The following is a 72,089-nucleotide window of genomic DNA, read 5'->3' on the forward strand; positions in this document are numbered from 1 at the left end:
AAATGGCAAGAAGATCCTTCCTCAGATAAGGCGATCAAAGCTGCACACAATACTCAAGATGTGGTCTCACCAAAGCCCTGTACAACTGCAGCAACACATCCTTGTTCCTGTACTCAAACCCTCTCGCTACGAAGGCCAACATACCATTTGCCTTCTTAACCGCCTGCTGCACCTGCATGCTTACCTTCAGTGACTGGTGCACAAGGACGCCCAGGTCTCGTTGCACTTCCGCTTCTCCCAATCTATTGTCATTCAAATAATAATCTGCCGCCTTGTTTTTGACACCAAAGTAGATAACCTCGCATTTTTCCAGGTTATATTGCATCTGCCATGCTTCTGCCTAATCGCCCAACCTGTCCAAATCATACTGGAGTTTCTCGGCATCCTCCTCACAGCACACACGACCACCCAGCTTTGCAATGAATGAGCAGTGGCCAAAGGAAGGGTTAAATCTCCAAACAGAAAGCGCACTAAACAATGTCAAGATCACAGCATTATAAATCACCTCCTGGGTAACTGCCATGTCACTACTTCCCCAGTTGCAGGTTCCAATCTTATAACGCTTCTGTTTTACATCCTGCTGTTAGTGGAGTTATCTGGCTGGTGACACAACAGACCTGCACTCAATCATTCCAGAAAGGACATATTGTGGTCAACGCGGTTAAACAGTGTTGATGATTCTAACGCTGACATGCTTCTGTTTGCCTCAATTAAAATAAGTTTTCCAGCCCTTTAGCTTTTCCACTCCCGACTTAACATAGAAACATAGAAGATAGGAGCAGGAGTAGGCCATTCGGCCCCTCGAGCCTGCTCCGCCATTCAATGAGATCCTGGCTGATCATCCAAAGTTATGGAATGTCTCTCCCAGTGTACGGAATTAAACCAGCAGCTGCTATCTTCGTAGTTACCGAAATAAAGTCAAAATAATCAAATAATATCCCATCCATATCAGTTCCATCAAGCAGTCTCATTAGAAGGTTGTCCAGTTACTGCACCATCCGACCATACAACGAGATGGAAAAGGTTGGTGTACTACTGCTGAGGGTACTGACCGATCAACCTGGATGTCATGTTCTCGTCACTGCTATTATTTCGTCACCAGCTGCAAAAGTAATCATCCAAGCTGCTGGATTGTTGAATAAATCCAACTGGTTAACGACTGTCTTTGGGGGAAGGAATTCTTCCCACCCACCCCAATCAAGTCTAGTCCCACAAAATAAAAACAGAATCCCCATCGATAGATCACAAGAGCTGATCAGTAATGAGGCAATAATCTGATCAGAGGAATGCAATTAATCACAGCCCAATTGACCAGCAAAACACCCAAATCCCATCGCTAATTCAGCTATCATATGTGAGCCGGTGTCCCTAGGGGCTTCATAAATAGATTCATAGTGTACAAAAACAACTCACCATTCACGACTGGGTGCTGGAGGACTGCAAAGTGTTACCCTGATCCGTTGGATGTGGGCTCGCTGGGCTCCATGTGAAGCATGCTGCATCCACTGTTTAAGGTCAACATTTTCCTGTGTTGTAGCGTCAATTGGTTGTCACCTCATGTTCAGGTACGCGTGACGCTGCCCCTCCCACCATCTTCTACACTCGTTATTGAACCAGGTTTGTTGATCTGGCTGGAGGGCGTTGGAGGAGTGAGGGATATGGTGGGACATGAGGCAACAGCTTGTGCTGGAACACCTCATGGTTTCCACATTCTGAGCTGCTGGCTCTGTTCTTAACCTGTCCCATTCATAAAAGTGATAGTGCCCCACGACACGCTGGAGGGTCTCCTCAGTGCAAAAACGGGAATTAACCTTCACGAGTAATGTGATGTTGTTATCTGTGACAAAATCATCATGGACTGGTGCATTTGTGTCAGGGATATTGTAGAGGACGAGGTCAAGTTATCTATTTCCTCATGTTGCTTATCTCACTGACAGCTATGTACTTCAGGATTTTGCCAGCTTGGACGGTGATGGATGTATGAGCCACACATGCTAATGGACAATCAAGTCCCACCACCAGAGGACATTCTTTGTCCTTGCTCCCCTCAGAGCTGGCGATCAGCTTGGTGGAATATTGATCCACCAGCTGATGGAAGGCGGTAGGTGGTAATGAACAGGTTGACTCCTTTCCTATGTTTGACCAGAAGTCTTGAGACTTCACGGGGATATGGTCAATGTTGATGACTCCTAGGGGAACTCCCCACAACTCTATTTTACTGTGCCACACATCACTGGGGGCGACTGCCCTGTCGGGGGAAAGGACATAACCAAGGATGTTGAGGGAGGAATCTGGGACGTTGGCTGAAGGTATGATTCTGTAAGTATCATTCTATCAGACTGATACCTGACTATGTTTAGAGACAGCTCTCACACCTTTGGCATCAGGTAGTAAGGAGGCCTTTGCAGGATCAGACTGGGCTGGGTATGCCCTTTGCAGTATCTTGCTTTGATGTGTGTCACAGTGGAGGGATCCATCATGTACAGTTATTTGTTTTCCTTTCCAGCGATTTGGTACAACGGCGTTGTTTGCTCTGCGGCTTCAGATTGAAGGTCAGAACCAACTACATCAATGGATTTACATGTAGGCCAAACCGGGAATGGACAGCAAGCTTCCCTCCTTAATGGACATTGGGCAAGCTTGCGGACTTTAGCAATTAAAATCTAAGAACTAACCTCAGTGAAAAATTACCTAAACTTACATAGATTTAATAGCACAGAAATAGACCATTCGCTCCAAATGGTCTCTGGCAGTGCTTATGATCCGCATGAAGCTCCTTCCACCCGACTTCATCCAACTCTATCAGCATATCCTACAAATCCTTTCTCTCTCATGTACTTCTCCAGCCTCCCCTTAAATGCAACTATGCTATTCGCTTCAACTACTCTATGTGGCAGTAAGTTGAAAGTCTGCAGGAAAATATCCACGTGATCTCGCAAAACAACGGGGTTCAAGAACGAACACGCAACAAGAGACATCTTGTGTTTGTCCATCACTGTAACTGTTGGCACTGCGAGCTAGACTCTGTTCATGAGCTCATTCGCTCTTTCTCATAAAGGATGACATGAACCTTGTCATTCAGGTGAAAATTACTGATGTAATAATACTGGGAGGCCTGCTTGTGGCGCTGTCCAGGGAGAGGATAAATACTCGGGCATGGGCACAGCTTGTGCAGGACATTCTTTAACAGGAACTAGTGAAGGACCCAACTAGATCTCCATGTTGAAAAACAGTTGATTAAAGCCTTGTTTAATAATCAGACCAAGTGCCTAGTAGTTTTCTTATGTCAAACGACATGTGTTCAACTTTAGCAACCATGATCGCATCATTTATTTCTACAAGGAAAACAGGAAGGAATTATATAATCCCTCTCACTTTGTTAAACGTCCTAAGGTGCTTCACAGGAGCATTATCAAACAAAAATTGACACCGAGCCACATGAGGTGATATTAGGACAGATGATCAAAAATCTTGGTCAAATAGATAGTTTATAAAGAGCGTCTTCAAGGGGGTAAGTGTGGTAGAGAGGCAGAGAGGGTTAGGCAGGGAATTCCAGAGCTTAGGGCCCAGGCAGCTGAAGGCACGGCCACCAATGGTGGAGCGATTAAAATCAGGGATGCTCAAGAGGCCAGAATTAGAGGAGCGCAAATATCTCGGGGGGTTTGTGGGGCTGAAGCAGATTACAAAGATCGATATAGGCAAGGCAATTGAGGGATTCCAATAAAAGGATGAGAATTTTTAAATCGATGTGTTGCTTAAGCGGGAGCCAAATTAAATCAGCGAGCACAGAGGTGAACGGGACTTGGTGCGAGTCAGGAGACAGGCCGAATGACCTCAAGTTTACAGAGGGTAGAACGTGGCAGGTTGGCCAGCTGTGCGTTGGAATAATCAAGCCTAGAAGTAACAGAGTTTATTGCTTGTTCCTGTTATTCAGTGAGTAACAACTCCATCAATATTAACATTAAAATTCAGTCTTTGTGATGAACGTTTCGAACCCGGAAGCTGTTTCTGTTATAGAGTCATAGAGTGTACAGCACAGAAAGAGGCCATTTGGCCCATCGTGTCCACGACGGCCATCAAGCCCTGTCTATTCTAATCCCATTTTCCAGCACTTGGCCCGTAGCCTTGCAAGCTATGGCGTTTCAAGTGCTCATCTAAATGCTTCTTGAATGTTGTAAGGGTTCCTGCCTCTACCTTCCTTTCAGGCAGTGAGTTCCAGATTCCAACCACCCTGTGGGTGAAAAAGTTTTTCCTCATATCCCCTCTAAACTTCCTGCCCCTTACCTTGAATCTATGCCCCCTGGTTATTGGCCCCTCCACTATGGGAAAAGTTCCTTTCTATCTACCCTATCTATGCCCCTCATAAATTTGTACACCTCAATCAGGTCCCCCGTCAGCCTTTTCTGCTCTCAGGAAAACAACCCCAGCCTGTCCAGTCTCTCTTCATAGCTGAAGTGCTCCAGCCCAGGTAACATCCTGGTGAATGTCCTCTGCACCCTCTCCAATGCAATCACATCCCTCCTATAGTTTGGCGACCAGAACTGCACACAGTATTCTAGCTGTGGCCTAACTAGCATTTTATACAGCTCCATCATAACCTCCCTGCTCTTATATTCTATGCCTCGGCTAATGAAGGCAAATATCCCATATGCCTTTTCAACCACCTTATCTACCTTTCCTGCTGACTTCAGGGATCTATGTACATGCACATCAAGGTCCTTCTGATCCTCTGTCCTTCCTAAGGTGCTACCATTCATAGTTTATTCCCTTGCCTTGTTAGCCCTCCCAAAATGCATCACCTCACACTTTTCAGGGTTAAATTCCATTTGCCACCGTTCTGCCCATCTAACCAACCAGTTTATATCGTCCTGCAGACTGAGGTTTCCCTCCTCGCTATTTACCAGTCCACCAATTTTCATGTCATCTGTGAACTTCTTGATCATACCTCCTACGTTCATATATAAATCATTAATGTACACTACAAACAACAAAGGAACCAGCACCGATCCCTGCGGTACACCACTGGACACAGGCTTCCAGTCACAAAAACCACCTTCGACCATCACTCTCTGTCTCCTGCCACTAGGCCAATTTTGGATCCAATGTACCAAATTGCCCTGGATCCCATGGGCTCTTACCTTCTTGACCCGTCTCCCATGTGGGAGTTTGTCAAAGGCCTTACTGAAGTCCAGGTAGATTACGTCAACTGCACTACCCTCGTCCACACACATAGTCAACGCCTCGAAAAATTCAATCAAATCGGTTAGACATGATCTCCCCCTTACATAGCCATGCTTACTATTCCTGATTAATCCTTGCCTTTCCAAGTGGAGACTAATTCAGTCACTCAAAATTTTTTCCAATAATTTCCTGAACACTGATGTTAGGCTCACTGGCCTGTAATTCCCTGGTTTATCCCTACTCCCCTTATTGAATAATGGTACTATGTTAGCTGTTCTCGAGTCCTCTGGCCCCTCCCCTGTGGCCAGAGAGATTCTGAAAATTTGTGTCCGAGCCCCTGCAATCTCCTGCCTTGCCTCACACAGCAACCTGGGATACATCTTGTCTGGGGCTGGGGATTTACCCTATTTTAAGCCCAAAAAACCGCTAGTACCTCCTCCATCTCAATAAAATTTGTTCAAGTATATCACAATCCCTCTGCCTGATTTATATGCCTAAATCGTCCATCTCTATAATGAACACAGATGCAAAATATTCATTTAAAACCTCACCTACATCTTCTGACTCTAAACACAGATTGCCACTTTGGTCCCAAATGGGCCCTACTCTTTCCCTGGTTTAACTCTTGAACTTAATATACTTATAAAACACCTTGGAATTTTCCTTTATTTTGCCCACCAGTGTGCTTTCATGCCATCTCTTCGCTCTCCTAATTACTTTTTACGTACCCCCCTGCACTTTCTATACTCCTGTAGGCCTTCCACTGTTTTTAGTCCTTTGTATCTGCCAAAAGCCTCCCTCTCTTTCCCAATCCATAAGTTATGCACATCTTAACTTAGAAACATTTCACCTGATACAGAATTCACTCGAAATCAAAGGTAATTTATTTGTGAAATTTTGAGACCTGGCACACAGCTGAGATTATATATATGAATTCACATTCAAATTTCCATCCATAGAAACAATTCGCAATAAATTCAATTTATTTAGCAACTGTCACGGGCCCAGGGAATGACTGATTACTGCCAATTAAAATGATTATGAAATGTGGTCACTGTAGTACCGTGGGGAAACGTGGCTGTCAATTTCCTCACAGCAAGGTCCTATAAACAGCAATGAGATAAATGAGTAGATGATCAGTTTGAGGGCTGTGTGTTAACTGATCAATGTCACCAGAACAGCCAGGGAGAAATGCCCTGCTCTTCTTTAACTAGTGCAGTGAGATCTGTTACCTCCTTGTGAGAGAGTGAACAGGACTTTGGTTCACCTCTCATCAGGAAGACAGCATCTCACGAAGTGCATCCCTCAAGTGCCAGGCTACATTACGTGCACAAGTGTGAGCCAGAGTTCTAGCAATGAGCCCAGGCTGATACTTCAGCGCAACGTTGAGGTTATTGTGGATCAGAATAATAAGCTCAGGCCAGTATCAATACAATCGTGCAAACTATTGAGTTCAACTGCTTGAAGGCATATTAGTTAAACTCTAATTACAAAGTGCACAACAACATGAATTGTTCCAGGGATGGGACAGGAATGAGGATCTGAAAGGCAGATGCAAGAAATGAAAGCAGCCAATTGAACCTTAATCCTGCAGATTTTCAGCGGTTCTGAGATTGTTGTTCACTACAAGAGTGTGGTTACGGTAGAGTTTCTCAGAAAACGCATCAATGAATTGGCGGAGATGAGGCATATCATAAGCACCAGTGCGCCCTGATAGTCCAAGTACACTCCAATCTTCCTAGGCTTCACTTTTAGCTTGAGGCTGAAGAATGTGTCCCTAATTCATTTGTATTCCTCATCCACAACAATCAGACTGAAAGAAAGACTTGCATTTATATAGCACCTTTCATGACCACCCGACGTCTCAATGCACTTTACAGACAATGAAGTACTTTTGGAGTGCAGTCACCCGTTGTAATGTTTGAAACGTGGCAGCCAATTTGCTCCCAACAAGGTCCCACAAACGGTAATGTGATAATGACCAGATAATGTTTTTTAGTGATGTAAATTGAAGGATAATCTTTGGCCCGGACACCAGGAAAAACTGCCCAGCTCTTCTTCGAAGTGAGACTTGAACCAACAACCTTCTGACCCAGAGGCGAGTGTGCTACCAACTGAGCCACACCTGACACTGTGGGGTCTGCGCCGACTAGTTTGTTCCTACCTCAGACACCATCCGTTCAAAGGACTTTAAGGCCATTCCCGCATTCATGTGTGCAGTTTTTTCCAACATCACCAACAGATTTTACATTCTTGCCGTGGATCACTCAGAATTCAGACTAAAAAGACATCAATGCCCCATCTTCGGGTGTCAGGATGTTCCTTCCGTTACTTTGCTAGTCTGACTTTGATCAGGTTCTTTGATAGTAAGAAATAACGATTCATTGTGATAAGATCCGAAGCCAAAGAGGTTGGAGCTGGGCTGATGCTGTGTCATTTGTTTCCACATTATTAACTGTACAGTTCCTGTGAATATCAGCCATGACTCATTGCCTTCCGCTAATGATCCTTTCCTATCAATTTTATTAATCTTCCCCTTCAAATAAGCATTTCCGTTCAACGTTTCAGCCTATCTTGTTCCATTTGTATCAGAGATATTGCCAATTCTTGTTCTGTAGACGTTCATTCTCTTGAATCTCTTGAAGATTTGCTTCCATTATTTCTATTATCTGCCCATCACATTTCTTGGACTATAGCAAAATACTGCAGATGCTGGAAATCCGAAATAACAACAGAAAATGCTGGAAAAACTCAGCAGGCCAGGCAACATCCGTGGAGAGAAAATAGAGTCAACGTTTCGGGTCAAAACCCTTTGTCAAGTCTAAAGAAGCACAGGAAATGAAATAGATTAAGAGGCCAGGCTGGGAGAGAACAAAAGAGAAGTGAAGAGACATTAAGAGGTATTCAAAATGAGACGAGATGGTGATAGGACTAGTGGAGACAAAAGACGGCTCTAGATTAGGTGTGAAATGCGCTGGCAGAATGGGAGACAGCTGCCATGTGGGAGAGAGAAAAAAAAAGAAAGGGGGGGAGAAAGGCCAAAACAAAGATGTGGATAAAAAATATAAGTAAAAATGTAATAGGGGCCGAGGTTATGATCTGAAATTGTTGAACTCGATATTGAGTCCGGAAGGCTGTAAAGTGCCTAATCGGAAGAGGAAGTGCTGTTCCTCGAGTTTACGGTGAGCTTCCGTGGAACAATGCAAGAGGCCGAGGACAGTGAGGTCCGAGTGGGACTGGGGCGGTGAATTAATATGACAGGCGGCCGGAAGCTCGGGGTCACCCTTATGGACTGAATGGAGGTGTTCCGCAAAACGTTCACCTAATCTGCATTTGGTCTCCCCAATGTAGAGGAGATCACATCGTGAGCAGCGAGTACAGTATACTAGATTGCAAGAAGTACAAGTATATCGCAGTTTCACCTGGAAGGGGTGTTTGGGGCCCTAGACACATTTCCAGGCTCTTTGGTTAACAGCTGCTCTACTTTCATTGAGAATATGGCGTATTTATACATACCCAGATGTAATTTGGGCTTGCAGTCTGCTGGACTATTCCCTAACCTGTAAAAGTTTATGTGTCTGTTCCTGTCCTACTTCTGTTTCTTGAGCAATTGATTCCTCCTCTGCGGGAGCATCCGAGGAAGTTTTTATGTGATCCTCGCAGATTTCAATAGCCAAGTTAATCAGGAGGAATCGCTGGGTCCTCTGGCTCAGCTCATCTCTCCCACCAAGGCGTTTCACACAGATCAATTTCTACTTCACAGAAAGTGTCCTGTTCTTCCTGACTCTCCTACATGTTCTGCTAAAATAAGTGTAAAGTGTTCAGTGCGGATTTGTCACTGTAACCTATATATTAGAGAGGGAATAGCATCAAAACAGACATAGCTGTCCTTTAAAAGAAATATAGTAGCAAATTATCTGCGTTGCAGGCAAGCAATCTCTTCTGCAAAGGTTTTTAAAAAACACCCCTGAAACAGAAATTCAATCCAGGGACATAATGACCATGTTCTTTCTGTTCTGGCAGTCTGGAGACAACGTTTTGTCCAATGTTTATTTTCCTGTATAAAAAACCAAACATATAATGACATTGGATTGACTTAGTAGAATTGAGGATGATTGATGCAAGTTGTATCCCTGCCTTGTCGAACTCCTGTACCATTGCTGAATGGGACATCTGGGGTCAGGGACACTGCCAGAACACACTCTATCAGGTTCCTGCCCACCTGTCCCTCTGGAGAAGTATAATAAAAAAAATTACGGGTAACACCACATTGGGTATTGTAATTAAAACAGAGGAGGCCCACAACATATGCAGGAAGTTATTAATAAACCTGCAGATTGGGCGTGTAATTGGCAAATAACGTTCTATATGTTTATATAGAAGTGTAAGGTGGCACATTTAGGTAGAACGCATCAGGAGGCTACATACTCTATTGGAAATAAGTGCCTAAATGGGGTAGAGGAGCCGTGGAATCTGGGGGTACTTTTGTACAAATCACTAAAAGTAGCGAAGCAGGTAAATAAGCCCATAAAAAGCAAATAGACCATTTTGGTTAATTTCTACAAGGATAGAATTGAAAATCAGGGAAGATCTTGAGTATTGTGTGCAGTTCTGGTCGCCTTATCTGAGGAAGGATGTTCTTGCCATGGAGGGAGTGCAGCGAAGATTCACCAGGCTGATACCTGGGATGGCAGGAATGACGTATGAGGAGACATTGGGTCGATTGGGCTTGTACTCGCTGGAGTTTAGAAGAATGAGAGGGGATCTCATTGAAACTTAGAAAATTCTAACAGGACTAGACAGACTAGATGCAGGAAGGATGTTCCCGATTGTTAGGGAGTCCAGAACGAGGGGTCACAGTCTAAGGATAAGGGGTAGGCCATTTAGGACAGAGATGAGGAGGAATTCCTTCACCCAGAGAGTGGTGAACCTGTGGAATTCTCTACCACAGAAGGCAGTAGAGGCCAATTCATTAAATATATTCAAGAAGGAGTTGGATATATTTCTTAAGGCTAAAGGGATCTAGGGATATGGGGAGAAAGCAGGGACCGGGTACTGAATTTGGATGATCAGCCATGATCTCATTGAATGGCGGAGCAGGCTCGAGGTGCCGAATGGCCTACTCCTGCTCCTATCTTCTATGTTTCTATGTTTCTATGTTAACATTGTACTGCACCATGGTTAGAGTACACTTGGAATACTGTGAACGGTTCCAGTCTCCATATTATAAAATGCATATAGAGGTCTGCAGAAGCTGCAAAAAAAGTTTACTAGAATCATACCACAATTGAGAGGTTATACCTATCAGGAATTATTCAACAGGCATTGTCTCTTTTCTCTGGAAAACAAAAGACTGAGGGTTGAGCAGTTTTGCTAATATTGTGTTGAACCTGGGTTAGACCACACTTAGAATACTGTGAACAGTTCTGGTCTCCATATTATAAAAAGGATATAGAGGCACGGAGCAGGTAAAAATGAATTACTAGAATTATATCAGAACAGGAGTGTTTTAACTATCAGGAATGATTGAGCGGGCAGCAGTCTTTTTTTGAGAAGGGAGAACATTGGGGTTGACCTGATAGAGGGTTTTGACATTATGAAAGGGGTTGATAGGTTAGCTGTAGAGAACATGTTTGCACTTACGGATGAGACCAGAACTATGGGCATGGATATAAGATAGTCACTGATAAATCCAATAAACAATTCAGGAGAAACATCTTAATCAGGAGAGTGGTAAGAGGTGGAACTCGGAAGTGCAAGTAATGGTTGAGATCAACATCATCGATGCATTTACAGAGATGCTAGATAAACGCATGAGGGAGTAAGGTATAGAAGGATATGCTGATGGGGTTGATGAAGAAGGGTGGGATGAGGTTCGTGTGGCGCATAAACTCCGACATGGACCTGTTGGGCCGACTGACCTGGTTCAGTGCTGTAAATACTATGTAATACTGCCGAACTGGATATGTGGTGCCTTCTGCAAGGCTCTGTATTAGGTATAACGATGTAGGCATGCCCTTTCCAGAGAATTTTACAGAATAACTCAAAACATTTTAGACAAATGTAAAATTTGCAATTATATTTAATGCCTTACCTTTGGGCGGGTTAACATTCACGAAATGCTCAACAATGAATATCACCATCACAATGACCACGAAGGCACTGAGGCAGAGTCGGACTAAGGGCACCATGAGATATTGTTCTGTGGAAGAAGCAACGAGCATTGATAGTTCATTGTGTGTAAGTCTTAAATTAGTAATTAACGCTTCCAAATTCAACTGAAATTGAACATGAACGCTTGCTTTACTATTTACACAAAGACATTGTTAACACCTGCTGGCCGTTCCTCTACTGCAACAAGAACAATACAGTAATGACACATTATATTCAGGGTAATAATTGTAGGAGTTTAACATATTTTCCTTCAAAATGCTTAACGTGTTCCTTTAGCACTCATTTGCCAGAGTTCATGAATGGAGGGAATGCATTTACGACGTTCTTAAACATGCCCATTGAAGCAAGTACTGCTATTATTTGTCTGCAGTGAATCTTGTTGAATTTTACAGCTTGGTCAATGTTAATTCGGTTCGATTCGGTTCTCACTTATTCATACTCTTGTTGGAACATTGCATGCGTATGTCACAGTGAGAGTACTGGGGGCACAAAGGAAGGAATTAATGCTGTTAACTTGTTTTGCGCTGCAGTCGATGTCAGTTAATCCATGAATTAGATTCCCCGTGGCATTGTCAGTATTGTCCACTCCTGTCAGTAGGAATGCGAGCTCTGTGAGGCAAATGACAGATATTATTAAGTGATATAGGTGAATATATAATGCATCAGATTTTCCTGATAAACTGATAAATTTTGAAATGCACTGTTCTATTTCGAACGTCTGTTGTGCACTCAACGGATTTTTATTACTTAAGTAGAAGACATCATGTTTTATCATTTTGGGTCATGAGTAACTATGCGTGAGGACCGGCACTCGTTGAATTGCAAACATTTACAGAGAGGTTGAAGAACATCTATCCACCCTAATCCCACTTCCCATCTCTTGGTCCGTAGCACTGTAGGTTACGGCACTTCAAGTGTATTTCCAAGTAATTTTTAAATGTGATGAGGGTTCCTGCCTCTACCAGCCATTCAGGCAATGAGTTTCAGACCCACACCTCCCTCTGGGTGAAAGAAGTTATCCTCAACTCTCCTCTAATCCTTATACCAATTAGTTTAATTCCATGTCCCCTGGTTATTGAACACTGACATGGATTTTTAGAAATCACAATTAGTGGAAGCATAGCTTCATGGGTAAGAATAAGTAGTCAAGGCATTTCTGCCTGGCAACAACAGCCAGAAATAAAGAGGCTTTGCATATGGCTCAGAAGTGAAGCATTGGCACCCTACAGGAATTAAGAGGTTAACAATGCAGCTTGCACACGAGGCAACAGCGGAGACAGTTCAGACATGTTGACCGCAAGGTCTTGATGCTTTTGCAAGATTAGATAAAACAGGTACAGAAGCGACAACCACAAGAAATGGAACCTAGAGTTAAGTAAAACCACACGGGGCACAGTCAAACAGAAATGCAGACATGTGGTTTTACGAAGGGTCAGGAAATAAAACATCAGGTGGTCATGTGACAATAAATATTATGTGACGCGAAATGGGGAGTCAGCCAATTAACAAATGTGCACGCGGGCTTTAGAGCCTGCCACGGTTTTTGTATGCTTAAATACCGGAGACCAAAGACAATCGGAGAATCTAAGCTGTACTCCCTGATGAGCCTATAGGTACCTCCGTGGATTGTTTGTTTTGTACTGTTGAATAATTTTGTGTTTTCTATGTTTCCAATAAAATGCTTGGATATTTTAGCATTTGCTGACTAGTGTGCGGATTTAATTAATTTTATTTTGCCACAACAAACACTCTGCTAAGGGTATAGGTCCTTCCTATCCACTCTAGCTAGGCTCCTCAAAATGTTATACACCTCAATTAAGTCGCCCCTGAGCCTCCTCTGTTCCAAAGAAAACAACACCAGCCTATCCAATCGTGCTGATCTCTTTGACGAAAAGTCCTATTGTCTCCTTCCTAAACTCGCTGTCAGGTTTAGTACCGTTATGATCATGTGAAACGCCTTGTGACGTTATACAGCTTTAAAGGCGCTATATATTGGACAGGTGCTACAGATAGACCTCTTGCTTTGTCTCGTGTAACCTTCGAGTTTTCGCAGCAAGGATGAAGGCAATGGAAGGCGTCCTTGTTTGGGGATGAAAGGGAACATTCCTCGACATCTGAAAATCAAGCTGCTACAGGAAGGACTGAAAAACTTGGCAACAGCAGAAACTAGGAGAGTCCTCACACGGTTCCTGAGATGCCTTGGTCACTGAATGTGAAGTGAGAAGAATCATTTGGGACCGGGCAGACTAAACATTAAAAGGGAACTTTGAGAGTTGTGGCAACTGGGGTGAGTTTGCTGTGATATGGAAACGATAATGTTTGGAATCTCTTGGCAATGGCCTCGGATCTTAGTTAGATGCACCGACTACAATTAGCCACAATTCAGTTGTTGTTTTGTGATGAAGTTCAGTTTGATCATGCATTGTCATGGAGTCCAGATAAAGTATCATCACACACAGACACGCAAACAGGAGTGTGTGGGTACCAGTAGACGAGGCTCTGAGTCCATGTAGAATACTTAGATCAAAGTGTGCACAATTCGGGCTAGATTTTCAGTATAGACAGTTTTGGGGCGCTAACCTTAGCGCCCGCCCGAAGTTAGCGCCCGCCCCAAAGTAGCGCCCCGTTGCCGGAAATTCAGTGGCTTCGCCCTAAGAGGTTGGTGGAGCGCTAAAAGAGGCGTTCCATTACTATCTTTAGGCGCTAAGCCGGCGGTGCAGAGCGCAACACCCGAGCTCGGGCGCCGCGCACGGCAGACACTCTGGTGCCAGTGAGCTCTTAAAGGGGAAGGGTGCATGTGTTTTTTTCAAAGGCAGAGTCTGGGGGGGAAAGGAGCAAAGAAGAGGAGGTGGAGGAGGAGGAGGAGGAGGAGGAGGAGGAGGAGGTGGCGGTGGTGGCCGGAAACATAAATACACCGTTCACAACAACATACTGGACCGTTCCAGACAACACATGCAGACTGCCTTTTATAGTGCAGGAGGAGTGCCCTTTAATTTGCGCTCCCCAGGCTGTGTTGCGTTCCATTTTACAAACGCTCTGGACGCCAGCCGCACAATGGGGCGGTCCGACTGAAGTTTGGATTCGGGGCGGCCAAAGGGCGTTGCACGAGGATGTGACATCATTTTCTGCGCGCACATCCGGGCGGCCGCTAAACTTTGCGCCGGCGCTAACGGGCAACTTAATTTGGGGCGGGGCGCAAACTGCGTTGCGCCCGGGCGCTACACGCATAGCGCCCGAAAATCACTTCTCTTAAGGCGCTAAATGCTGGCGCAAGCAACTGAAAATCTAGCCCTTCGTCTTTAATTGTGCCGACCCGACTGGTGAGCAAATAGTTGAATCACATTTGCACAACCCTGTTCGCAAATCCATTCATCAACTTTTCATTCATCCACCGATATAATGTAACCTTGACTGATTACTTCCTCAACCATTATCCTTGATTGGGAATTCCATATCTTCTACATCTCGTGCTATAAAGAGTTTTTTCTTGCTCTCTTACATTTAATATTGTAATTCCGTCCCCTTCATTATTAATCATAACTATTGGGAATAGTTTAGTTTTATCGGTCTTCTACCATGCTTTTATAATTGTAAAATTTTGCATCATATCGCCCCGTAATGTTCATTGTTTCAATAAAGGAAGCCTGAGTATTTCAAGGATTTTTTTATTCGTATTTGTATTTCATCATACCTGGCAGTATCTGAGTGAATCTGAATTGTACCATAGAAACATAGAAACATAGAAGGTAGGAGCAGGAGTAGGCCATTCGGCCCCTCGAGCCTGTTCCGCCATTCAATGAGATCATGGCTGATCATCCAAATTCAGTACCCTGTCCCTACATTCTCTCCATATCCCTTGATCCCTTTAGCCTTAAGAAATATATCCAACTCCTTCTTGAATACATTTAATGAATTGGCCTCTACTGCCTTCTGTGGCAGAGAATTCCACAGGTTCACCACTCTCTGGGAGAAGAAATTCCTCCTCATCTCTGTCCTAAATGGCTTACCCCTTATCCTTAGACTGTGACACCTGGTTCTGGACACCCCGGCCATCGGGAACATCCTTCCTGCATCTAGTCATGTTAGAATTTTATAATTTCAATGAGATCCCCTCTCATTCTTCTAAACTCCAGCGAGTATAAGACCAATCGACCCAATCTCTCCTCATACGTCATTCCTGCCATCCCAGGTATCAGCCTGGTGAATCTACGCTGCACTCCATCCATGGCAAGAACATCCTTCCTCAGAAAAGGCAATCAAAACTGCACAAAGTACTCAAGATGTGGTCTCACCAAGGTCCTGTACAACTGCAGCAAGATATCTGAAGTATGAATGTAACTCAATTTCTGATCAATCCATTGAAAAGATTCGTGGACACTGATTGGCTGTTAAAGTTTAGGATCAGCATTCGAAGTCAATCAGGCCTTGCAGTAAATGGAGGAGCGCCTAAGTATACCTCTTCATTTTGCACATATTATTGATCTTGGGCACAGCTCGCTTGCTGGAGTCAAATGGAAGATCTTCAGTTCACCCTATTAGGCCGCATTGAAGGTACACAGCCGGACACTCCCTGGTATGTGGGCTGTCTTCAGATAGTGATGGACCAACACAAAGTGGGTGGGAGATGAAATCGGGAGTTACCTGGAAACTCTACGCATGTAAATAAAGAGAGTTAACTAACCCATCCAGCGTTTATTTCGTGACAGGTTTAGCCAGGTTCACCAGGCTGATACCTGGGATGGCAGGAATGACGTATGAGGAGAGATTGTGTCGATTGGGCTTATACTCACTGGAGTTTAGAAGATTGAGAGGGGATCTCATCGAAATCTATAAAATTCTGTCAGGCCTGGACAGACTAGATGCAGGAAGGATGTTTATGATGGCCGGGGAGTTCAGAACTAGGGATCATAGTCTAAGGATAAGGGGTAAGCCATTTAGGACTGAAATGAGGAGGAATTTCTTCACCCAGAGAGTGGTGAACCTGTGGAATTCTCTACCACAGAGGGCGGTGGAGGGCAGTTCATTAAATATATTCAAGAAAGAGTTGGATATATTTCTTAAGGCTAAAGGGATCAAGGGATATGGGGAGAAGGCAGGGACAGGGTACTGAATTTGGATGATCAGCCATGATCTCATTGAATGGCGGAGCAGGCTTGAAGGGCCGAATGTCCTACTCCTGCTCCTATCTTCTATATTTCTATGTTTCTATGCAGGCTATACAGCACGCATGGAAAGATTAAGACAATAGATCAAAAACAGATCCCCAGTTAACTGTAGCATGGAAATAAGTACATCTCAGTTCGATTTTAAAGGGAACTGGTCGCCTATATTAATTATATATGAGCGAACGAGACAGAAATTGAGACACAATGGTTTCGAAATGTGTTGATACCTACCTTTCACCATAATCGGGACATCTTTACTGAATGGCGAAATTATCGAACGTCCTACAACCTCTGTTTGATATCGACAACTGTAATTTCCCACTGAGCCTTCGCTTCGGGTATTTATGTTGAAGGTCACAATCCGCTCATCGCCACTCACAGTACGAGACTGTACAGGACTTCCTTTCTGATCTTTGAACAAGAGAAATGTTCCCCCTCTGGATCGAATGTCACCTTTGCAGGAAATGGCAAGATTTTCCCCGTTTGAAACTGCACCGGAATCTGGGTCCATGTACATAGTCGGCTCCGAGAGTTCATCTGTATCAAAAATACTGTATGAAATTGTGTGTCAAAAGTCTACTCAATGACATATGAGGACACTTTTATAAAAAACAGAATCTGTCGCCTTGCTTGCAATTCATACATCGCTTTTTGATATTATTACAAGCAAAGGACAGGTGGAAAACAGAATGAGCCAGAATGTGCTGATTATTTATTTTGTGCAAGATATTTAATTCAGTCTGGTTTTTTCTGCTTTCAATAATGATCATTGGGTAGCCGCTTACTGCACATCCCCCTTCAATCTGAACAACCCGAATTACCTTTGATTCAACTCATTAACTGGGCCTCCCATTCTCAGGCGAATATTTCATTTATCTGATTCTGTTGGTTTGTGGAACTCGGGTAAACCGGCTTCTGAAAGGTTTTCATGTTTAGTTCATTCAGTACACAGCAAAGAAATGTGGTTGGCATCATTGGAGAGAGAACGAGAGAGAGAGAGAGAGAGAGACATATTTCATTGAGCAACAGCAAGTGTTCAAGATTGAAGTAAGGCATTGGAATGGTTATTATTGTCATACTATAAACATCCCATCACATAACATTGCAAACTAAGCAATGAGATGTTGATGTACGAGAATTGTAAACTTATGTGGGTATGAATCGGCTGAAGGACTGTGCATTGAACAGAAACTACAGAATGTTGATGTATGAGAAATGTAAATTTGTGTGGGTATGAATCGGCTGAAGGACTGTGCATTGACCGGAAACTACAGAATGTGGATGTACGAGAAATGTCAACCTGTGTGGGTATGAATCGATTGACGGAAAATACATTGGCCCTGAAATTAGGATCGGGAGCTTGCCGCGTGTGCAAGCCCCCGATGTGCACTTACCCGGCGCGCTGACATTTGAATCGTGGCCCGCGTTGCATTTCCTCTGACTGGCCCGCTTGAGGTCCTGCCGCGCTGTGCGTGCGTGACCCAGCGGCGTACTTAGTGCGATGAACCGGCTGGGATCACGTGAGCACAGGGCAACCAATGGGAGGTTGCAAAAGTTCATTCATGAGTTTGACAGTAAGAGCTGTCAAACTCATGAAAACTCCTGGCCACAAAACACGACTTAAACTTGAAAGAAAATTTAAAAAAACATTGCACTACTTAAATGAACTATAAATAACTGTAAAAAACTATTTTAAAAATAATTTTAAAATTTGAAAAAAATTATTCTATAAAAAATCGGGGCTAAAACTAAACTTACCTTACTGTAAATTCTTTAAAAATAATAAACCTGTGGAAAACTTTTTTATAAATTGTATTTATAGGCCACTTACCTGTAAAACTAAGTACTTACGTGTGGTTTTTCAATGCATAAAAACCGGAGGCCTTTACACATGCGCAACTCTCTAAAAATAAAGGAAATCCAAGTCGCACGCGCTGCCTGTGTAGTCGCACGCGTTCAGCCTCTTAACCCCTTGGGTCAGAGGAGAGGAAATGCCGGTTTTCAGCGCATGCGCTGTGCATGCTGAAAACCGGCAATTCCTCCGGGCACACGCGTTGGGAGAGGATTTACTGGGCCATTGACTGGAGGCTACCAAATAAAGCCAGGCCACTTCCAGTTTGATAAAATGAAAATTTATAAAAAAGGAAGCTTTTGTGTTATATTCTAAGAAAAAGGGAGCAAACTATTTAACTTCATGCCTACACTAGGAACTGCTGACAAAACTCTGCTTGCGTTATCTCTGAAGAAATTAGAGTGTTTTTTATGTTAAAGTAGAAAAAAATAAAGTGATATAAAATCATAACACTGAAGTCTTTACTACTTGACTGAAAAACAGAAAACTGTTTCAAAACATCAGATACCTGTAACCTTTTGACACTGCAGGCTCTCATTTATTTTCCCTGATACTCACAGTACAAACACTCTCTTTAATCAGATCATTCATATTAGCATTTCCACACCTATAGGCCTCCACCGGATCTGAAACGATACTGCCTAGTTAAAAACCACACCTTAAATTGTATTTGATGCTTGTATTCATTTTTTAACATGCATAGTCAAATTTAAAATGGGCTGTAAATGACCAACATGCACAATGGTGCTCGGGGTATCCAGTAGAGGGCGTGAATTTGCACATCAGCCTCTAAACATATAGGCCCAGTAATTCCGGGCCCAACGCATGAGTACGGACGGGGTACTCACGCGTGGGCCCTACGGAAGTGCCGGTTTTCAGCATGCACAGCGCATGCGTGGAAAACCGGCGTTTCCTGTCCTCTGAACCAAGGGGTTCAGAGGATGAATGCGTGCACGCAGGAGTCTGCGCGTGCGCGCTGAAATCATTTTTTTTCCACAGGTTTGCGCGTGTGTAAGGGCCTTTCCTTTTTACGAATGTAAAACAGGAGACGTAAGGACTTCATTAGAGTCTATGGGCTAGATTTTCAGTCGCTTGCGCCAGCAGTTAGCGCCTTAAGAGAAGTGATTTCCGGGCACTATGCGTGTAGCGCCCGGGCGCAGCACAGTTAGCGCCCCGCCCCAAATTAAGTTGCCCGTTAGCGCCGGCGCAAAGTTTAGCGCCCGCCCAGATGCGCGCGCAGAAAATGACGTCACATCCTCGTGCAACGCCCTTTGGCCGCCCCGATTGCAAACTTCAGTCGGACCACCCCATTGTGCGGCGGGCGGCCGGAGCGTTTGGAAAAAGGAACGCAACACAACCAGCGCGGGCCCCGGGGGGCGCTAATTAAAGGGAACGTCCTCTCCAGTATAAAGGGCATCTTTTTTTTCAGAAAACAGTCTTGTGCAACGCATTTCTGGAGACACAACAAGGAGGATAGCTAACTGGCTTCAAGCAGCAAGAGCCAGGTATTTTTGGACTCAGACCATTATTTCTGGATAACAGCGGGGGGGGGGGGGTCAGCCTCTGCAGACTATGCAGAACAAATGGGAACTTTACGCCAGCAGATAAAAGAACGATCCCCAGGTAACTGTTGCAGCGAAATATGTACATCTCAGTTCGATTTTAAAGGGAATTGGTCACCTATATTAACAAGATATGAGCGAAGGAGACAAACATTGAGATACAAGAACACACAACCTCGTTTTGAAATGTGTTGCTCCCTACCTGTCTCCGTAATCGGGACATCTTTACTGAATGGCGAATTCCTCGAACGTCCTGCGACCTCTGTTTGATATTGACAACTGTAATTTTCCACAGAGCCTTCGCTTCGGGTATTTATGTTGAAGGTCACAATCCGCTCATCGCCACTCACATTACGGGACTGTACAGGATTTCCTTTCTGATCTTTGAACAAGAGAAATGTTCCCCCTCTGGAGCGAATGTCGCCTTTGCAGGAAATGACAACATTTTCCCCGTTTGAAACTGCACCAGAATCTGGGTCCATGTAGAAAGTCGGCTCCGGGAGATCATCTGTATCAAAAATAACGTATGAAATTGTGTGTCCAAAGTCTACTCAATGACATATGAGGAGACTTTCTTAAAGGTAGAACTAAATCTGTCGTCTTGCTTCCAATGCATGCATTGCTTTTTGTTATTACTTACAAGGAAAGGACAGATGGAAAACAGGATGAACCAGAATGTGCTGATTCTATCTTTTATGTGAAGTATTTCCTTCAGCCTGTTTTTTTTCTGCTTTCAAAAAATAAAAATTGTTTATCTGCTTATTGTCCATCGCCCTTCAATCAGCACAATCTGTAACTTTCTTTGACTCAACTCTTTAAATGGTCCTCCCATTCTCAGACCGATATTTCATGTATCTGATTCTGGTGTCATGAGGAACTCGGTTAATTCGACTTCTGGAAGGTTTTCATGTTTAGTTCATTCAGTACAAATCAAAGAAATGTGGTTGGTATCATTGGAGAGCGAACGGGAGAGAGAGAGAGTGAGAGATAGATTTCACTAAGCAACAGCCAGTGTTCAAGATTGAAGTAAGGCTTTGGAATATATTATTGCCATAATATAAACATCCTATCACACACCATTGCAAACCAGACAATGGGATGTTGATATACGAGAATTGTAAGTTTGTGTGCATAAAAAGACGTCTGAAGGACAGTGCATTGACTAGAAATTAATGAATGTTGATGTATGAGAAATGTAAATTTGTGTGGGTATGAATCGGCTAAGGGACTGTGCATTGACCGGAAACTACAGAATGATGACGTACGTGAAATGTCAACTTGTGTGGATATGAATCAGCTGAAGTAAAATGCATTCACTGGAGGCTACCAAATAAGGCCAGGCCACGTCTAGTTTGATAAAATGAAAAGTGTGTAAAAAAGGAAGCATTTGTGTAAAATTTTCAGAAAATGAGAGACACCTATTTGAGTGTATGCCTACACTCGGAACTGCTGATAAAACACTGCCTGTTTTATACTGGGAGGATATTATACTCTCTGTTTAGATTGCTGTTTATGTTAAAGTAGAAAAAATAAAGTAATATATTACCATAACACTGAAGTCTTTACTACTCGACTGAAAAACAGAAGACTGTTTAAGAACAACAGATTCCTGTATACTTTTAATACTTCAGGCTCTCATTTATGTTCCCTGATACTCACAGTGCAAACACTCTCAGTAATCAGAGCATTGATATTAGCATTCCTACACCCTATAGGTCTCCACCATTTCCTAAACGATACTGCCTAGTTAAAAACCACGCATTTCGTGCTGGTAATCGTTTTTTGGCATGCATAATTAAATTTTAAATAGTTTGTAAATGACCAACATGCAAAATGGTGCTTGTGGTATCCAGTAGAGGGCGTCAATTTGCATGATAGCCTCTCAAAATACAATTACACTATTCTCCCAGGTAAAATCAGCATTAAGCGTTAAACAGATATGTGGTCAACTTGGGGCAACCATTGTCATTTACCATAAGCTATGCACTTAGTGTACTGCAAACAAAGCTTATAGCACAGTGGCAAAGGATAAATACATTATAAATTGGGTTACCAATTAAAATTTGGGATCTGCGTATTTATGTTGGGTCAGATTTAGCTCAAGGTAACCATTAAGAAATCCGCTCACACCATGTAAAGAGGTTGGGTTTGAAAAGGAACATCCAAAGTCCAATGTAACTGCAGCCCAAGTGTCCTTCAGTTCCACTGGATCGTTTCATTGCTGAGTAAGCACACATTGTTCTAATCCCATTGGGAGAATAGATTCTGTTAACATACCTCGAACAATTAACTGAACAGGGTTGCTCGGATGTGAAGATCTCCATTGTCCATTCTCCGAGTGTAGACATTCACATGTGTAAATGTCATCATAGCCAACTGCTGCGGTGAAATCATAAGAGGTGTAACATTGTCCTTTAGGAGCAACCAGGTCTCTGAATAAACTGTTCTTTCGGATATAACGGTTCATTGTGAGGGGACACTGACAGCGACAAGTCATAGTTACTGTCTCTCCGTATACAAGGACTTCATATGGTGGATTCACAGTGAAGATTGGCTTCGGTAAATCATCTGAGGAAAACACAGTCAAAAGAGCTTAAACACCGAAAAGCTTCAATCAATTAACATGGATATCATTGTAATAACCTAAGTTCAACCTGTCCTTTACCAATGTATGCTCCTGCACTGAAATGGTAAAAGTGTCAGGCGATAGCTTGCCCTCCGCTTTCTAGATCATTGGAATTAATGTGCATTTTTTAAATTACTGTAACAGTAACATGATGTTTCAAATAACATAACAGGAAAGTGCAACTGCAGTCATTTTAAAAACTGGTAAATTAGGTGGATTTGTACCTCCCATTAGCGCCCACAGGGGTAGACCAGGCTGTTTTAACTGCACCCCACTCCCCGGTGGTCTAGCAGTGCCCCAATGCACGCGGCGCTAGGTTCCACCCTATTAATCAGGGGAGGAGTCCTGCAAAGAGGCAGCGATATGCTCCAATGCACGTGGCGCTGTTGCACGTAGCCCCCTGATCTTTAGTTATGGTGCCCCAAGAAGGAGGTGGGGCACTTCCAGCCGCTCTCCACATTCTGCTTTGGACACTACCAATGAATTTCCGGCGGAGGGGCGCGAACATTTAAGGGGCGCTAAAATTAGCGCCAGCGACTTTGGCATCCTGAAAGGGTCGCCAACCAATTGATCCACCCAATTACTGAATATCAGGCGCTGCGTATAATGGGCGGCTGATCCGATGCTGCCCGTTTTGCGCCCCGCCCGAGATGAATATCTAGCCCTAATAGTGATGGACAGTGATGATAAATACAATTTTACAAAATGCGTACAAGCCCTGATCGACATTCAAATAAGTGCATTTTTTTTGGAATATCAGAATTTTAAAAAAAATTGCAGGAATTTGCACAATAATTCCTGTAATAGATTAATGCGCCCTGGAGTTAAACGAAATCCCAACTATCAAATATTAATTTCGGCTCACTGATGGCTATATTAATGATTTCACTATTCATTTTAAAGTCGCATACTTACATATTAATATCTGTCCGAACAACGCCTGGAAATGAACTGAAAGAGAAAATAGGATCAATGAAAAGGTTTTGCCTATCACTATCTTGTGGACCTGTCGCATTAACCAACTGCTCCCAGAGCTCGCATGTTATCACTTCCGAAATTACATCAGATTTTCTTCCCCAGATTTATGTGTACCTTTATAATTCAGTACAGGTAAGGCACAAAATTCAAATTGATTCTAAATTATCAAACAATAACAAGCATAATTATATTACTACACAATTAAACAGATCGTATACACCGAGGAAAACATTTTGAAATGTCACTTTGTGTTTCGTAGTGGATATAAATGTTAATACATTTTGTTCTAGACTATTGGAAAGAAAGAAAGAAAGAAAGAAATAAATAGAGAAAGAGCGAAGGAGAAAGGAAGAAAGAAGGAGAAGGAAAGAAAGACAGAAAGATAAAAAGGTAGAAAGAAGCAAAGAATGAAAGAAAGAAAAAAGAAAGAAACAAAGAAAGAGAGAAAGTACGAGAGAAAAAAAGATGGAAAGTAGGAAAGAAAGATAAACAAAGAAGCAAAATGAAAGAGAGACAAAGAGAGAGAAAGAGAGAGAGAAAGAGAGAGAGAAGGAAAGAGAGAAAGAAAGAGGGAAAGAAAGAGAGAGAGAGAGAGAAAGAGAGAGAGAAACAAAGAAAGAGAGAGAAAGAGAGAGAGAGAGAGAAAGAGTGAGAGAAAGAGAGAGAGAAAGAGAGAAAGAGAGAGAGAAAGAAAGAGAGAGAAAAAGAGAGAGAAAGAAAGAGAGAGAAAGAGAGAGAGAGAGAAAGAGAGAGAAAGAGAGAGAGTAAGAAAGAGAGAGAAAGGGAGAGGGAAAGAGAGAAAGAAAGAGAGAGAAAGAGAGAGAGAAAGAGAGAAAGAGAGAGAGAAAGAAAGAGAGAGAGAAAGAGAGAGAGAAATAAAGAGAAAGAAAGAGAGAAAGAAAGAAAAAGAAAGAGAGCGAGTTAAAGTTTTAGGTATATAAATGTAAAGAGAACTAGCAGATACTAGAGATGAAGAGCATTTATAATAAATATCCGCCCACTTGGGAGTCTAACTACCTTCCGTCTGCCACATTGCCGATCAAGGACTAGCCTCTGCACTTTGAACAGGGCAAGCCTCCGAACCACATGAGTCCCTGGGATATATGGTCCTCCTCACATTTCGTAGTGGAGAGGCCCAGGATCGCAATCCTCAGCACCTACAGAGCCAACAGGTTAATGCGTAGATTTTTCCTGATCAGAGGCAGCCGCACGCACGAAGCCTCCGAACGGAAATTCAGGGTCAATGTGTCTTTGACTTATGTTTATAGCAGCCTCACATACCTTCTCCTTTCTTCCTTTAATAGGCTTTTAGATTGTACGATAAGATTGTTCAGATCATGAGAAACATCTGTGTGATATTGTTTAAGCTACTAGAGCACATCATCCAGTTTGTATCCTGTGAATTGCTATTTCATGTAATTAAAATGTCAAAGAAATGTCGATAATGATCAAATATGCACATTAGTAAAAAACAGCTGTGTGCTGACCCCTGTGTCGGCAGATCCTCAATTCAAGCAGTTTGCGGAACTCTCTATTTGAACTTTTCATTGACGTAAAGATCTTCGAGTAGTTAATGTAACCAGACAGTACACCCGTGCCCACTGATCCCAAGAACAACTGAGAGAGTAAGCATGTTCTAATTAGATTCGTGCACACTGTGCGGATCCTTCAAAATATCGAGATATTGTGTTTTGTTAATTGCTTTCCTCATTGATTTGGAGATAAAGGATAAGACGTGAATGTTGCTGTAGTAACCGAGATTGCAACACAGACTGAAGTCACTAATTTGGGCACTGGGTTAACATTAGTCAAGTTGTCACAAAAAGGAATGGATAACATCTCTTATTCGTTTAGATGGATTGGGGTAGGGATTAGGGAGGGCAGAGTATCCGAAAGTGGAGAGAGCGAAGGAGGCAGAACAACAGGAGGGCACGGTCATGGAGGGAGAGCGAGAAAAGTAAAAGGGGAGAGAAAGTGGATAAAGAAATGAATGGCTTGGGTCTGGACTGTCAGCCAAACAGCTCATGGGAATAGACACAGGGGAACAACCTGTGGATTAGTGCAAAAGGTGATAGATGCACACATCGATATAGACACAGAGCAATAAATAAACAGAGAGAAAGAGAGAGAGAAAGGGAGAAGGAGAGAGAGAAAGGAAGATTGAAAGAAAGATTGAAAGAAAGATTGAAAGATTGAAAGAAAGAGAGATTGAAAGAAAGATTGAAAGATTGAAAGAAAGAGAGATTGAAAGAAAGATTGAAAGAAAGAAAGATTGAAAGAAAGATTGAAAGATTGAAAGAAAGAGAGATTGAAAGAAAGATTGAAAGAAAGATTGAAAGATTGAAAGAAAGAAAGTAAGAAAGATAGAAGAGAGAGAAAGAAAAAATAATGGTAGAAAGATAGTAAATAAGAAAGAAAGAGAGAAGGAAAGAAAGAAAAAAGAGAGAGAGAGTAAGAAAGGATAAACAAAGAGATAGTGAGGCAAGTAGATAAAACAAAGCACTGCGTATTCTGGAAACCTGAAATACAAACAGGAAATTCAGGAAACACTCAGCAGGTCAGCCAGTATCTGTGGAGAGTGAAACAGAGTTAACGATTCAGGTCGATAAATGTAATGAGAATTAGAAGATATTAGTTGAAATGCTTTTAAAATAAGTGCAGGAACTGGGAACCACTCCCAGAAACCTCTTTCTCACACTTTCTCATCATCCCTTCCCTCCCAGAAACAATTTCCGACCACCAACCGCACCCCTGGCAGTCTACCTACTCTCTTCCGCCCTATTCCCAAACCAGGGTAAGCCTCGCCACATTGTTAGATTTTCAACGATTCCTTTACCTGTTGCTGTTCCACTGCAAACATTAAAAATCCTCTGCACCCAATATGTGTTTCTAGACTAGCAACATTAGCACTCCCATTTGCCTTACACCATCATCCATTTTGTCACTGAATCACTCACGTCCTCCAATCTATCACAGACTGCCTCCTTTTATTAATTTCCTGTCCCCTTTATCCTGGCACTTTATATTCTTAAAAACTGCTCATCATTAACAACTTCCAATTCTGATGAAAGTTCGTTGAACTGAAACAATAACTCTACTCTCTCTCCACAGTTGATGCCTGACTTTTTGAGTGTGTCCAGCACTTACTGTTTGAAGTAAGTTAGATAGACAATGTGTCTTTGAATTAGTGATATAGCAGCCACACATACCCTGCCCTTACTTCCTGTAATCCGCTTTTAAAACTGTACGAGAACAGTGTCCAGATCTTGAGAAACATCTGTATGATTTATTCCTTAAGCTACCAGAGCACATCATCCAGTTTTTACCCTGTGAATTGCTTGCCCACCTTTTAACAATTACAAACACAGGTCGAGTATCACCGACTGTGCTCATTAGAAACAAATACAACAGTGAGCAACGCCCTGTGTAGACTGTTCCTCAATTCAAACAGTTTGCGTAACTCTCTATTTCAACTTTACATTGAAATAAAAACCTTCGTGGATTTAAAATTACCAGACACTAGAATCATACTCACTGATCTCAAGAAGAACTGAGAGAGTATACATGTTCTAATTCGATTCGCACACAATTTTCAGAGCCTCCAAAGGACCGAGATAGTTTTCTTTCTTAACTTCCTTAGTCGTTGGTTTGGGCATAAAGGATATGACGTGGCTGTCGCTGTAGTTACCAAGATTGCAACATAGATATCACTTTAATCAAGTTGTTACTAAAGGAACGAATAATATTCTTCATCCTCATAGGCAGTTCCTCGGAACCGAGGATGGCTTTCTTCCACATTAAAAATGTGTTCGCAGGTGACTGATGAGTCCAATGCAGGACCTACAGTCTCTGTCACACGTGGGGCAAACGGTGGTTGAAGGGGCGGCAGGGTGGGGTGCTTCGGTTGATGTGCGCTGCTTGCGCTTGGCTTCCGCTTGCTCCCGGCGAAGAGACTCGAGGTGTTCGGTGCCTTCCCGGATGCCTCTCCTCCACTTTGTGCAATGGTCTTGGGCCAGGGATTCCCAGTTGTCGGTGGGGATGTTACACTTTTTCAAGGAGGCTTTGAGGGTGTCCTTGAAGCGTTTCCTCTGCCCAGCTGGGACTCTCTGGCCGTGCCGGAGCTCCGAGTTAATTGCTTGTTTTGAAAGTCTCGTATCGGGCATGCGGAAAATGTGACCCGTCCATCGGAGCTGATCGAGCGTGGTCAAGGCTTCGATGCTGGGGATGTTGGCCTGAACGAGAGTACTGACATTGGTGCGCCTATCCTGCCAAAGGATTTGCAGGATCTTGCGGAGGCAGCGTTGGTGGTACCTCTCCAGTGCTTTGAGGTGCCTCCTGTACATGGTCAATGTCTCTGCTGCGTACAGCAGGGCGGTATCATTGCTGCTCTGTAGACCAGGAGCCTAGTGCTGGGTTTGAGGTCCTGGTCTTCAAACACTCTCTTCCTGACCTGTCAGCACATACAATTACTACACACTCATTCTGAACATGAATTTGACATGTTACACCAGTGTGTGTGTGTGAATATTATATATTGAGTTACGAGGAGAGATTACACAAACAAGGCTTGTATTTCCTAAAATTTAGAAGGTGAGGGGTCGATCTGTTCGATGTTTTCAAGATAGTAAGAGGAACAGATAGAATAGATAGAGATAAACGATTTGGACTGGTTAGGGATTCCTGGACTAGGTGGCATAGTCTTAAAATTAGAGCCAGACCTATCAGGAGTGAAAATATGAAATTCCAAAATTATACACACAAATGCTGATCGAAGTTTGAAACTCTCTCTCGCAAACGGCAATTGTTGCTAGATCAATTGTTAATTTTAATTCGGAGATTGATAGCTTTCCGTTAACCAAAGGAATTAAGGGATATGGGCCAGAGGCGTGTTTCTGGAAATAAATCGCAAATTAACCATGATCTCAACGAATGGCAGAACAGGCTCGAGGGGCGGAATGGCCTCCTCATTTTCCTATATATGTATATATAAGCCTGTAGCATACATTAAACAATGTATTGAAACAATCACCTACAATGGCAGTGTGTTTTAGGCAATCACATATAACTTACCAGCGCCTCTCTGAAGATATTTCAAGGTGTGGAGTTGCCGGTGTTCGACTGGGGTGGACAAATGTAAGAAGTCACACAACACCAGGTTATAGTCCAACAGTTTTGTTTGAAATCACAAGCTTTCGGAGCACTGCTACTTCATCAGGTGAAGTGGAGAGATGCATAAAGACACAGCTTATATAGTCAGAGAATAATGCCAGATGTTTACAGGTAATCTTTCTAACTGCCATTTATCACACCTCGGCAGAGAGATAATCACAGCAATCAAAGGTGTGAATGGTGTCCAAACAGGTTAGTCTGGAAAACATTACATCAAAGAACAATGAGGAGGGGTCACAAGGGGGCAAATGTTGCAGATGCTGGGGCCTGTATGAAAAACAAAAAACAGACAACAAATATTTCAATATTAAACATCTTGTTTCAATGATAAAGGATTGAAAACCCTAATTTAAAAAAGAGACTGTTTTAGGATCACAGAGAGAAGTTCAGAAGGATTAATTTCTTTTCCAGATTATGTTAATTGTATGTTGACGTTATCTTAATATATTTGCATATATATGTACTTATTATTACATTTAATTGCTAAACACACAACAATCCTGTTTTATTTTCAGTACAACAATAAGATTACTCGCTACATTATTCAAAGTGCAGATTTGTTTAAATATTAGCTTCACCTACTTTAGCCTATCTGCAGCCATTGCAATATTTAGGAGGAAGCAATGTTTAATACCCATAGATAGTGAACAAATCACTTCACACATATTTCATCTCTGATAATGATACCCTGTATTATTCCAAAGACATGCAGCAAACAATTTGGTTAATCAGAAGTATTTTGTGTACTCTTCAGGGACATATTACAAATTATTGTGCATATATATATATATCTATATATATATATATATATATATAAAACAGCACAGAATGTGGTCATCGCGCCGGTGCAGTCTCTTTGAAAGAACTATTCATTTCACCCACTCCCCTGTTGTTTCACCAAAGCCCGGTAAATGTTTCCTTTTCAAGTATAAAATCACTTACCTTAAATTAACTGTGAAATCTGTTTCTATTTTCCTTTCAAGCAATGAATTTCAGCTAATAATTAACCGGATATTTTAAAAAAATCCGCGACTCCCCTCTTTTTTTGCCAATTACCATAAATGTACATCCTCTGGTCAACGATCTCTAGCCAGTGGGAACCTTTTGTTCTGATTCAGCCTATCAAAACCCTTTATAATTATGATGATCACTTTAGGTTCTTCTCAGATACACGATGCAGATTGTGGTATCTATCTCTCTCTTACACTCTCTCTCTCTCACTATATATATATATATATATATATATATAGAGGGAGAGAGAGAAAGAGATAGAGAGAGAGGCATTTAGACAAGCTTACATATATACAGGACAAGCATAAAATTAAACCGAAAATGAATACATTGCTGAACATGTAATGATTGATATCGAGAATACATATAAAGGCACCTTCTCTGAACCACAGTTTTCCTTCGCTAATTGATTAGAAGGGAGCTGTATTATTAGTGTATCGCTTCTGTGGCACTGATCTATCTGCAAAGAAGACAGCGAGAAAATTGAAAGAAAAGAAAGACTTGCATTTATATAGTGCCTTTCACGAGCATCGGACTTCTCGAAGCGCTTTACAGCCAATGAAGTACATTTGAAGGGAAATCACTGTTGTATTGTGGGAAATGCCGCTGTCATTTTGAGCACAGCAAGCTCCCACAAACAGCAATGTGATAATGACCAGATAATCTGCTTTTGTTATGTTGGTTGAGGGATAAATATTGGCCCCAGGACACCGGGGATAACTCCCCTGCTCTTCTTCGAAATAGTGGTTTTGGGGCCTTTTTACGTCCACCTGAGAAAGAAGGCAGGCCCTCTGTTTAACGTCTCTTCCGAAAGACAGCACCTCCGTCAGTGTAGCTCTCCCTCAGCTTTGCTTGGGAGCGTCAAGCATGGCTTTATCTGCTCAAGACCATAGAGTGAGACTCTGAACCCACAACCTTCTGACTCAGAGGCGAGTGTGCTAGCAACTGAGCCACAGTTCACAGGGAAGTGAGTCAAGAAGTTACACTTCCCTCTCTACACTGCTCTGCACAAAACAGCGTGTATTAAAGGCATCTTCCTCAACTGAGGGTGTTGCTGTGAAAATGCCAGCAGCAGTTTGCAGCAGAGATATCAGTTTTCAAAGGAAACAGTTTAAATTGAGCAATGACTGAAGCAAGTTTGCTCTAACTGCAGGCAGCTGGTGATTCAGCCAGGGAAGACTTTGACTAATTATTCTGTTTCTATAACTGCCGGTGCCAGAATTGCTCAGTTAATTTTCTTATTTCACGCTTTATTCTCAGACCTGTACCCAAGATATACATATTGATAATTTATTCTCCAATGTGTTTCATCTTATAGTCATTTGTCCTCAAATTTGCACCAACTTCCCAAACAGGTGAGTTTTCCAAATGCTATTTTGGGTTGGCTGAGTGAGGAATAATGACCAGGACACCAGTGCCACTGCCCTGCTCTTCATTGAATCATGGTGTGGGATAACTTACATCCATCTGAGGGAGGAGGAAGGGGCCTCAGTTTAACGTCACATACTAAAGAGGGCACCTCCGACAGTGCAGCGCTCCCTCTGGCGATTTTACCATCTGCCCTAAATGTGCACCCTCTGGTTGCTGATCTCTGGACAGTGAAACGGTTTTTCCTATTTGCATTATCAAAATACTTTCAAATTATGAACAAATCTATTAAAACCCCTTGCCCTTCCCTGCTGCATAGAGAACATCACCCTGCTTCTCTACCATGTCCACATAATCGAAGTTCCTCATCTGTTTCCATTCTGTTCAATTTTCTCTGCATTCTTTCCAAGGCTTTTACATCCTTTGTATAATGTGATGGCCAGAACTGGACATGATGGAGCTGTATAAAACACTGGTTAGGCCACAGCTGGAATACTGTGTGCAGTTCTGGTCGCCACACTACAGGAAGGATGTGATAGCTTTGGAGAGGGTGCAGAGGAGATTCACCAGGATGCTACCAGGGCTGGAACGCTTCAGCTCTGAAGAGAGACTGGGCAGATTGGGTTTGTTTTCCTTGGAGCAGAGGAGGCTGAGGGGGGACATGATTGAGGTGTACAAAATTATGAGGGGCATAGATAGGATGGATACTAAGGAGCTTTTTCCCTTAGTAGAAGGGTCAACAACTAGTGGGCACAGATTCAAGGTAAAGGGTGGGAGGTTTAGAGGGGATTTGAGAAAGAACTTTTTCACCCAGAGGGTGGTTGGAGTCTGGAACTCACTGCCCAGAAGTGTTGTGGAGGCTGGAACCCTCACAACATTCAAGATGCATTTGGATGAGCACTTGAAATGCCATAGCATACAAGGCTACGGACCAAATGCTGGAATATGGGATTAGATTAGACAGGGCGTGATGGCCGGCGCGGACACGATGGGCCGAAGGGCCTCTATCCATGCTGTATAACTCTATGACTCTATGACAATGTTCCATCTGAGCCCCCAAAAATGATGTGTAATGATTTAGCATCACCTCATAATTATTCATCACTACTTTATGGCTCTATTTATAAATCACATGATACGATATACTTTTTAACAGTCTTTACAATTGGCCTGCCAACTTCAAATATGTGTGTACGTGAACCTCCAGGTCTATCTGTTCCTGCACCCCCTTTAAAATTACACCAAGCTATTTATATTGTCTCACCTCATTCTTCCTTCCAACAGGCATCACTTCCCTGCATTACATTTCAGCAGCCAGGGGTCTGCACATTTGAAATGATGCCCTTTAACCCCAAGTCCAGGTCGTTAATAAAGAGGAACAAGGGCAGAGGACTCAATAAGCGACCCATGGGGAACCCCACTACATACTTCTCTCCAGTCTGAAAAACAAGCCTTCAGCACCACTCATTTCTTTCTGACCCTGAGCTTGATCCTGTACTCGAATCCTCTCGCTACAAAGGCCAACATACCATTTGCCTTCTTAACCGCCTGCTGCATCTACATGCTTACCTTCTCCGACTTGTGCATAAGGGCACCCAGGTCTCGTTGCAATTTCCCTTCTCCCAATCTACTGCCGTTCAGATAATAATCTGCCTTCCCATTTTGGCCACCAAAGTGGATAACCTCACATTTATCCACATTGTACTGCACCTGCCATGAGAGAGAGAGAGAGAAAGACAGAGAGACAAACAGAGCGAGAGAGAGAGACAGAGACAGAGAGAGAGGGAGGTCTGAATGGTGTCATGAGCATCTGCAAAATCCTAAAGTTTCAGAAAACGACAAAAGACGCAATTCATCGAAAGAGAAAACAGCATAACATGATTGAATGGTGACTGTGCTCAAGATAAAACAAGTCTAAAAAAAACAGAGCGACATGCTGGTGGGGTGGGAGGGGGTCGGTTGATGATGATGCGGTGGTGTCCGTCACTAATATGCACAGACTGTATAAACGTGTTGTCAGAAAGTTATACAGGTTATGAAAGACTTTATTTAATCAAAACACGATAGTATTCCATGCATGGGTAGTTTTAAAATATAGGTGAGTAGATATTGTAATACAATTAACATAAAAGAGAATATGAGTAACTGATAAGATATTGTAGTACTGTATAGCATAGGCTTCACTTTAAAATGTATTTTTGGTCTGTTCAAAGATGACAGAAATGCACAATATTGGAGCATTTTCTGGACCTGAATCCAGTATTTGAGTGATAGTTCTTTATTTGATTTGTGCAATGGTGTAATCTACAGGATATTTGTCAGCAATTTCTCTTAGTGAATCTGAACCGTTCTTTCCCAAGGGAGGGAAAGACTCTGTAAGTAATCAGTTAGAGATTGAAAGGTGGAGTCGAGGAATTGCTCGGTTCTCCAAAATTATTCTGCAGAAAAAGGGGATTTCTGGGTGACTCGGAGATAAGATACTGTATGTGATCAGTGAATCGAGTTGTTAAACTGTGGATAAAGGGGAACCAGTGGATGTGGTGTATTTGGACTTCCAAAAGGCATTTGACAAGGTTCCACACAAAAGATTACTGATCAAGATAAGAAATCACGGGATTGGGAGTAATATACTGGCATGGGTGGAAGATTGGCTATCTAACAGAAAACAAAGAGTTGGGATAAATGCTTCATTCTCGGGCTGGCAATCAGTAACTAGTGGTGTTCCACAGGGGTCAGTGCTGGGACCACGGCCTAGAAATTCAGTTCTGACGCTATTGCGGCGCTAAAGTCGGGCGCTCGTCAAGTTTAGCGCCCACCGGAAAGTGCAGGCGAGCTCGCCGAAATTCAGTAGATTTGGCCAACTTTTTGGCCGAGCGCTGCACAAGGCATTGGAACCCTGTGTTCAGGCGCTAATCCGGCGATGCAGCCTAATAACGCCGATTCCGGGCGCAGCGCAGGTGCGATCATGTGGTGAGTGTCAGCAGACACCCTGACGCCGGCCAGCTCTTAAAGGGGGAAGGGTCAACTTTGACTGCAGCCACGCCCTGCATGCTGCAGCCCTGCAACTAGGCCTCAGGAGTGATTGTGTGGCATATCAACGCCTGGAGGACATGGAGAGGGCCCGTGAAAGAGCCGAACGCTTCTCTGAGCATGCGCTGGGTGTGCTCCTTCATGGGGTGCGCAAAAGAAGGCGGGTCGTTTGCCCGTCTAGTGGCAGGAAGGCTCCCAGGAGCCAGTTCAGGGAGGCCTGGACCAAAATTGCCCGGAGGGTCTCCTCCAGCTCAGATGTTCCCAGGAGTGCGGACCAGTGCCGCAAGAAATACAACGACCTATGTCGGCTGGTCAAGGTGAGTACCCTTTCCAATGTCCCCCTCATCCTTGCATGTGCACCTCCCATTAGGGCCAAAGGGACATCCAAGGTCTAATGGCCAGCCCTGCTGCCGCTGCAATGGCACTTGCATGTTAATCAAGAGCTCTTTCTGCACTTACCACACTGTGCAAGCTATTCCACCATGGGAGGCCTCACACAGAGCTACAGGGCACCACACTGTGCAAGCTATTCCACCATGGGAGGCCTCACACAGAGCTACAGGGCACCACACTGTGCAAGCTATTCCACCATGGGAGGCCTCACACACAGCTACAGGGCATTACACTGTGCAAGCTATTCCACCATGGCAGGCGTCACACACAGCTACAGGGCACCACACTGTACTTAGACGACCTCCTTTCTCTTGCAGGCCAAGCTGGGGAGGAATGCCAGGAGCCTCCGTGTCACTGGTGGAGGCCCTCGCGAGTTCCAGGAGCTGACGCCTCTGGAAGAGAGGGTGGCCCGACTGCTGCAGCTCCCGGTGATTGGGCCTGTGGCGATCGGCGATGCCGACCCTATACTGGAGCCCACTGGTAAGGACAGGACCGGCTGCACCTCTATCCTTGCCCTCGCGCATCAGATCTACATCCTTCCCCAGTGGCCGATAAATGCGCATAATGCACCAGTGCGGCCTCCCTCGCTGTCGGCCTGTCCTCACTCTAAAGCTACACTTGTGCCTTTCTGCTTTCAGCTGGTGAGGAGGAGGTGCTCCCTGAAGCCCACACAGCCAGGCCCTCGGAGTAGGAGGACGTGGAGGAGCAGCAGGAACGCGCCACCTTGGGGGAACCCTCCTCCGCTCCAGGACATGCCAATGAAGGGGATACGTCTGGCGTGCCGGAGAGCCAGGGGGAGGCGGGGGAGGGGAGCCCCGAACCTGGTCCCAGTGGCATGGATGCCCGCGGCAAGGCTCCGGCGGCACGCGACCCTTCTGCCCAGAGGGGGGAGGCGGTGGAGGGGAGGGCAGAACCTGGTGTCAGTGGCGTGGCCGCACGCGGCAGCGCTCCGGCGGCACGCCAGCCTTCTGGCCAGAGGGTGGAGGCGCCCTCCAGTCCGGACTCGGACGTCGCCCAGGAGGTGCGCCTCCTGGACGAGATGTCGGCAGCGTCGGAGAGCCGCCACGTGGAAGTCATGGAGGTGCTGGCACAGATGCCTCAGGCCATCGAAAGCCTCTCTCAAAGTGTGGTGGCTTTCGGCCAAGCCCAGGCCAGGGGCCTCGAGGTTTTCACTGCAGCGCACGCCAGGGGGGTGGAGCTCCTTGTGGCAGCGCATGAGAGGGGGGTCGAGCAACTCGAGGCAGCGCAGCACGCCAGTCGCCAGCTGAGAGGTGCTGTCCAGACAATGGGACTGCAGATGCGGGGACATGCCGGCGCAGTTGGGGCACTGACTTCTGCGACCCTCGCACTGGCGGGGAGGTGTCGCCAGGCCAGGCGCCTCCCTGCTGCCGCACACCGGTCTGGCCACCCACAGTTTGCCGCGCTTGCTCCCCGGCCAGGCCGCCCGAGTGCACGTGTGTCTGGCGACCAGCGCGCGCCTGGCATCACCCACCTTGTACCCATTGGTGCAGGCGAGCCTGCCACTCCCCCAGCCACGGTGCAAGGAGCTCCTGCAGCCACTGAAGATGGCCACCCACAGCTGCAGCAGCCACCAGCCGGCCCCTCCCGGGCCCGCCCTCGTGTAGGCCGACCCCCAAGGGCATCTGGCGAGACGCCTTGTCGCCCTGAGGATCCTTCCCCCAGCCTCGGCACAGCCTCACGGCCCAGCTTGAGGCGCAGCAGCAGGACGGGCCGGGGCAAAAGACGCCTGTCCACACACTCGCCCTCTCGCCACACCCAATAGAGTGTGTTCACCGAGGGTTTGGGTGATGCGGGGGCTTCTGTTCTGGGGGGCATTATGTGTTTTTGTTTTATGGGGGTCTTTGTGTTGTTGGGGGGGCTTGTTTTTGTTAGGCCAGTGACGAGGCCATTTGGATGCTGATGTTATGTTAGTCCTCCTCAGGTTTTGGGAGTGACAGAAGTTTGTTACTGTTTTTTGGGGGTCTTCTCTGTTTTGCTCTTCCATGTGGGAAGGGCCCTGAGGTTTTCAAATAAAGGTGTTTATTTATTCACCATGTGCAGGTGTCATGTTTCAAGTGGTTGTTGGGTTAACCGGCTGAGGGCTTGCGAAGCGGCTGCGTTCAGTGGGCCAGGCCATTCCCTGACAGGGGGCCTAGAAGTGTCGAGCAATAAGCCCCCGCTGGACGGCCCTTGGACCTTGTCGCTCCCTCCTGGCCTGGTGCTGCTCCTCCTCAGGGTCCTCCTGCTCGTCCTCCTGAGGTGGTGGCCCAATGTCAGGTGGCAGTGCCTGAGTCCTGCGGATAGCCAGGTTGTGGAGCATGCAGCAGACCACGACGAACTGGGAGACTCTATCCAGCGAATACTGAAGAGACCCGCCCGAACGATCCAGGCAATGGAACCGTTGCTTGAGGACGCCTATCGTTTGCTCTATTAGTTTCCTTATGGCTTGATGGCTTTCATTGTATGCCAGCTCCGCTGGGGTCCTGGGCGCGCGGAGCGGGGTCATGAGCCATGTGCACAAAGGGTGCCCTTGTTCCCGAGAAGCCATCCCCTTGGTTGAGGCTGTGCCTGGAACATGTCAGCCACAGTAGTCTGTCACAGGATAAAGGCATCGTGGATGCTTCCTGGGAAGTGGGCATTGACAGCTAGGATGAGCTGCCTGTGGTCACACACCAGCTGCACATTTAGGGAATGGTAGCCCTTCCGGTTGCGGTCTTGCTCGGCATTGCGGATAGGTGGCCGCATAGCCACATGCGTGCAGTCAATGGCGCCCTGCACCATGGGGAAGGCCGCGATCCTGGCAAATCCGAATGCACGCTGCTCCTGCTTGTGTTGGGTCATGGGGAAGGAGATGAATTGGTGGCTCCTCGCGAAAAATGCTTCGGTGACCTGTCGGATGCAGCGATGCGCGGCGAACTGGGAGATGGTCGCGATGTCCCCAGCAGTGGCTTGGAAGGAGCCGCTTGCATAAAAGCTGAGAGCCACCGTGACCTTCACTTCCACCGAGAGAGACGCCCTGGACATGAGCTGTGGCTGCAAATCTGCATGAAGCCGCTGGCAGATCTCTTCAACCACCTCCCTTCTGAAGCGCAGCCTCTTAACACAATGCGCCGCAGTCATGGTGAGATATGAGACCTGCTCCCGGTATTGCCTGACTGGGTAAGGCCTACGTTGGCGATGCCTAATGGCCCCTCTGCGTCTAGCCATGCCTGGGCCTGTCTCAAAGCGTATGCCAGCCCTTCGCACAAAATGTCGCAACTGAGGGTTGGCCCCCCATGCAGCCCCCATTACAAAGTTCCAACCTGCAAAATCACAAGGATGCAAATGTCAAAGCACTGGCTAGAAGCCAAAAAGACCTCTCCTATGGTGTCCGAAATCAGTAATCTCTGTGCCTTGCTCTCTGTGCAGAAATCCAAACCAGTCAAGTCATTGCAGCGAAATGGCTAGCTTTTATGGGTGAGTGGATGTGCCCTTTAATTAGCGCTCCCCGAATCCCACAGGGCCTCTGTTGAGTTCCATTTCACAGTTCTTAGTAGCGCCACGCCAACATCGGCCGGGCGCCACTGAATTTCCGGTTTGGGGCGCACAAACGGCGTTGCACGACGGAATGACGTCATAAGATGCGCGCGCAGCTGACCGGGCGCTAACACTTTGCACCGGCGCTAAAGCCCAGCTGAATTTCGGCGTAGGCGCAGATCCGGCGGTGCCCGGGCGCTAAGTGGACAGCGCCGGAAATCTGGCGCTAACGTCTGGCGCAAACAGCTGAATTTCTAGGCCCCAGTGTCTTTCACTTCTATTCGTGACAATTGTTGTGATTGGTAAAGCATTAGACTAACTGACTCCTGCTCTAGTGAATTATCCTGCTAAACCTTTTGACTTGCCACATCTCTGCTCACCTTCAACAATTTTGGCACATGCCATGTAAATCTTCTCATAACTGGTATTATGTGGCTGCCTCTCCATATCTGTAGAGCTTCCCCTGTGGAAGCCCCAGTACTTTAAATGGGCTATTTCAGAGTGTGTTCCTGTTCTGCAAGGCACAGCAGTAAGAATAGTGACAACCATCTGGTTAAACATTAGTCATATAGGGATAGATATTCTACCTACCGCTTGGGCAGAACCCCGGTGTTCCCATTAAAGAAACCAATGGAAATGTAACTGGAGACGGTTCTACAACCAGCTGCCAATGCTTACCGACAATTAATACACTTAGCCAGCAAAATAAACAACAAGCCCATTATCCAGGAATGAATCTGCTACCTATGAGGATCCGAACCACGCTGAAACTGAAATGGATCAACATTTAGCACATTAAAGACAAACGTGAAGTTGAAGTATGAAGAATGATTGTGGTGGAATTGGTCATGGCGGGGCAGGGGGTAGGGAGTGCACTTTTAAAACTGACGGTAGCACATTAGTGACCTGGTATATGCTGTGCCCGATATTCAATTCATTCGCCGAGTAATATGCTGTCAATTGAACTTAATATCAGTCGCTACATAGAGCAGGTGGCCGATCCGACACCATACGGTTTTCGCCACCGTCCGAGTCCAATTTCTCTATTGACTTCTAACGACTCAATCATATCATCAGCAACTTGCCCAATTGTACTTAGCGCAACTCTACACTGAATTGATGGCAATGGCTTCAACATAGGAAATTTAGTCAAATTCACTCAATACGTTTTCTTTTCAGAGATTTTTAAACCAGTTATATCAATACATCCAGGAAAAGTTGAAATCGGTGGAAACGCCTCTATTACCTGCACCAGATAGACTGTCTATCGCAGCATCATATTCTTCTTGCAGAGAGCTGGCGATACCAATTGCTCTGCCTCCCTGACTGTGTCAGCAGAGGATAATTCTGTCACCTTCACAAATGTGACTCAGGATGATGAAGGAGTCTACTCCTATCGCTATAAAGCAATGGTTAATGGAACAGTGATAACATCAGCTATCAGTCAACTTGTGCTGGTGACTGTAAAGAGTGAGTGCTATTTATACAGTGACATGTGGGTAAAGGTAAAGAATGAATACAGGGCTCGTGGCAATATATACATTTTTCGATTTCTGCAGCCACACTGTATAAATGAATCAATTCATCCTGACAAACAGACAAATAACACATGGAACGAAAGAAAGCTGCATTAGACTCAAGAGATCTGTGGGTAAAATGTAGTTTAATCGAATGTAACCCTTGACCTAGATTCGAGGTGGTGAAATTCCACCTGTGCGGGGATGGGACATGTGCGGAATCGCATCTGCTGCCAGTTATGAAACCGCTCGAAATTGAATGTAAATTGCTGGGTTCTATCAAGTACAGACAATATGCGACACCAAATTACCTCCTAAACAATTATGTTGAAAATTTGTCCCAGCACGTCAAATATTCGCTCTTCCTTCCCAAATGTGATCCCACCATTGATATAGAAAAGGTAAGAGTAAAGTCCAGGAAGATATTGTTATCAAACAATGAACAACACAAATGGGTGCTGCTTTACCCAATGGTTCAGTGGGTTCAAGCAATGAGGCACAGAGCATTGGCCACTGGCCTTTGAACAACCGGAACAAGAATAATAGACACATTTCACGAAGTACACGAGGGCGCTCTTTGGACAGTAAACAATTTGAGCAAGGCCTCAACTGGGAGACGGGGGATTCAATGGCAAGGGTTCAAAGAGGGATGGTGCGGATACATCACCTGTTATACACCCGGCCCGAATTTAGTTCCCATTGAATTTAATAGGTGAACCTTACAGTTGGCTGATGGCGCAGAATGTGCAGTGTTGAAATAGACCCCCATTATAAACCACACCGGATTTCCCTTTCCACTGAAGGTGATGGAATTTAAAAGCGGGAGAGTTGCCCATTCAGCGGCTAATTCAATGTCGCCCGTTGTTCACCTGCGCCTGGAGTTCAAATTAAACCCAAATAGAAAGTAAAATGAGCTGCGTGTATAACGGTCAGCCGATCCGCTCCCCACTTATGGTAAATCTCCCGAATTCGGATTTCACCCTTCGTCTTGCGAGGAGGAAATATTGATAGACCGTGAAGAATTCGCAAAAATTGAGTGCTGGTAAAAGCCAAAAATAGTTTAATGCGGTTTGTGTATTAATAAGAACCATTGTACGCCCTTTTACAACTATTACGGAATATAAAAACCATCAGGTTGTTTCTGACAAAAAATATTCACTTCGAAGAAGATTCTGCACAGCTAATATTTATAGAATCATTCAGCCCAGAAGGAGGCTATTCGGCCCATTGTGCCTGTGCTAGCGCTCTGAAAGAGCTCTCCAAACAGTCCAGCTCCCCTACTCCTTCCCCTTAGCCCTGCAAGTTACTGTCGAAGATGCTTACAACACTTTTTCAGGCATTGCAGTCCAGATCATAAATCGCTGAGTTAAAAAAAAATCTCCAAACCCTTCCTCTGTTTTTTTGACAAATAAATTAAAATCTGCGGCCTTTCCTTAACAACGCTCCTGCTAGTGGAAACAATTGCTCCCTACGTACTCTATAAAAAAACCCTCATAATTTTGAATAAATCTCTTCTTAATCTTTCCTCCAAGGAGAGCAATCCTAGCTTTTCTAGTCTCTCCACATGACTGAATTCCCTAATTCTGGTATATCTCTTCTGTACCTGCTCCAAGGCCGTGACATTCTCTCTAGAGTGTGGTGAACATAATAGTACACAAGACTCGAGCTGAGGCGTAAGGAGTGATATATAAAGCTTTACCATAACTTCCTTGTTTTTGCCTCTATTGTGAAACCAACGTGTCCCGGATTCATTTTTTGCAGCCTTCTCAACTTGTCCTGCGACCATCAAAAATGTGTATATGTGAATGGACAGTTCTCTCTGTTCCCGCACCCTGTGTAAATGTTTTCCATTGAGTCTATTCTGCAGCTCCTCATTTTTTTCCCTGCCAAAATGCATCACTTCAAAAATCTCTGCATCAAATATATCTACCATTGTTCTGCCCAATTCACCATTCTTTCTCTTTCCTCCTAAAGTCTGCTACTATGCTCCTCACTGCTCACTATATTTCTATGCTTTGTGTCATTTGTGAACTTGGCAATTATTCCGCCGATACACCGTGCAGTTCATTAATATATATCAGAAAGAGCAATGGTCCTAATATCAACTCCAGGGGACACCGATTTGTACATCCCTGCATTCTGAAAAACAGCCATTCACCACTGCTCTCCGCCTCCTCCCTCTCAGCCAATAGCTAGTCCATGCTGCCAATCCCCTTTAAACTCGAGGGCTTCAAATTTGCTGCGGTTGAGTTTATTTTAAGTGCCGTTTACAGCACAACCAAACTTCGACGACATGTTAGATCTCAAGCATTGCGAAAAGTAACCAAGTGTAAAATGAATTAGTGGTGAAATTCAGACACGAACCTGTCTGTCTAATACAACTGCTTGTTATTTCACAGCCAAATCACCAATTGAAATGATGGTTCGCAATGTTTGTGTGATTGCGTTGGGGGTGTTGGAGCAGTCGCTGTAGCGATCGCCATAAGGAATCGGAAAAGAAAAGGTAAAATACAGAATTTATCATCATTTAACTATCCTCAACTTAAACAGACCAAGTGTATCATTGCTATCATGATACAACCACATGTGTTTGATACACAAATTGAGTTAAATCATGAATATATTTATTTCTACAATGGGGAGTAAAAAATTCCCGGCAGACTCCAGTCAACTTGCTAGTAAGCCCCAAACATAGAAACATAGAAGATAGGAGCAGGAGTAGGCCATTCGGCCCCTCGAGGCTGCTCCGCCATTCAATGCGATCATGGCTGATCATCCAAATTTATTACCCTGTCCCTGCTTTCTCCCCATACCCCTTGATCCCTTTAGCCTTAAGAAATATATCCAACTCTTTCTTGAATATATTTAATGAATTGGCTTCTACTGCCTTCTGTGGTAGAAAATTCCACAGTTTCACCACTCTCTGGGTGAAGAAAGTCCTCATCATTTCTGTCCTAAATGACCTACCCCTTATCCTTAGAATGTGTCCCCTGGTTCTAGACTCTCCAACCATCGGGAACATCCATCCAGCTTCCAATCTGTCTAGTCCTGTTAGAATTTTATAAGTTTCGATGAGATCCTCTCTCATTCTTCTGAGCTCCAGCGAGTACAAGCTCAGTCGATCCAATTTCTCCTCATATATCATTCCTGCCACCCCAGGTATCAGCCTGGTGAATCTTCACTGAACTCCTTCCATGGCAAGAACATCCTTCCTCAGATAAGGAATACAAAAAAGCATGTGCGGCATCACAAAGAGGGAGGAAACAAAGAGAAAGGGAGAGAGATAAAGATGAATCCTAAATTTATAAAAAAGTGGAATTCTAAGTTTATCGGGGTAGAAATCTGTCCCTGGCGGTAGCGGAAAAGGGAATTAGTGGATTGGTCGCTCATTCCACGCTCCGCCTGATTTTGAGTTCCATTGACACTAATGGAATTGAATATTGAGCAGTGTGTGTAGCAGGAGGCCGACCGTCCAATCTGAACCTCGACTCCAATGAAACTTCTGTATACTTGGCTTGTGTATTGATTGGTTAACAGAACTTACATTGAAATGAATCAATGATAGAGATCGGTAAATTGAGCATCATGATCTAACCTGTCTCATGGAATACAACACTTTTTGTTCTGAAATTCGCAGGACATGCCAGTTTGGTAAAAGCTGCCGCCAACTTAAATGAAATGAATCCTACCTTCAATGCAGAGGCCACGTTTTGAGAACATAAAGACACCACGATGCAACATACGATGTGATACTTTATACTGTTTTCTTATTTAGACGGTTATCATTCTAAATCGGTAGCACTCCCCATAATAATAAAGGATTCCGCTCTCCTCTCACATCTAACCTGGTGTAGGTTTTTCATAATGGATTCGGCCCAGAGAAAAACGCATATCAATGATAACTGCAAGTTTCCGATTTCGCTTTTGGAATAGCCATCGTTTATTTGTCTTTATAGCAACAGGCACGTTATTTTGTACAATGCGTTTTCACACTATCATTAGCAACCTCACTGTTTTTAAATGAAGTCTCTTCTATCAACAATATCAAACAGAAGACAAAACACGTAACATGAAGTTTTATTCAAATAATGTTTTAACATGTTTTATATAATGCGCTTAACTCATTACAATATATTAATGGTTATTTTTACTGGCTTCCTAATGGAATCAACAAAATTACTTTTGCGATATTTGGCAGGTTGTCCAGTTGCATTCAATTTGTGTTCCTTCTGTAATTTCATTTAACTGATTTCATTCTGTTTTTGTTAAATGTGGTTAATAGATGTGATCAATATATGAGATTAATATATTGGATTAATACATTTTAATTTTTGAAATCCCATTACTGGTACAAATTTCGTCAGTACTCAGAATGCAGAAGATTGTCAGCCAATTCAAAAGCATCATGATTTAAGATACCACACACACACACACACACACACACACACACACACACACACAGATATACACACACAGATACACACACACATAACGACATGCACAGGCACACACACACACACAGATACACAAACACAGATACACACACACAGATACACAAACACAGATACACACACACACAGATACACATAACGTCATGCACACACACACACAGATACACAAACACAGACACACACACACAGAGATACACATAACGTCATGCACACACACACACAGATACACAAACACAGATACACACACACAGAGGTACACATAACGTCATGCACACACACACAGATACACAAACACAGACACACACACGCAGAGATACACATAACGTCATGCACACACACACAGATACACAAACACAGATACACACACACACAGATATACATAACATCATGCACACACACACACAGATACACAAACACAGATACACACACACACAGATACACAAACACAGACACATACACGCAGAGATACAAATAACGTCATGCACACACACACAGATACACAAACACAGATACACACACACACAGATACACATAACATCATGCACACACACACACAGATACACAAACACAGATACACACACACACAGATATACATAACGTCATGCACAGACACACAGACACAGATACACACACAAACAGAGATACACATAATGTCATGCAAACACACACACACAGATACATAAACACAGATACACACACACGCAGATACACATAAAGTCATGCACACACACACACAGATACACAAACACAGATACACACACACACAGATACACATAATGTCATGCACACACGCACACACACACAGAGATACACTTACACATAACGTCATGAACAGACACAAATGCATACCCATAGGCCGAATCGTGCGCACAAAACACGGCCACAAACACATATATAAACATATACACATATACAACGCATTCACACACAGAAACACACACACACAAATAAACATAAGCACACACACTCCCACACAATCACAAATATACCAATATGCAATTAGTAGCAGAAATCGGCCACACAGCCATTCGAACCTGCTCAGACATTCAATAACATCATGACTGATCATCGACTGCAACTCCACTTTCCCGCCCGATTTCCATATCCCTTGATTCTCCTGGAGTCCAAACATCTATCGATCTCAGCCTTGAATATACTCAATGAATCAGCATCCATAGCCCTTTGGGGTAGAGAATTCCCAAGATTCACAATCCTCTCAGTGAAGAAATTCCTTCTCATCTCAGTGTTATACCCCTTATCCTGAGACTGTTCCTTCTATTTTTCGACTCTCCAGCATCTACCCTGTTAATCCCTCTCAGAATCTTATATATTTCAATGAGATCACCTCTCATTTTTCTAACTCCATAGAGTAAAGGCACAATCTACTCAAACTCGCATAGGAAAAAGCCCCCATCCAAGGAATCATTCTAGTGAACCTTCTTTGCACTCCCTCTAATATATGTATGCACTTTCTTAGATAAAGAGACCAAAGCTGTGCTCTGTACTCCAGGTGTGCTCTCACCAAAGCTCTTTACTATTGTAGTAAGATTTCCATACTCGTATTCTCCAACCCACTTGCAATAAAGGACAACAAGCCCTTTGCCTTCTGCATTGCTTGCTGTGCCTGCATGCTAACTTTCTGTGTTTCCTGACCAAGGGCAACTAAATCTCTCTGAACACCAACATTTAAAAATTGATCATCATTCAAAATAATCTGCTCTTCTATTCTTGCTACCAAAGTGAATAACCTCACACTTCTCCACATTATAGTCCATCTACTACATTAGTGCCCACTCACTTAACCTCTTTATATCCCTTTGATGGCTCTTTGTGTTCTCCTCACAGCTTACTTCCCCACCTAGCTTTGTATCATCAGCAAACTTGGATATATTGCACTCGGTCCCATAATTAATATAGATTGTAAGTATACATAAAGACACACACACACACACACACACACACACATGAATTGCTTTATATGCAGAATGTATATATTTCGCATCTCTCACAATTACGGGGTTGGGGAATGGTGTCGGGGGGCGGGCTGCAGGCAACTCATATGTGAAAAAGTACAATCGCATCTGCCACCAGGCCAGTGGTGACTGCATAGAATCCGTTCAATCTGAGGTCCACACCTGTAGTAATGGTTGTGTAGGAATACATTGTGCAGCTTTAAGTAGAGTTAGGCACTATTTATGTTGCACTTATTACAGTTCTACGGAGTACTACATCTGCAGAGTACTATACTCGGGAATTTGGTGAGTGAAGGGATTGTTAAGGGTTGATCTCTTTCAAAAATGTCATTACGTTTTGCATTTAACATTTGGCGTTTAACTTAACTTTAACCTTATCTTGTAGTTTATTTCACAGTGGTCAAAAAACTGCCTGCTATTTCCAGTAGCAGATTGGAAAACTGCTAATGTAACACCCTTATTTAAGAAGGGAAGTAGAGAAAAAGCTAGAAAATATAGACCAGTTAGCCTAACATCTGTGGTTGGCAAAATGTTGGAGTCCATTATTAAGGAAACAGTAACAGAGCATTTGGATAAAAATAATTTAATAGGACAGAGTCAGCATGGTTTTATGAAGGGGAAGTCATGTTTGACAAATTTGCTCGAATTCTTTGAGGATCTGTGTGTAGAGCCAGATGATGTAGGTGGGGTTTTAAATGAATTTTTTGCAGCTGTGTTCACTATGGAGAGAGACGATGCAGACATAGAAATCGGGCAAGGTGACTGTGACAGACTTGAACATATTAGCATCGAGAGGGAGGAGGTGCTAACGGTTTTAGCAGGCCAAAAAGTGGATAAATCCCCAGGCCCGGACGAGATGCATCCCAGGCTGCTGTGGGAGGCAAAGAAAGAGATTGCAGGGGCTCTTACACAAATTTTCAGAACCTCTCTGGCCACAGGGGATGTACCAGAGGACTGGAGAACAGCTAATGTAGTACCATTATATAAGAAGGGTAGCAGGGATAAACCAGGGAATTACAGGCCAGTGAGCCTAACATCTGTGGTAGGGAAATTAGTGGAAAAAATTCTGAGGGACAAAATTAGTCTCCACTTGGAGAGGCAAGGATTAATCGGGAATAGTCAGCATGGCTTTGTCAAGGGTAAATCATGTCTGACAAATCTGATTGAATTTTTCGAGGGGGTGACTAGGGGGGTAAATGAGGGAAATGCTGTGGATGTGGTTTACATGGACTTCAGTAAAGCTTTTGACAAAGTCCCGCATAGGAGACTGGTCAAGAAGGTAAGAGCCCATGCGATCCAGAGTGCCTTGGCGCGTTGGATCCTAAACTGGCTGAGTGGCAGGAGGCAGAGGGTGATGGTCGAAGGTGGCTTTTGTGACTGGAAGCCTGTGTCCAGTGGGGTAACTCAGGGATCGATGCTGGGTCCCTTGTTGTTTGTGATCTACATAAATGATTTGGATGAGAATGTAAAAGGTATGATCAGTAAGTTCGCAGATGACAGGAAAATTGGTGGGGTGGTAAATTGTGAGGAGGAAAGCCTCAGGCTACAGGACGATATAAACGGGTTGGTCAGATGGGCACAAAAGTGGCAAATGGAATTTAACCCTGAAAAGTGCGAGGTGATGCATTTTGGGCGGACAAATAAGGCAAGGGAATACACAATGAGTCGTAGGACCCTAGGAAGTACAGATGGTCAGAGGGACCTTGGTGTACATGTACATAGATCCCTGAAGGCAGCGGAACAGGTAGATGAGGTGGTTAAAAAGGCATATGGGATACTTGCCTTCATTAGCCGAGGCATAGAATATAAGAGCAGGGAGGTTATGATGGAGCTGTACAAAACGCTGGTGAGGCCACAGCTGGAGTACTGTGTGCAGTTCTGGTCGCCTCACTATAGGAAGGATGTGATTGCTTTGGAGAGGGTGCAGAGAAGATTCACCAGGATGTTACCTGGGATGGAGCGCCTCAGCTATGAAGAAAGACTAAACAGGCTGGGGTTGTTTTCCTTGGAGCAAAGAAGGCTGAGGGGGGACCTGATTGAGGTGTACAAAATGATGAGGGGCATAGATAGGGTAGATAAAGGGGAACTTTTCCCCTTAGTAGGGGGGTCAATAACAAGGGGGCATAGATTCAGGGTAAGGGGCAGGAGATTTAGAGGAGATTTGAGGAGGAACTTTTTCACCCAGAGGGTGGTTGGAATCTGGAACTCACTGCCTGAAAGGATGGTAGAGGCAGGAACCCTCACAACATTTAAGAAGCATTTGGATGAGCACTTGAAATGCCATTGCATACAAGGCTATGGACCAAATGCTGGAAAATGGGATTAGACTGGGCAGGGTTGGATGGGCGGCGCAGACACGATGGGCCGAAGGGCCTCTTTCTCTGCTGTAAAACTCTATGACTATGACTCTATGATGTAACATACAGGGTGGATAAAGGGGAACCAGTGGATGTAGTGTATTTGCAATTCCAAAAGGCATTTGACATGGTTCCACAAAAAAGATTACTGATCAAGATAAGAAATCACAGGATTGGGGGTAATATACTGGCATGGGTGGAAGATTGGCTATCTAACAGAAAACAAAGAGTGGGGATAAATGGTTCATTCTCGGGCTGGCAATCAGTAACTAGTGGTGTTCCGCAGGGGTCAGTGCTGGGACGCCAACTCTTTACAATCTATATTAACGATTTGGAGGAAGGGACCGAGGGCAACATATTCAAGTTTCCTGACAATACAAAGATGGGAGGGAAAGCAATGAGTGAGGATGACATAAAAAACCTGCAAAAGGACATAGACAGGCTAAGTGAGTGGGCAGAGATTTGGCAGATACAATATAATGTTGGAAATTGTGAGGTTATGCACTTTGGCAGAAAAAATCAAAGAGCAAGATATTATCTAAATGGAGAGAAACTGCAAAGTGCTACAGTACAAAGGGATCTGGGGGTCCTGGTGCATGAAACACAAAAAGTTGGTATGCAGGTGATCAGGAAGGCCAATGGAATCTTGGCTTTTATTGCAAGGGGGATGGAATATATAAACAGGGAAGTCTTGCTGCAGTTATGCAGGGTATTGGTGAGGCCACACCTGGAATATTAGGTGCAGTTTTGGTTTCCATATTTAAGAAAAGATCACAGAATCCTCACAGTGCAGATAGAGGCCATTTCGGCCCATCGAGCCTGCACCGACACATATCCCACCCGATCCCCGTAACCCCTACACCAACACATATCACACCCTATCCCCATGTATTTAATCCCCCTAACACTTAGGGTCATTTTATCATAGCCAATCAACCTAACCCGCACATCTTTGGACTGTGGGAGGAAACCAGAGCACCCGGAGGAAACCCACGCAAACACGGGGAGAATGTGCAAACTCCACACAAACAGTCACCCGAGGCCGGATTCGAACCCGGGTCCCTGGCGCTGTGAGGCTACAGTGCTAACCACTATGCCACCATGCTGATATAGTTGCTGTCGAGGCGGTTCAGAGAAGGTTCACTCGGTTGATTCCGGAGGTGAGGGGGTTGACATATGAGGAAAGTTTGAGTAGGGTGGGACTCTACTCATTGGAGTTCAGAAGAATGAGAGGCAATCTTATCGAAACATATAAGATTGTGAGGGGGCTTGATCGGGTGGATGCGGGGAGGATGTTTCCACTGATGGGTGAGACTAGAACTAGGGGGCATAATCTAAGAATAAGGGTTTGCCCTTTCAAAACTGAGATGAGGAGAAACTTCTTCACTCAGAGGGAAGTAAATCTATGGAATTTGCTACCCCAGAGAGCTGTGGAAGCTGTGACATTAAATAAATTTAAAACAGAGATAGACAGTTTCCTAGCAGATAAGGGAGTTAGGGGTCATGGGGAGAGGGCAGGGAAGTGGACGAGAGTCTAGATTCGGACCAGCCATGAACCTATTGAATGGTGGAGCAGGCCCGAGGTGCCGTATGTCCTACTCCTGCTCCTGCTCCTACTTCTTATGTTCTTATGTTCTTATGCACAGTTAATGCGGTATCTAGCTAGAACTGGTTACCTGGTAATTCCTGTCAGCAGGGGCTGACTCAGGGGTTTGGAATTGATGCTGGTGTAATAATGCATGGAGGTAAGTAGCACCGAGTCCATGTCTATGGATGACTGCTTCTACAGAGTAACAAAATCGGAAATTTGTTGAGTGAGGGAATTCTGTGAGGTGGGGGGTAAAAGGTTCTGCTTGATGCATAACAAAAATAAACAACAAGGTTAAATTATGACTGTGGGCTAAGTTACAGTAAAGACCTAATGCATATAACTAATTTTAATATACTCAATTGACTATTACTATTTTCTAATCCAAGTAATAGCCTTGGATGAGTTAATGAATTTCCGACTTTACTACTCTGTAGAAGCAGTAATCCATTGAACTGGACCCGGTGCTACTTACCTCCGGGCATTAGCAAAAGCCTTTTGTTATTATACCAGCAGAAATTCCAAACCCCGAATTCAGCCCCTGCTGACAGGAATTACCAGGTAACCTCATTATCTCATCCAAGTTTATTGCTTGCATTAGAAAATATTAATATTCAACTGAGTATTTCAAAAATTTTCAATTTTATTTGTTAAGGAAAATACAATAGAGTTGGCAGGGCAGGTGAGGTGCTGCAGCTGCAGCAAGTGGAAGCTGGTGGACCCCAGTGAGATCCACAGCAATCACGTCTGCAGTAAGTATCTGCAGCTCGAACAAATTCAGCTCTGAATGGATGAGCTGGAGTCCGAGCTTTCGACATTGCAATACATCAGGGACGGAGAAGGTTACTTGGACTCTTTGTTCCAGGAGGCAGTCACAACCTTCAGGTTAAATATTTCAGATTTGGTACGTGGTCAATGACAAGAGGGTCTGACTACGATTCAGGCAAGTATAGCGATGCAGAAGTTAAACATAGAAACATAGAAATATAGAAGATAGGAGCAGGAGTAGGCCATTTGGCCCCTCGAGCCTGCTCTGCCATTCAATGCGATCATAGCTGATCATCCAAATTCAGTGCCCTGTCCCTGCTTTCTCCCCATACCCCTTGATCCCTCTTGCCTTAAGAAATATATACAACTCCTTCTGGAATATATTTAATGAATTGGCCTCTACTGCCTTCTGTGGTAGAGAATTCCACAGGTTCACCAATCTCTGGGTGAAGAAATTCCTCCTCATTTCTGTCCTAAATGGCCTACCCCTTATCCTTAGACTGTGACCCCTGGTTCTGGACTCCCCGACCATCGGGAACATCCTTCCTGCTTCTAGTCTGTCTAGTCCTGTCAGAATTTTATAAGTTTCAATGAGATCCCCTCTCATTCTTCGAAACTCCAGCGAGTACAACCCCATCGAGACAATCTCTCCTCGTACATCATTCCTGCCATCCCAGGTATCAGCCTGGTGAATCTTCGCTGAATTTCTTCCATGCCAAGGAACATCCTTCCTCAGATAAGGCGATGAAAACTGGACAAAATACTCAAGATGTGGTCTCACCAAGGCCCTGTACAACTGCAGCAAGACACCCTTGTTCCTTTACTCGAAACCTGTCGCTACAAAGGCCAACATGCCATTTGCCTTCTTAACCACCTGCTGCACCTGCATGCTTACCTTCAGCAACTGGCGCACAAGGACACCCAGGTCTCCTTTCACTTCCCCCTCTCCCAATCTATTGCCATTCAGATAATAATCTGCCTTCCTGTTTTTGCCACCAAAGTGAATAACCATGCATTTATCCACGTTATATTGCATGCTTTTGCCAAATCACACAACCTGTCCAAATCAACCTGGAGTTTCTTGGCATCCTCCTCCCAGCACACACGCCCAACCAGTTTTGTGTCATCTGCAAATTTGGAGATGTTACATCTAGTTCCCTTGTCTAGATCATTAATATATATTGTGAATAGCATTGGAGGAGTCTCAGCCCTTGCACTTGTCGAACCGGTACGACATTCTTGCTGCCTGTGTGGACGAGAGCAGGGACTGCAGCAAGGTTGAGTAAACTGAACACAGCACGGTTGTACAGGGGGATATTCATGTTGGGGGAGTAAAAACGAATGAAGTAGTGGAAGGGGACAGTATAGTTAGGGGGATAGACACTGTTCTCTGCAGCCAAGAGCGTGACTATAGAAGGGTGTGTTGCCTGCCCGTTGCCAATTTTAAGGACATCTCATTGGGGCAGGAGAGGAATTTGAAGTGCGAGGGGAATGATCCAGTTGCCGTGGCCCACGTAGGTACCAATGACATAGGTAGGTCTAAGAAAGAGGTTCTGCTAAATGAGTTTCAGGAGCTGACTCCTAATTAAAAAGCAAAACCACAATGGTAATTATCTCTGGATTACTATCTGACCCACGATCAAATTGGCATAGGGTCAATCAGATCAGAGATATGCATGCCTGGCTCAAGGATTGGTGTGGGAGAAATGAGTTTCAATTCATGGGGAACAAGCACCAGTACTGGGGAAAGAGGGGCTTCTTCCATTGTAACGGGCTTCACTTGAACCATGCTGGGACCAGTGTCCTGGCGAATTGAATAACCTGGGATGCAGATGGGGCTTTAAACTTAATAGCGGGGCGGTGTGACAGGGGGGTGGTTCAGGTGAGGGGAAACATAAAAAGTTAAATCGAAAGGAGAAGGCCAAAATGCAAGGTAGCTTAGGGGTAATGAGAATCAGAGTGTGCGAGGATGGGACAAAGCGTACAAACATAAGAGCGCACCAGCAAACAGGGTCAGAGTAGGGAAAATAGCAAAAAGACAACACTAAAGGCTCATTATCTGAATGCACGCAACATTCAGAACAAGATAGATGAATTAACGGCAGAAATAGAAATAAATAGTTAGGTCTGAGAGTGTTAAAAAACAAGCCTGTAGGCTTTGTGTCTTAATGTGAGGAGCATTCATAATAAGGTGGATGAATTAGATGTGCAAATAGATGTAAACGGATATAATATGATTGGGATTATGGAAACATGGCTCCAGTGTGACCAGGGCTGGGAACTCAGCATCCAGGGGTATTCAATATTCAGGAAAGACAGGTAAAAAGGAAAAGCAGGTGGGGTAGCATTGCTGGGTAAAGAGGAGATTAACATAATTGTAAGGAAGGATATTAGCTCTGATGATGTAGAATCTCTATGGGAAGAGCTGAGAAAAACCATGGGACAGAAAACGTTAGTGGGAGCTTTATACAGACCTCCAAACAGTCATGTGGAGGTTGGGGATGGGATTAAACAGGAAAATAAAGATGCGTGCAATAAGGGCACAGCAGATATCATGGGTGACTTTAATCTACATATAGATTGGGCTAACCAAGATAGTAACAATAATGTGTAGGAGGAATTCCTGGAGTGTATACAGGATGGTTTCCTGGACCAATATGTCGAGGGATAAACTAGAAATCAGGCCATCTTAGACTGGGTGTTATGTAATGAGAAAGGATTAATTAGCAATCTTGTTTTTCGAGACCACTTGTGGCGGAGCGAACATAATGTGATAGAATTCTTCAGTAACATGGAGAGTGAAATATTAGACTCACAGGCTAGGGTCCTGAACTTAAATAAAGGAAATTATGATGGTATGAGGTGCGAGCTGGGTAGGATTGATTGTGGAATGTTACTCAAAGGGTTGACGGTGGATAGGCAATGGCAAACATTTAAAGATCGCATGGATGAACTATAGAATTTGTTCATCTCTGCTTGGCATAAAAAATAGAACAAAAATGTTGACTCAACCGTGGCTAACAAGGGAAATTAGGGATATCATAAGATGCAAGGAGAGGACACATAAATTGGCCAGAAAAAGCAGTACACCTGAGGATTGGGAGCAGTTTAGGATTCAACAAAGGAGGACAAAGGGATTTATTAAGAGGGGGAAAATAAAGTATGAGAGTAAGCTTGTAGCGAACATAAAAACTGACTGTAAAAGGTTTTATAGATATGTGAAGAGATAACGATTGTTGAACTCAAGCGCAGGTCCCTTGCAGTCAGAATGAGATGAATTTATAATGGGGAACAAAGAGATGGCAGACCAATAAAATACATACGTTGGTTCTGTCTTCACAAAGGAGGACACAAATAACCTCCCAGAGATGTCGGGGAACATAGGGTCTAATGAGAGGGAGGAACTGAAATAAATCAGTATTTGTAGGGAATCACAAACATACGAACATACAATTAGGAGCAAAAATAGGCCATACGGCCCCTCGAGGCTGCTCCGCCATTCAATGAGGTCATGGCTGATCATCCAAACTCAGTACCCTGCCCCTGCCTTCTCCCCATATCCCTTGATCCCTTTAGCCTTAAGAAGTATATCTAACTCCTTCTTGTATATATTTAATGAATTGGCCTCAACTGCTTTCTGTGGTAGAGAATTCCACACCTTCACCACTCTCTGGGTGAAGAAAATCCTCCTCAGCTCTGTCCTAAATGGCTTACCCCTTATCCTACTCCTGCTCCTATCTTATATGTTTCTATGATATGCTAGCCATTACAGAGACGTGGTTGTAAGGTGAACAAGGCTGGAAATTGAATATTCCGTGATATTTGTCATTTCATAAGGATAGCCAGAAAGGAAAAGGATGGGGTTGTTCTTTTAATAAAGGATGTGATCAGTACAGTAGAGAGAAATTATCTTGGCACGGGAAATCAAGATGTAGAATCAGTTTGGCCGGAGATAAGAAATAATAAGGGAATTATGTCACTGGTGGGAATAATCTATAGGCACCCTAACATTTGTTACACTCAAAGACAGATTATCAGTCAGGAATTAATGGGGGCTTGCAAGAAAGGAACTGCAATATTCGTGGGCGATATCTTCATATAGATTAGACAAATCAAATTGCCAAAGGTAGCCTTGAGGACGAGTTTATAGAGTTTAGTCAGGACAGTTTCTAAAGAACAATACGTTGTGGAACCAAGCAGTGAACAGGCTATTTTAGATCTGGTACTTTGTAATGAGTAATTAATTATCTCATAGTAAAGGATCCTGTAGGGAAGAGTGATCATAACATGATAGAATTTCCCATTCAGTTTGAGGGTGAGAAACTTGGATGCGAAACTAGTGTCTTAATCTTAAATAAAGGCAATTACAAGGGTATGAAGACAGAGTTGGCTAAAGTGGACTGGGAAAATAGATTGGAATGTAAAACGGTAAATAAGCAGTGGCAGAACTTTAAGTAGATATTTCATAACTCTCAACAAAGATATATTCCAGTGAGAAAGAAAGACTCGACGAGAAGGATGAACAATCCATGGCTAACTAAGGAAGTTAAATATGGTAACAAATTGAACGAAAAGGCATGAAATTTTGCAGATATTATTGGTAGGCCAGAAGATTGGGAAATATTTAGAAACTTGCAAAGGATGATTGAAAACAAATAAAGAGGATGAAAATAAATTATGAGAGTAAAAAAGCAAGAAATATATAAAACAGGCAGTAAGAGCTTCTACAAGTGTACAAAAAAGAAGAGAGTAGCTAAAGGAAACGTTGGTACATAGTGGATGATTCTGGGGAATTAATAATGGGAAAGAAGGAAATTGCAAAGTCTTTCAACAAATATTTTGTATCTGGCTTCAAGAGAGATGTAAAAGCCCCCCAATGTTAGTGGAAAATCAAGTGACAAAAGGGAGGGACTTAAAACAATCACTGTCACTGGAGAAAATGTACAAGATAAACTAATGGGACAAAAGGCTGAAGCTGCGTTCAGACCAGAGGCACCGGCTTTGCAGCAAATGAGAAGCTGCATGAGGCAGAGCGAACGGCAGAGTAGTCATGACCGAATGGTTAAGTCGATTGTCAATCGAAACCTTTTGGGGTTTTCCCGCGTAACCTTGAATATTGTCGATGATGTCATCCAAAGTGATACAGTTTTAATTTATTTTCCTGCTGCCTTTCAGTTCCTGCGCAGAGGCACATTCAAAGCTACATAGAATTATCACAGAATCACAGAAAATTACAGCACAGAAGGAGGCCTTTCGGCCGACCTTTTCCATGCTGGACAACAAAGAGCTATTCCAGCCTAATCCCGCTTTCCAGCACTTGGTCTGTAGCCTTGTAGGTTAAGGCACTTCAAGTGAATATCCAAGTACTTTTTAAATGTGATGAGGGTCTCTGCCTCCACTACCCTTTCAGGAACTGAGTTCCAGACCCCCACCATCCTCTGGGTGAAAACAAACTCTCCTCGAATCCCCTCTAAACTTCTAAACAAGTACTTTAAATCAATGCCCCCTGGTTATTGAGTCTACTGCTAAGGGAAATTGGTCCTTCCTGTCCACTCTATCTTGGACCCTCATAAATTAATACACCTCAATTAGGTCTCCCCTCAGCCTCCTCTGTTCCAAAGAAAATAACCCCAGCCTATCGAATTTTTCCTCATAGCTAAAATTCCCCAGCCCAAGCAACATCCTCGTAAATCTCCTCTGCACTCCTTCTAGTGCAACCACATCCTTCCTCTAATGTGGTGACCAGAACTGCATGCAATATTCTACCTGTGGCCTAACTGGTGTTTTATTCTATCCAAGCATAACCTCCCTGCTCTTTTATTCTAGGCTTCGGCTAATAAATGCACGTATCCCATGTGCCTTCTTAACCAACCAGTCTGGCTTGTACAGGTCCCACCTCCCCCAGAAACAGTCCCAGTGCCTCGGGATTCTAGATCCCTCCTGCATGCGCCATCACTCCAGCCATGCATTCATCTGCTCTACCCTCCTGCTTCTGCAGTCATTAGCATTTGGCACCAGGGGTAATCTGGAGATTACTGCCTTTGAGGTCCTGCTTTTCAATCTTTCTCCTAGCTCCCTGAAATCTGCCTGCAGGACCTCATTTCTCTTTCTACCTATGTCGTTGGTACCGATGGGGACCACGATCTCTGGATTTTCACCTTCCCCCTCAGAATGCACTGAAGCCGCTCAGTGACATCCTTGACCCTGGCAGCAGGGAGGCAACATATCATCCTGGAGTCGCGTCTGCAGCTGCAGAAAGGCCTGTCTATTCTCCTAACTATCAAAAACGCTACAACTATTGCTCTTACGCTCTTCCTCCTCCCAACCTGGGCAGTGGAGCCACCCATGGTGCCACGAACTTGGCTCTTGCTGTAATCCCAGAGGAACCATCGCCCAAAGCAGTACCCAGACATGAATATTGAGCCAGATGCACTCAGGGGACTCCTGCACTACCTGCCTGGTCCTTCGCTTCTGTATGGCGGCCATCCATTCCCTTTCTGCCAGCACACTCTTAGAACATAAGAAATAAGTGCAGGATTAGGGCATATGGCCCCACGAGCCTGCTCTGCCATTCAATAAGATCATGGCTGATCATCGACCTCAACTCCGCTTTCCCGCCCGATCTGCATACCCCTTGATTCCCCTAGAGTCCAAAAATCTATCTATCTCAGTCTTGAATATACTCAATGATTCAGCATGCACAGCCCTCTGGGGCAGAGAATTCCAAAGATTCACAACCCTCTGAGTGACGAAATTCTGACTCATCTCAGTCTTAAATTGCCTGCCCCTTATTCTGAGATGATGCCCCCTAGTTCTAGACACTCCAGCCAGGGGAAACAGGCTCGCAGCATCTACCCTGTCAATCCCCTTCAGAATCTTGTATATTTCAATGAGAGCACCACTCATTCTTCTAAACTCCAGTGAGTATAGCCGCATGCTGCTCAATCTCTCATCATAGGACAGCCCTCTCTTCCCAGGAATCAATTTTGTGATCCTTCGTTGCACCGCCTCCAAGACAAGTATATCCTTCCTTAGATAAGGAAATCAAATCTGTGCACAGTGCTCTGGTTGTGGTCTCAACAAGGCCCTGTACAATTGTAGCAAGACTTCCCTACTCTTATACTCCAACCCCCTTGCAATGAAGGCCAACATACCATTTGAATTATTTACTGCTTGCTGTACCTGCATGCTAGCTTGCTGTGCTTCTTGCACGATGACACGCAATTCTCTCTGAATAGCAACATTTGAAAGATTCTCAACGTTAAAAAAAATCGGTTTTTCTATTCTTCCTACAAAAGGGAATAACCTCACAGTTCCCTACATTAGACACCATCTGCCACCTTACTGCCCACTCACTTAGTCTATCTATATTCCTCTGCAGACTCTTTGTGTTCTCCTCACAGCTTACTGTCCCACCTAGCATTGTATCATCAGCAAACTTGGATGCATGACACTCGTTCACTTCATTTGGATCATTAATATAGATTGTAAATAACTGAGGCACCAACACTGATCCTTGCGGAACCCCACTAGTTACAGCCTGCCAACCTGAAAAAATCCGTTTAGCACTACTCTCTGTTTTCTGCCCGTCAACCAATCCTCTATCCATGCTACTATATAACCTCCAACCCTGTGAGCCCTAATCTTGTGTACTAATAATTTATGTGGTATTTATCGAATGCCTTTTGGAAATCTAAATATACTACATCCACTGGTACTTTTTTATCCAAGATCTGTACATGAGAACATAAGAAATAGGAGCAGGATTTGGTCATGCGGCCCTCGAGCCTGCTCCACCATTCAATAAGATCATGGCTGATCCTCTGCCTCAACTGAAACTTCCCGACCTAGCCCCATATCCCTTCCTTTAGGTAATGTCCAAATCCTTCTTGGTTAGGAATGTACTCAAGCACTGAACATCCACAGGCCTCTGCGGTAGAGAATTCCAAAGATTCACAACCATTCCTTTGAAGAAATTTCTCTTCCTCTCCATCCGACATGGCTGGCCGCTTATTCTGAATCTTTGATCCCTAGTTCTGGACTCCACAGCCAAAGGAAACGGCCTCTCATCATGTGACCTGTCAAGCCCTGCAAGAATTTATCTATTCTTTCTTTGTACATTGTGCTGATTTATTTTCTCCACAGAAAAACAATGTTTAACTGGGTGGACACGCAGCAGGAAATGTAATGCAGCCGCAGATTTATTCTCTTCCACTTTCTGGAATCGCAAACTGCTGCCTAAATGGGATAAAAAGCAGGACACAAGAGAAAAACCGATTTGAATTCTGTCCGTGGTGTCGAATTGCCTCAATTTGGCCAAGTGACATTTGCAGCACCACTTTGAATCAGACTTTATGTACAATCCCTCTACAACTCCATCCCACACCTGGACTGTCTTAGGGCGCTCTGTTTCTTCATTGAACAGAGGTCCAACCAGTCCCCATCCATCACCACCCTACTCCGCCTGGCTGAACTTGTTCTCACATTGAACAACTTTTCCTTTGACTCGACTCACTTCCTCCAAATTAAAGCTGTTCATATGAGAACCCGAAGGGTCCTAGCTATGCCTGCCTTTCCATGGGATTGTGGAACATTCTTTGTTCCAATCCTTCTCAGTTCCCCTCCTTCACCTATTATTCTGGTACATTGTTGATTGCATTGGTGCCGTTTCCTGTTCTCTCACTGGACTTGAAAATTTTATTCACTTAGCTTTCAATTTCCACCCTTCCCTCATCTTCACATGATCCATTTCCGACTCTTCCCATCCTTTCCTCGACTTCTCTGTCTCCATTTCTGGGGGAAATTTATCGACAAACAGCCACTATAAGCCCACTGACTCCCACAGCTACCTGGATGAAACTTCCTCCCACACCGCTTCCTGTAAGGACTCTATTCCATTCTCCCAGTTTCTCCGTGATTTCTGCTCTGGCGATGCCACCTTCTATACAAGTGCTTCTGATATGTCTTCCCTTTATCTCAGATAAGGATTCCCCTCAAGTGTGGTTGACAAGGCCCTGGACCGTGTCCGTTCTATCTCCCGCACTTCTGATCTCACCAATTCCCCTCCCTTCCAAATCCATAATAGGGTTCCTCATGACCTTACCTTTCACCCCACAACTCCACAGTCAATGGATCATCCCCTGCCATTTCCACCACCTCCAGCATGATCCCACCACCAAAGGCATCTACCCCTCCCCTCTGCTTTCAGCATTCCATAGGGACTGCTCCCTCCGAAACACCCTTGTCCATTCCTCAACTACCCACAAAATCCCCTCCCCTCTGCACGGGACCTTCTCATGCAAGCAGGAGATGCAACACCTGCCCTTTTACCTCATTAATTCCCACCGTCTAGGGCCCCAAACACACCTTCCAAGTGAAACGGCAATCTACTTGTACTTCTTGCAATTTAGTATACTGTACTCGCTGCTAACGATGCGGGCTCCTCGACATTGGTATACCAAACGCAGATTGGGTGACCACTTTGCGGAACATCTCCGTGCAGTCCATAAAGGTAAACCGGAGCTTCTGGTCGCTTTACACATTAATTCTCCACTCCACTCCCATTCTGACCATCGTAAACTGTTTTAAAGAAACTCAATGCAAGCTCGAGATACTGCACCTGGTCTTTCAATAAGGCACTTTAAAGCCTTCCGGACTCAACATTAAGTTCAACAATTTCAGACAATAACCCCTGCCCCTATTTCTGATGATTCTGCCATCCCAATTTAAAGCATTCAACCACTCCTGGCTTCCACCCTATCACAGACCTTTCCTTTTGTTCTTTCCTATCCTCCTGTTTTCTCTGCCTCTGCACCTGCTTAAAAACTGCTGCATCTCTAACTTTATTCAGTTCTGGCAAAGTGTCACAGAAATGAAAAGTTAATTCTGTTTCTCACTCCACGAATGTGGCCTGAGTGCTTCCAACATTTTCAGTTGTTATTCCTTCATTACTTTATTGAAATGATTGTCTCTCTGATAATATTGAAACTAATTAAAGAAATATCTGTGATCAATTTGTGGGACCAATTGAGTAAAGAGAAAATTAATTTTTCCGGCCACTACGAAATCCAGCCTTTTGAAATCACTGATTGTAATGTCAGAAACGGAGCAGCCAATTTTTGTAAATAAGCTCCTACAAACAGCAATGTGATAATGACCAGATAATATATTTTTAGTTGTCTTAATTGTGGGATAAATATTGGCCAGTGCACCGGGAATAAGTCCCCTGCTCTTCTTTGCAATATTGTCCTGGGAGATTTTACATCCATCTGACAGCAGACGGGTCCTTGGTTTAACGTCTCCTCCGAAAGACAGCCGCTCTGACAGTATCCTTACAGTGCAGTGCTGGGGTTTGAGCAAGTCTGTGTCCTTACATTACAGTGCTGGTTGTTGTAAAGGTCTATGCCCTTGCAGTGCAGTGCCAGCAGCTTTTTCCAGGTACGTGTACATACAGTGCAGGTGCCATTATAAGAACATAAGAACATAAGAACATAAGAAATAGGAGCAGGAGTAGGCCAATCGGCCCCTCGAGCCTGCTCCACCATTCAATAAGATCATGGCTGATCTGATCCTAACCTCAAATCTTCTATCACTCTGCATCCACCCGAACCCATGTGATCTCCCGGGAGAGGCGAAAAACCAGATAAAGACCCAATGGCCAATTTGGGAGAAAAAAATCTGGGAAATTCCTCTCCGACCCATCTAGGCGATCGAAATTCTTCCAGGAGATCACTCTGTCCCTATATTTTCTACAGTACTTACCTTCTGTAAAGGCGATCTCCACCCCAGCCAGGAACAGGAATAAAACCATCTCCTGAAATCTAACAGAATTAGAACACAGTAGGAGCAGAACAAGGCTACACGGCCCCTGGGCCCGCTCCACTACCCACAGGGCCATGACCATTCCGAACCCAGACTCATGTCCAATTTCCTGCCCGCTCCCCGTAACCCTTTATTCCCTTTACTTCTAGGAAACTATCTATTTCTGTTTTAAATTTATTTAATGATGTAGCTTCCACAGCTTTCTGGGGCAGCAAATTCCACAAACCTACCACCCTCTGAGTGAAGAAGTTTCTCCTCATCTCAGTTTTGAATGAGCAGCCCCTTATTTTAAGATTATGCCCCCTAGTTCTAGTTCTAGTGACTGCTTTCTTGAAGAAAACCGTGCTGCGGCCATACAGGTCCCTGGCCTTAGATTGAAGTGCTGGGTGTTGTATGAGGTATTATTAGAATTGGGAGCAGGATGTAGGCCATACAGCCCTTCGAGCCTGCTGCACCATTCAATAAGATCATGGCTAATCATGGAACTCAACTCTACTTTCCCGCCTGATCTCCACAGACCTTTATTCCTCGAAAGTCCAAAAATCAATCTATCTCAGCCTTGAATATATTCAACGACTGAGCATTCACAGTCATTTGGGGTAGAGAATTCCAATGATTCACAACCTTCTGAGTGAAGAAATTCATCCTCATTCAGACTTAAACGGCTGTCCCTTCTTCTAATTCATTAATATAGATTGTAAATGTCTGAGGCTCCAGCAATGATCCTTGCAACACCCCACTAGTTACAGCCTGCCAACCTGAATATGCCCCGTTTAACCCTATCTGTTTTCTGTCGGTTAGCCAATGCTATATCCAAGCTATTATATTACCCCCAACCTCATGAGCCCATATCACACGTGGAATTTGCTCGAATCTTAACTCCCCTCAGAATTGGTTTAGCAAGCCACACAGTTGTTCCAAACCACTACGGCAGACTTTAAGAAGAATAAAATTGAATGGACAACTCTGCATCGAACAAGGCATTGGATTCGGACACGACAAAGTCACACCCAGCCCAGTCGACCCTGAAAATTGCTGCTCACTAAAACCTGGGGAATCTGCCCAAAATTGGGAGAATTGTCCCACAGACTAGTCAAGCAATAGCCTGACATAGTCATACTCACAGCATCATAGCATTCAGCAAACGTCCCAGAATCCTGCATCACCATCCCTGGATATGTACTGTCTTACCAGCAGGACCGACACACCAGTGGTTGCTGCACAGTCGGGAGGGAATTTACCTGTAAGTCATCAAAATTGACACCGGACCCCATGAAGTCACATGGCTACAGGTCAAACATGGGCAAGGAAAGCTCCTGCTGATTGTCACCTATCGCCCTCCATCAGCTGAAGAATCTGTAATCCTTCATGTTTAACACCACTTCGAAGAAGGACTGAGGTTGCAATGGTACAAAATATACTCTGGGTGGGGGACTTCAATGTCCATCACCAAGAGTGACTCGCCAGCACCAGTACTGACCAAGCTAGCAGAGTCCTGAAGGATATAGAAGTCAGGAAAGGCTTGCCGCATGTGCTGATACAATGAACACGAGGAGAAAAGAAAACAACTTGACCTCGTCCACGCCAATCCACCTGTCGCAGATGCACCTGTTCATGACAGTACTGTGGAGAAATGACCGCCACACAGTCCGTGTTTTCACATTGAGGGCACACTTATCCGTGTTGTGTGGCACTACCCCCGTGCTAAATGGGGTAGATTCAGAACAGATCTAGCCATTACAACTGGACATCCATTAGAGGCTATGGGCCATCAGCAGCAGCAGAATCGTAATCTCTACAACTTGTAACCTCATTGGTTGGCCAGGCATATCCCTCACTCTACTAGTACTATCAAGCCAGCAGACTACCTCTTGTTCAATGAGAAGGGTGGAAGAGCATGCCATGAACTTCACCAGGCCGAGATATAAAGAGCTGCCAATCTAGTGAAGCTACAACTCTGGACTCCATGCATGAGAAACAGCGGAAGCATCGTGTTATTGACAGTGCTAACCGATCACACAAACAACGGATCAGATCAAACCACTGCAGTCCTGCCACATCCAGCTTTGAATGGTGGCTACGGATGGGAAATAAATGCTGGCCTTTCCAGCGACGCCCTTATCCCATGAACAAATAAAGAATAAATCAGCCCAGTCGATTGTTTTCGAGATTGAAAGGTCCAATTTCCTCCACTCTTTCCTCATAAACCACAGCTTTGGCTTTGGGGAGCAGACTCCTGGCCGTTCCCTGCTCTGCGCCCCACACTTAATGTCTCCCCTGTATTTCGGTGAATAAAGGTGAACAGATTTCTTAAAGATTGGATGGAGCCGTGCCGCACACAGTTACACGGTGATTTCCCTGACTTGTACTCTGTTGTTTGGGTTTGTAGATGAATATTTTATTGATATTTTTGATTGCTGTATTGCCTTTGTTGGATTGTTCACTGTCCAATCTACATAAATTCCCTGGGCTCTTTATACCTTATCCTTAGCTCCATGAACACTTTTCATTTAATGCATAGAATTCTAATTCCTCTAACTGTGTGTAGTATTTTATACGGGCCCGCATTAAATTACACCGACCATTAATGTTCTCACTTGAATATTTTGCCTAATATGCAGTGTTGCTTCTGAGCTGTGTTCTCCACCTAGAGCACCCTCTCTGATTTGACAATATTTAAAATTTGATCAATTGACATTGAGTTTCCTAGACTTTCTTAAAGAGGGAAATTAGCAACAATACTTTTCCCAACAACGATCCCCGCGAAGCCCACACAGTTCTCCCCCGCCCTGCCGTGCCCTAACTCCTGTAACATTTAACCATTGTTTTCTAACTTTCAGCCTCTTTGTTATCCAGTTCCAATGTGTGACGTGTCACATTGAAATGTTTATTCCCAATCCAGTATTAACCTGGGAGTAAAGTGGCTGACGCAAACTGTTTGTTCAAATGACTGTAACTAATATCAGTGGCCCGGGGACAGAACTGTACGCTGGAGATTTCCCTGCTGTATAAATGAGAGCTGCTTTCAATTTCTCACTTCACATTTTTCCCCGGGGCTGGTGTATCCATCACAACAGGAATAGTCGCTACTCATATTAAATGGAAGTCCCGATACTTCAACAGATAAGAGCCATTTACTTCCCTATTCTCGCAGCTGTTGGTGTTCCTGGTAAGAGGTTATTAAAATATACGAATCGTATAAACTCTGTTAACTACATGGCTTCTCGTGCTGCGTGTCTGACAAAGCAGCTGCTTTTCTGAGTTCCTCTCTTGCAGTTATGTAAGCTGCAGTGACAGTTTAACCTCAATATTCCTGTTTAAATAATGTGGTGTCTTCTTTCACGCTCTAGTTTCTAGTGATGTCACCGTGCTTTTTCTGAAATGATTGTCTTGCAATCTGGGCTCCGGATCAAAGGACTCCATCAAATGAGAAATGGTGTCGCCGGACATGTAGTTTGTAAAATGGCAATAATTACATAGAGCTGATTAATGTCAGGTTTGACGCATTCTCCAAAATTCACATTGAAATAATTAACAATGTAATTGAATGAGTTTCCTGTGTGTTACAGCATTGCAAGGAACGAACGTCCTACTAATCACTTACTTTCTATTACAGCGATATTAATTTTGAACTGTGCACAGTGAGCACATCAGCAATGTTGGCCAAAACACAAAATTGTAAATGTTAATGGAATTTCGATGTCTTATTTACTTATGTTTGGAAGCAAGATTCAATCATGTCTGCATCTTGACCACTTCCGTTGATCTCATGATCCAGCTCAGTCAAATTTTGTCCTACATTCCTGTTGTTGCGTTCTGTTGTAAATCATTTTTCTAACTACAAAAGACATGCATTTGAAAGTGGAGCTGTTTGATGTAATGTATTGTCACGTTCTTGTGTATCATTAGGAAGCCTAAGTTACCGCATTAATTACAGATGAGAATCGGCTCTGGGTGGGCTCCTATATCTCTCCAGTTAGAAAGTGGTGCATCATACTATTGAGCACAACTCAATCATTTAACATTAAGCTCAATGATTATTGGAATGGCTCTACCTTAATTTACAGGTTCTCCCAGAAAGCTTCGTTTCAATATTTATTTTTGTTGGCTTGGCTTTGTTGCCAGCGCTCTGGCATTTATTTCAGGAAGTTGTGTGTTCTAGTCTCTCTATGGTAGTGAAAACTATAACAAAACTAACATGTCATTCAGGGGTTGCTGAATGTCAGAGGTTTGTAGAAATACCAATCATTCAATGGTTACATCATAGTGGGGTCATTGCAGCAAGAAGCGCAGGGGAACCGAAACGTGTGTCTGCTGAAGTAATGTTTTTATAATATCCTGTAAGTGAATAGGTGTCCAGAAATAAGTTATATTTGGATAGATCAGAGGATAATGCAGAACAAAATAATTTGAGCATTTCAGTTTTTGGTTCACGTAGATAATTGTGAGGATAATTCTTTGGCTATATCAGTGTTTTATTCTATACACAATTGAGAGATGAATTCTTTGTAGATTGTAGTGTTTAATTCGATGTATAATTGTGTGGATTATTCTTTAGTTATTTCAGTGAATAATTCTATAGATAATTGAGAGGATAATTCTTTGTATATTTCAGTGTTCAATTCGATGGATAATAGAGATGTTAATTATTTGCATGTATCAGTGTTTAATGCTATAGATAATTGAGAGGTTAATTCTCAGATACTTCAGTGTTTAATTCTATAGATAATTGAGAGGATAAATCCTCAGATATTTCAGTGTTTAATTCTATAGATAATTGAGAGGATAATTCTACAGATATTTCAGTGTTTAATTCTATAGATAATTGAGAGAATAATTCTTCAGATATTTCAGTGTTTAATTCTATAGATAATTGAGAGGTAATTCTTCGGATATTTCAGCTTTTAATTATATAGATAATTGAGAGGATGATTCCTCAGATATTTCAGTGTTTGATTCTATAGATAATTGAGAGTATAATTCTTCAGATATTTCAATGTTTAATTCGATAAATAATTGAGAGGATAAATCCTCAGATATTTCAGTGTCTAATTCTATAGATAATTGAGAGGATAATTCCTCAGATATTTCAGTGTTTAATTCTATAGATAATTGAGAGGATAATTCCTCAGATATTTCAGTGTTTAATTCTATAGATAATTGAGAGGATAATTCTTCAGATATTTCAGTGTTTAATTCTATTGAAAATTGAGAGGATAATTCTTCATTTATTTCAGAGTTTAATTCTATAGATAATTGAGAGGATACTTCCTCAGATATTTCGGTGTTTAATTGTATAAATAATTGAGAGGATAATTCCTCAGATATTTCAGTGTTTAATTCTATAGATAATTGAGAGGATAATTCCTCAGATATTTCAGTGTTTAATTCTATAGATAATTGTGAGGATAATTCTCAGATATTTCAGTGTTTAATTCTATAGATAATTGAGATGATAATTCCTCAGATATTTCATTGTTTAAATCTATGGATAATTGAGGGTATAATTCTTCAGATATTTCAGTGCTTAATTCTATCGATAATTGAGAGAATAATTTTCAGATATTTCAGTGTTTAATTCTATAGATAATTGAGAGGATAATTCTTCGTATATTTCAGTGTTCAATTCGATGGATAATAGAGATGTTAATTATTTGCATGTATCAGTGTTTAATTCTATAGATAATTGAGAGGATAATTCTCAGACACTTCAGTGCTTCATTCTATAGATAATTGATAGAATAATTCTTCAGATATTTCAGTGTTTAATTCTATAGATAATTGAGAGGATAATTCTGCGGAGATTTCAGCTTTTAATTCTATAGATAATTGAGAGGATAATTCTTCAGATATTTCAGTGTTTAATTCTATAGATAATTGAGAGAATAATTCTTCAGATATTTCAGTGTTTAATGCTATAGATAATTGAGAGGATAATTCTTCAGATATTTCAGTGCTTAATTCTATAGATAATTGAAAGGATACTTCCTCAAATATTTCAGTGTTTAATTCGATAGATAATTGAGAGGATATTCCTCAGATATTTCAGTGTATAATTCTACAGATAATTGAGAGGATAACTCCTCAGATATTTCAGTGTTTAATTCTATAGATAATTGTGAGGATAATTCTCAGATAATTCAGTGTTTAATTCTATAGATAATTGAGAGGATAATTCCTCAGATATTTCAGTGTTTTATTCTATAGATAATTGAGAGGATAATTCTTCAGATATTTCAGTGTTTAATGCTATAGATAATTGAGAGGATAATTCTTCAGATATTTCAGTGCTTAATTCTATAGATAATTGAGAGGATAATTCTTCAGATATTTCAGTGTTTAATTCTATGGAATATTGAGAGTATAATTCTTCAGATATTTCAGTGCTTAATTCTATAGATAATTGAGAGAATAATTATTCAGATATTTCAGTGCTTAATTCTATAGATAATTGAGAGGATAATTCTTCGGATATTTCAGTGTTTATTTCTATAGATAATTGGGAGGATAATTCCTCAGATATTTCAGTGTTTGATTCTATAGATAATTGAGTAATAATTCTTTAGATATTTCAATGTTTAATTCTATAGATAATTGGGAGGATAAATCCTCAGATATTTCAGTGTCTAATTCTGTAGATAATTGAGAGGATAATTCCTCAGATTTTTCCGTGTTAAATTCTATAGATAATTGAGAGGATAATTCTTCAGATATTTCAGTGCTTAATTCTATAGATAATTGAGAGGATAATTCTTCAGATGTTTCAGTGTTTAATTCTATGGATAATTGAGAGTATAATTCTTCAGATATTTCAGTGCTTAATTCTATAGATAATTGAGAGAATTATTCTTCAGATATTTCAGTGCTTAATTCTATAGATAATTGTGAGGATAATTCTTCAGGTATTTCAGTGTTTAATTCTATAGATAATTGAGAGGATAATTCCTCAGATATTTCAGTGCTTAATTCTATAGATAATTGAGAGAATAATTCCTCAGATATTCCAGTGTTTAATTCTGTAGATAATTGAGAGGATATTTCAGTGTTTAATTCTGTAGATAATTGAGAGGATAATTCCTCAGATATTTCAGTGTTTAATTCTATTTATAATTGAAAGGATAAATCCTCAGATATTTCAGTGTTTAATTCGTTAGATAATTGAGAGGATAATTTTTCAGATATTTCAGCGTTTAATTCTATAGATAATTGAGAGGATAATTCCTCAGATATTTCAGTGTTTAATTCTATAGATAATTGAGAGTATAATTCCGCAGATATTTCAGTGTTTAATTCTATAGATAATTGGGAGGATAATTCTTCAGATATTTCAGTATTTAATTCTATAGATAATTGAGAGGATAATTCTTCAGATATTTCAGTGTTTAATTCTATAGCTAATTGAGAGGTTAATTCCTCAGATATTTTAGTGTTTAATTCTATAGGTAATTGTGAGGATAATTCCTCAGATATTTCAGTGTTTAATTCTATAGACTATTGAGAGTATAATTCTTTAAATATTTCAGTGTTTAATTCTATAGCTAATTGGGAGGATAATTCCTCAGATATTTCAGTGATTAATTCTATAGATAATTGATCGGATAACTCTTCAGATATTTCAGTGTTTAATTCTGTAGATAATTGAGAGGATAATTCTCAGTCACTTCAGTGCTTCATTCTATAGATAATTGAGAGGATAATTCCTCAGATATTTCAGTGTTTAATTCTATAGATAATTGAGAGGATAATCCTTCAGATATTTCAGTGTTTAATTCTATAGATAATTGATAGAATAATTCTTCAGATATTTCAGTGTTTAATTCTATAGATAATTGAGAGGATAATTCTGCGGAGATTTCCGTTTTTAATTCTATAGATAATTGAGAGGATAATTCTTCAGATATTTCAGTGTTTAATTCTATAGATAATTGAGAGGATACTTCCTCAAATATTTCAGTGTTTAATTCTATAGATAATTGAGAGGATATTCCTCAGATATTTCAGTGTTTAATTCTATAGATAATTGAGAGGATAACTCCTCAGATATTTCAGTGTTTAATTCTATTGATAATTGTGAGGATAATTCTCAGATAATTCAGTGTTTAATTCTATAGATAATTGAGAGGATAATTCCTCAGATATTTCAGTGTTTAATTCTATAGATAATTGAGAGGACAATTCTTCAGATATTTCAGTGTTTAATGCTATAGATAATTGAGAGGATAATTCTTCAGATATTTCAGTGCTTAATTCTATAGATAATTGAGAGGATAATTCTTCAGATATTTCAGTGTTTAATTCTATGGATTATTGAGAGTATAATTCTTCAGATATTTCAGTGCTTAATTCTATAGATAATTGAGTGAATAATTCTTCAGATATTTCAGTGTTTAATTCTATAGATAATTGAGAGGATAATTCCTCAGATATTTCAGTGTTTGATTCTATAGATAATTGAGAGTATAATTCTTTAGATATTTCAGTGTTTAATTCTATAGCTAATTGGGAGGATAATTCCTCAGATATTTCAGTGCTTAATTCTATAGATAATTGTGAGGATAATTCTTCAGGTATTTCAGTGTTTAATTCTATAGATAATTGAGAGGATAATTCCTCAGATATTTCAGTGTTTAATTCTGTAGATAATTGAGAGGATATTTCAGTGTTTAATTCTGTAGAAAATTGAGAGGATAATTCCTCAGATATTTCAGTGTTTAATTCTATATATAATTGAAAGGATAAATCCTCAGATATTTCAGTGTTTAATTCGTTAGATAATTGAGAGGATAATTCTTCAGATATTTCAGCGTTTAATTCTATAGGTAATTGAGAGGATAATTCATCAGATATTTCAGTGTTTAATTCTATAGATAATTGAGAGTATAATTCCGCAGATATTTCAGTGTTTAATTCTATAGATAATTGGGAGGATAATTCTTCAGATATTTCAGTGTTTAATTCTATAGATAATTGAGAGGATAATTCTTCAGATATTTCATTGTTTAATTCAAAAATAATTGAGAGGATAATTCCTCAGATATTTCAGTGTTTAATTTTATAGATAATTGAGAGGATAACTCCTCAGATATTTCAGTGTTTAATTCTATTGATAATTGTGAGGATAATTCTCAGATAATTCAGTGTTTAATTCTATAGATAATTGAGAGGATAATTCCTCAGATATTTCAGTGTTTAATTCTATAGATAATTGAGAGGATAATTCTTCAGATATTTCAGTGTTTAATGCTATAGATAATTGAGAGGATAATTCTTCAGATATTTCAGTGCTTAATTCTATAGATAATTGAGAGGATAATTCTTCAGATATTTCAGTGTTTAATTCTATGGATTATTGAGAGTATAATTCTTCAGATATTTCAGTGCTTAATTCTATAGATAATTGAGAGAATAATTATTCAGATATTTCAGTGCTTAATTCTATAGATAATTGAGAGGATAATTTTTCGGATATTTCAGTGTTTATTTCTATAGATAATTGGGAGGATAATTCCTCAGATATTTCAGTGTTTGATTCTATAGATAATTGAGAGTATAATTCTTTAGATATTTCAATGTTTAATTCTATAGATAATTGGGAGGATAAATCCTCAGATATTTCCGTGTCTAATTCTGTAGAAAATTGAGAGGATACTTCCTCAGATATTTCCGTGTTTAATTCTATAGGCAATTGAGAGGATAATTCTTCAGATATTTCAGTGCTTAATTCTATAGATAATTGAGAGGATAATTCTTCAGATATTTCAGTGTTTAATTCTATGGATAATTGAGAGTATAATTCTTCAGATATTTCAGTGCTTAATTCTATAGATAATTGAGAGAATAATTCTTCAGATATTTCAGTGTTTAATTCTATCGATAATTGAGAGGATAATTCCTCAGATATTTCAGTGTTTAATTCTATCGATAATTGAGAGGATAATTCCTCAGATATTTCAGTGTTTGATTCTATAGATAATTGAGAGTATAATTCTTTAGATATTTCAGTGTTTAATTCTATAGCTAATTGGGAGGATAATTCCTCAGATATTTCAGTGCTTAATTCTATAGATAATTGTGAGGATAATTCTTCAGGTATTTCAGTGTTTAATTCTATAGATAATTGAGAGGATAATTCCTCAGATATTTCAGTGTTTAATTCTGTAGATAATTGAGAGGATATTTCAGTGTTTAATTCTGTAGATAATTGAGAGGATAATTCCTCAGATATTTCAGTGTTTAATTCTATATATAATTGAAAGGATAAATCCTCAGATATTTCATTGTTTAATTCGTTAGATAATTGAGAGGATAATTCTTCAGATATTTCAGCGTTTAATTCTATAGATAATTGAGAGGATAATTCATCAGATATTTCAGTGTTTAATTCTATAGATAATTGAGAGTATAATTCCGCAGATATTTCAGTGTTTAATTCTATAGATAATTGGGAGGATAATTCTTCAGATATTTCAGTGTTTAATTCTATAGATAATTGAGAGGATAATTCTTCAGATATTTCATTGTTTAATTCAAAAATAATTGAGAGGATAATTCCTCAGATATTTCAGTGTTTAATTCTGTAGATAATTTAG

The 72,089-nt window shown here is 42.6% G+C and overlaps 1 pseudogene; it reads right to left on the reverse strand.

The window, feature by feature from the left end:
* Positions 1 to 6,042: 6,042 nt before the first annotated feature.
* LOC147085093 (osteoclast-associated immunoglobulin-like receptor) lies at positions 6,043 to 38,472 on the reverse strand (annotated as a pseudogene).
* Between the last annotated feature and the right edge of the window lie 33,617 nt (positions 38,473 to 72,089).

Source organism: Somniosus microcephalus, unplaced genomic scaffold (genome assembly GCF_052327205.1).
Source record: "Somniosus microcephalus isolate GS21.2 unplaced genomic scaffold, FLI_Smic_1.0 unresolved_chr9, whole genome shotgun sequence".
Lineage (NCBI taxonomy): Eukaryota > Metazoa > Chordata > Chondrichthyes > Squaliformes > Somniosidae > Somniosus > Somniosus microcephalus.